The sequence below is a fragment of the Amblyomma mixtum genome, chromosome 5 (assembly GCF_055824585.1).
Source record: "Amblyomma mixtum isolate Tamu chromosome 5, ASM5582458v1, whole genome shotgun sequence".
In the NCBI taxonomy this organism is placed as follows: domain Eukaryota; kingdom Metazoa; phylum Arthropoda; class Arachnida; order Ixodida; family Ixodidae; genus Amblyomma; species Amblyomma mixtum.
In genome coordinates this window covers 48,940,513-49,012,601 of record NC_143016.1, presented here as the reverse complement: position 1 = coordinate 49,012,601, position 72,089 = coordinate 48,940,513, and the positions used below count along the sequence as shown (strand labels likewise).

The 72,089-nt window shown below is 45.9% G+C and overlaps 2 protein-coding genes across 2 annotated transcripts; both read left to right on the top strand.

Moving 5' to 3' along the window:
- Positions 1-25,721: 25,721 nt before the first annotated feature.
- On the top strand, positions 25,722-32,101 carry LOC149342059 (uncharacterized). The gene is made up of 5 exons (XM_089546732.1): positions 25,722-25,835; positions 27,573-27,724; positions 30,545-30,612; positions 31,515-31,598; positions 31,971-32,101. Exons 1-5 carry the CDS (start codon positions 25,722-25,724, stop codon positions 32,099-32,101), a joined length of 549 nt encoding a protein of 182 aa, XP_089402858.1.
- A 7,393-nt stretch (positions 32,102-39,494) lies between these two features.
- Positions 39,495-51,455, top strand: LOC149342058 (uncharacterized). Its single transcript, XM_089546731.1, has 5 exons — positions 39,495-39,608; positions 44,781-44,932; positions 48,308-48,378; positions 49,934-50,017; positions 51,310-51,455. The coding sequence occupies exons 1-5, from the start codon at positions 39,495-39,497 to the stop codon at positions 51,453-51,455; spliced, it is 567 nt and encodes a 188-aa protein (XP_089402857.1).
- The last annotated feature ends 20,634 nt before the right edge of the window (positions 51,456-72,089 follow it).

Sequence of the window (72,089 nt, the reverse complement as noted above, 5' to 3'; positions counted from 1 at the left end):
TGTTGGTTTGTAACAGGGAGCCTAATTTTATGGACTCGGATTGGAAACTATGTGTTTCGCTTTAACTTGTGGGCCTTATAAATTTTTTCGCACTGTATTGACTCTAATTAGAGTTACCGTTATTATGGTCTTAAGAGCAGTGATCTCATAATCAAAACTCTAGGGGACACTTACGCTCTGCCATAAAGGTAGAACGCGATAGCTTTAAAGAGATATTTTCATATGTGCAGAATTGTTCATTCTCTGCTTAACATTCATACTGACGCAGTGGTACAGCGGTTAAGCGATGCGCCACTGCCCTGCGATGGCAGGGGCTGCCAACGGTAAGGATTTTGCGACTTGATTTTCTGTGGCATAGCAGCCTCTCGGGAGCATTCACTATTTTAATTGCCATCTGCCATGGTAAGCACTTTGCTCGCAACCCGATGGGAAGATTCTGATAAGACCACAAGGTTGCAGACCGAGGCACCCGACCTGGCTACTTCGTTGCTTCTCCGGAGATTTTTCGTGAATTTTTCCCTCACGGTCAACGATGCCGCCGCCGGTGTGCGCGCTCGCGCGTGTTTGTGTTTGGGTTTGTGTGTGTGTGCGCGCGTGCGTGCGAGCGCGTGTGTGTGTGTGCGTGTGCGTGCGCGCGTGTGCGTGCGTGCGTGCGCGTGCGCGTGCGTGTGCGTGTGCGTGCGTGCATGTGTGCGTGCGTGCGTGCGTGTGCGTGTGCGCGTGTGTGTGCGCGTGTGTGTGTGTGTGTGCGTGTGCGTGTGCGTGCGTGCGTGCGTGTGTGTGTGTGTGTGTGTGTGTGTGTGTGTGTGTGTGTGTGTGTGTGTGTGTGTGTGTGTGTGTGTGTGTGTGTGTGTGTGTGTGTGTGTTCACACTCGATGGTTCCCAGAAAATATGGCACCCGCATGAAATTTCGCAGGTAGCAGTTTGTCAGTTAAATTAATGTATGGTCGCGCGAGGCTCCTCTGGAAGAGACACCTGGAACACGCAAGTCTCAGGACAGCGCATTAAGCGTTTTCCTCTGCACCTGTTCATCTGTGTGTCGCCTGTTGCGGCGTGCAGATAATGTTAAAAAGGAGTACAAATCACCGAAGTCTACGTAGCAAAAGTGTCCGCACGCTTAAGTACGCTAAACGCATGCATTTTGCGGGATGTTATGTCACGTGCCACATTCGAACGTTTAGTTCAGCGTAGTTAAGCGTATGCAAATGGACACGCAACGAAAGGTTCAGTTTAGTGGTACCATCTAATTGTTAAAACGGGAACCATTTTGGTAAAAAAAAAAATTAATGATAGTCTTAAGCATAAAAGGAGCAGAATCCTCAGCAGAGAGAAAGCAAAGCCCAAGCCCGATGTCGACTTATGTCCAGTGTACGCATTTAAAACGGCACTAAAGGCCCATCCCCATGGACACATCCGAGGCGCACCAGCGCAGCGCCTACGCGTACCAGCGTACGCCGGAGCCGGACTGCGCATGCGCGACGCGCCGACGCGAGCCGGCGCTGGCGCTTGGCAAATATCTGTCCATGTCAGATATTCGCGCCTCGCTCGCGCCGGCGCCGGAAGTAACTCGCTGGTTTGCGGTCGGTGTAACCAATCAGAGAACGTAGTTCTCTGGGCATCCGGTACGGCCCTTCGCGCCGTTTGCTTCGCCGAGCCGAGCTGAACGCGGTAGCCGCGACAGGCCATCGAGTTGCATGTGTTTTTCGACGCTTGTCGCGGTGCGGCGCTGGGCGCGTAAGCGCTGCGCTGGTGCGCCTCCGATGTGTCCATGGAGATGGGCCTTAATAACGATGAATCCGGTCCGAAGTGAGGGGAATGGAGGAAGGATTCGAGAGACCTGCTTCGAAGTACGCGGCCATTTTGAAAACAGTACATAAGCGTACGTAAAATCCACGCAAGCTTGTATTTCAAGTGAAAGTACGGTATTCCTTATTTTAATAATGTTTGGCACGCGTACACTGTGAGGCACGTTATTTTTCTAGCGCACGCTATCTGATATGCTCATGTTGTACTGGCACAAGAATCTGCAGCGTCGGGACATCGCGTATGCACTCCTCGGAGCTTTGGTACCGCTATAAGGAACTACTGAGGTGGAGCATACGTGGGCCGCGCCCACATGTACCAGGGCATCAGCGCTTTTGCAACTCACCACAATCTGCGCGTTGCACATTATCTGTGGGGAAAATGAGATCTGGCATTCGGCGGAGAGTTCATTTGCAGCTTCTACGAAAGTTTCGAGTGATATGATAACTAACGCTATGTCTGCGCTGTTTTGCATACCGTGAATGACAGCTGTATAATGATCTCATATCTAATAGTGCACTTTACACAGGAATATTCCGCAGAGCCAGCTGTACACTCCGGAATCATTGGTGGCTCTTATATGAAATGCTGCTGGCTAGGAAAGGAGTTTCGAAATTATTTGTTAGATCAATTCTTTATAAATAGTTTGAACTTGAGGAAAACATAAGTAAAAGAAAAAGTCATCTTTAACGACAGCAGAAGTGGGACGATGAACTAATTAAGATGAAAAATCGGCAAGCGGCCGAAGTAATAGAAGGTGTAATTATAGAGAAAGATGTTAGAATAGCATGGACCACAGCACATACTGGGGATCCAGGCAAATGAAAATAATCGTGCGTGCGTGCGTGTGCTTGTGCGTGTGTGTTTGCGTCTGTGTGTACGTGTGTGTGTGTGTGTACGTGTGTGTGTGTGTACGTGTGTGTGTGTACGTGTGTGTGTGCACGTGTGTGTGTGTGTGTGTGTGTGTGTGTACGTGTGTGTGTGTGTGTGTGTGTGTGTGTGTACGTGTGTGTGTGTGTGTACGTGTGTGTGTGTGTGTGTGTACGTACGTGTGTGTGTGTGTCTGTGTGTGTGTCCGTGTGTGTGTGTGTGTGTGTGTGTGTGTGTGTGTGTGTGTGTGTGTGTGTGTGTGTGTGTGTGTGTGTGTGTGTGTACGTGTGTGTGTGTGTGTGTGTGTGTACGTGTGTGTGTGTGTGTGTGTGCGCGTGTGCGTAAGCGTGTGCGTGTGTACGTGTACGTGTGCGTGTGCGCGTGCGCGCGTGCGTGCGTGAGTGCATGTGTGCGTGTGTGGGGGGGGTCGCGCGAGGCTCCTCTGGATGAGCAACCTGGAACGCGCAAGTCTCAGGACAGTACAGCGCATTAAACGCTTTCCTCTGCGTCTGATCACCTGTGTGTCGTCTGTTACGGCGTACAGATCATGTTAGAAAGGAGTAGAAATCACCGCGGTCTACGTAGCATAAGCGTTCGCAAGTTTAAGTACGCTAAAGGCATGCATTTTGCGGGACGTTATGTCACGTGTTACATTCCCACGTTCAGTTCAACGTAGTTCAGCGTATGCAAATGAACACGCAACGTTAAGTTTAGCTTAGTGTTATTATCTGGTTGTTGGAACAGAACCATTTTGGTCAAAAAAAATTAATGCTCCTCTTGAGCCTGTAATAGAAACAGCAGAATCTTCAGCAGAGACAAAGCAAAGCCCAAGCCCGGTGCCCACTTATGTCCAGTGTACGTATTTAAAACGGCAGTAACAACGACGAATCCGGGCCAAAGCGAGGGGAATGGAGGAAGGATTCGAGAGACCTGCTTCGAAGGACGCGGCCATTTTGAAAACGGTACTTTAGCGTACGCAAGGCTCATGCAAGCTCGTATTCAATGCGAAAGTACGGTAGTCCTGTTTTTTAAATTGTTTTTGGCACGCGTGCACTGTGATGCACGTTATTTTTTTAGCGCACGCTATCTGATATGCTCATGTTGTACTGGCACAAGAATCTGCAGCGTCGGGACATCGCGTAGGCACTCGTCGTAGCTTTGGTACCGCTCTAAGGAACTACTGAGATGGAGCATACGTGGGCCGCGCCCACATGTACGCGGGTATCAGCGCTATTGCAGCTCACCACAATCTGCGCGTTGAACATTATCTGTGGAGAAAATGAGATCTGCCATTCCGCGGCCGGTTCATTTGCAGCTTCTACGAATGTTTCGGCTGGTGTAACAACTAACGCCATGTCTGTGCTGTTTTACATATCGTGAATGACAGTTGTATTATGATATCATTTCTGTTTGTCCAATTCACAGAGGAACATTCCACGGAGCCAGCTGTACAGCAATACTTTGATTTGAGCTAGATTGTGGTAGCACGGCATGTTTACGCAAAAAGTGTACTGGCGCTAAAAGACGGAGACAACACACACAAGGCAAGACTGGTGCCAACTTCCAACGAAGTTTATTCACGGAAAAAACCACTTAATAACCACACGACTAGGCAAAAAGATAAAAGCGAGAGAGAAAAAGCGACAGATACAAGGGGTGATTTAACAAAAGCACACGTGCCAAAAGGACAAAAGCAATGATTATAACGCTGACAAAGACGCACAAAGAAAACTAATCTGTTCATCTGACAGCGTCGCAAGGCTTGCTTATGCAGATATGCCCCCTCTTGTTGATGCTTCTATTATTTCACGCTCTAATCTGTCTTTAGCCCTTGAAATGAATTTAGCGTTCTCAAAACCGGGACGTCATTTGCTGCTTTTGCAGTGAGTGGCAATATTACTGCCATAGCCATTTTTTGCAGCAATATTTCGCTGCCTCACTGTTTCATTGAAGCACTGACCTGTCTGATGTCTGATGGTGTGTACGTTGTTGCTCTAAGCTACGGTAAGAAATATATTTGCCAGACAGGTGAGTGTTTTAATGAAATAGTGAGGCAGCACAAGACTGCTGTAAAAAATGGCTATGGCTGCCACATGGCCACTCACTGCAAAAGCTGCAAATGCCGTCCCGGTTTGGAAAACACTAAATTACATGCAAGGGCTAAAGACAGATTAGAGCGTGAAATAATAGAATCAAATTACATGAAGCATAGGGGCCATATCTGCATAAGTAAGCCATCTGTGTCGCTCTCACATGAAGAGATTAGTTTTCGTAGTGGGCCTTTGTCAGCGTTATAATCATTGCTTTGGTCCTTTTGGCACGTCTGCCTTTGTTAAATCACCCCTTGTATCTGTTACTTTTTCTGTTTTGCTTTTATATTTTTGCCTGCTAGAGTGGTTATTAAGTGTTTTTTTTTTCCATGATAGACTTAGCTGGAAGTTGGCGCCAGTTCTGTCTTGTTTGTGTTGTTTCCGTCTTTTAGCACCAGTACGCTTTTTGCGTAAACATGCCAACTGTACACTCCGGTGTCATTCGTGGCCCTTATATGAACCACTGCTGGATAGGAAAAGGGCTTCAAATTTTTTTGGTAAATCAGGTCTTTAAAAATGGATTGAACATGAGGAAAACATATGTGAATGAAAAAGTTGTCATTAGCGACAGCAGAAATACGGTGATGAATTACTGAAGAGGAAAAATCGGCAAGAAAGCGGCGGAAGTAATCGATGGTGCAGACAGATATATTAGAACAACATGGACCCCAGAACATACTGGGGATCCAGGCAATGAAACCGCAGACAGAAGTGCGCCTCTAGTCTTATCAAGACGAGCGCTCTACTTCCATGGAGCAAGCAAGATAGTGGAAGAGGAATACCCTCCTCCAATGGAGAAGATGGCTGAGCAAAGGGAGGATGGAAGAAGCTGCCCGTTCCAGACAGGAAGGAGCTAAGCTATAGAGCGTGAATACCCCTCCCCAAGCTGGAAGGCATGGAGCAAACGCAAAAGGCAGGAAGAAGAAAAGGCACTAAGCCAATTTGCCTTCTTTGGGCTCTCCTCACTGAACCCTGACCAATCCCCCATCGCGGGTATGTGCCATGCCACCAAGGCAACAACAACAACAACAAAATGCATCTTGTGCGGAGGAGTGGCCGACATGGATCACATCATTAGAAAATGTGAAGCTCCCGGAAAAAGCAAGTACGAAGATGGTAGAGTATGGAATGAAGCATTAAGAAGCCCAGATTCTAGGGTGCAAAAGTAAGTGACCCAAACGGCAGCTGCAGCGTCACTTAAGTTTAAGTGTTAGTCTAGTTGTAAATGAACCCCCTGCCCCTCTCCCGGAGGTCCGCGTGCCGTGCCGGAGAGGGCAGGTAGGGGGCTGGTTGAAACAATAAAGTTATTCTGAACTGAACATAAGTGAATACGAAAATCATATCCTATTTGCCGAGCAGAAGCAAAAGGGCTATTCTGCTATTACAGCAACGGAGTATTTGAGGGCTGTTGTATTCTGCCATGTGCGGTCGCTGCGAAATCGGTCAGCAGCTAAAGATCTGTAAAGGAGGCCGAACTTGTGAGCTTGCGCATAAGTTGTCTGTTCACAGAAAGCACGAGGTCTGTCTTTTGTCACATTCCTCAGGTTTTAGATAGTAGATCAAGTTCCAGTCATGACAACGAAATAGTGATCTCCCACTCTATCCGCCAAACGTAATGTGATCTTTGCGTAAAATAGTGAGGCCTATACCTCTTGCAGCGATCACGCCATAAGAAATCTGGCGTATGCAGGTATGGAAGACTTTCAAAGACTATTTTGCTGTTTTCTTTCGGATAAAAGAAAAAGTTTGATTTTCAGCCATCACGTTTGCTGTTTTCTTAATGTTTAAGGCTTTTTTTTATTCTTCAGTTACAAATATACACTATAAATATTCAGTAACATGCTGCCTACTTGGCTCCACTACTCTTGCTACTTTCCCTTCATTGTTAATCAGAATCAGAATTTTTATTAGTCAATCATTTCTTCAATACACATTGATATGCAGAAGGAGGTCCCATAGTCGATCACTGAAAGGGAACCTCCTATGACAATGACAATATTATGCTTGGCTTTTATCTCGTACACATTTCCCGGGCAATCCAAATTGGCCTTTTTGTTGCTTTAAGCTTTCCTCTCTCCTCTAGCTCTACCTCACTTCATTTCGTGCTGTATTACCTGATTTCACCTTTTTTTCACGCGTCTTATTTCGACTCCTGTGTTAGAAGTACGCGGTTTTTTATTCTTTCATGGTATTTATTTACAGGGTTTTGTACGGAAAGGGTATATATAAATATCTGTGTGTGAATAAACCCACAAAAAACTATTTAGAGAACTAAGGTAGACGCTACGTGGCACAAACATGATAGTAAACATATTAAAACTATAGGCCGGTAAGGGTATGCTGCGCATCAGGAGGGGAAGCAATCCGGTAAAAAGTTTAATTCTTTGTAAATGTCTTTTACCTGCAGTACCATTCGGTAAAAATGAATTCTGGGCGAAACAACAGGTTCAACATTGCTGTTTTGCATGCGCGTTTCCCAAAGGCTATGAAGTCCAATCAGAAGAATCATATCATAGGGTTTCGAGTCAGGTTGAGAAACAACAAGGCAGTGCACAGTGTGGAAATTTAGGAGAAGATATTTCTGTTGCGTCACCTCCAACACATCCCAAAACAAAATCTCGTCTTTGCAGTCTATAAAACAATATTCTATTGTTTCAGGCACAATGCACAGCGACAGTTTAAAGAAGACGCAAAAATATTTTTCCTATCGAGCCACGTGTTGATAGGTAGAGTTTCGGTGTGTAATTTATAGCAAAATGTTTTGATACAAGGAGAAATTGGCATTTTACGCACTCGCTCTGTGATGCTGTAGACATGCAGATATTGTGGTGTCTTAATTGAACCGCATGTTTTCTACTGCGGTTTGCCAACGTCGTTGTGCCGTTAGTTCATCGCGTTTACCACCGCAAGGGACTGAGCACACTGAAAAATATGAGCTAAGATTACCTAGCGAAATTTTAAAGTGAGAAATGAAACAAAAATGAGCACCTAACATTTTTGTGCCAAATATAATTTCGTCATCATCATCATCGAAAAATTAGGCAGTGGCTTAGCTCTGGTTAAGCCTGGATATACAAGCGAAAAGCTGCAGCTATGCTTGGTTTGACTTCATGGCTGTCGCAGTTCGCGCACAATGCACTCGGAGCACCACGATAACGGTGGAGGCATTCGGTCGTCCACACACTGCCTGTGCGGAGGCGGAGGAGACGGTAATCGGCGCGGTTAAAATTAAGGGGGCACTTTGGCTCTCTAAAGTGCTGCAAGGCGAAAGCGTTTCCTGGCGAACTGTTTGTTTTTATTTTTTTATTTTTAGCATTTTAATTGTTTCATTATTTTTTATTTTGTTTCTCTTCTGATTGTTATTGTTCTTTAATCTTCCTTTACTTCCTTTTATTGTATTTATTTTATTTTTTTATTTTCTACTCTTTCATTCCTTTTATTTTATTTATAAATCCCAAGCATTCACTAGATGCGCATTTATTCATACTGAAGCCATGAGCCTTCGTGGCAGAGTGGTAGTGTCTCCCCCTCAAATGCCGAAGGTCCTGGTTCGATTGCCAGCCTCGACGCAGTTTTTTTTTAAGTGAAACCCATCCATTCACTAGATGCGCCTTTATTCATATGCAAACGTTGAGCCTTCATGACGGAGTGCTAGCGTCTCCGCTTCAAATTCCGAAGGCCCTGGTTGGATTCCCAGCCTCGACGTAGTTTCTTTTCTTTAAGCAGTGAGGAGTCCGCGGCGACGGCTGCGGCAACCTGCGCCGTGCGTGACGTCACTAGGTTTCGCACATGCGCAGAAGTGGCGAATCTGGGCTCGGGATCACACGAAGCGCGGTATTGACTAGCCTCGTGAAGCTTTCGCTTCAAAAACCATGAGAGAAAGCAAGAGAAGAATGTCGTCATGGTGGGCCTCTTAGTACAAAAGCCCAGCGCTGGTTGCAATTTCTTCCAAGGGTATTTGAGAAAAAATTGACTGTTAGTTGATGGTATGCGAAATATCTCTTTCATAAACTACATCCCGCTGAGAAATGTGCTTGTCCGAAATTTCTAAGTGTCATGTGAGATGAAATATATAGAGCAACGTCTATTTCTCATTACTCATGCTGTAAGAGGAGGTTTAATTTCGGAGTACTGGAACAGAATACAAAGCAGACCATACCTAGCAGTGAAAAAACTATAAGTCCTATATATGGTTGGTTAAAAACAATCCAGATATGACATGGCGCTAACGGGCACCAACTGGACGGCAAGAAAATTACCCGGAGCTGATTGAGATGCCCTTCGACTGCAGCAAATCTTATCGACCTTACGCCTTTTTCTCCATCAAGAGATGAAGGCTCAAAGTCAACCAGTACAAACGCTCGTCAGGTGTAGTGGTAGTAGTGGTGGTGGTGGTGGTGTTAGTAGTAATAGTAGTAGTAGTAGCAGTAATAGTAGTAGTAGTAGCAGTAGTAGCAGTTGTAGTAGTAGTAGTAGTAGTGGTAGTAGCAGTAGTAGTAGTAGTAGTAGTAGTAGTAGTAGTAGTAGTAGTAGTAGTAGTAGAAGTAGTAGTAGTAGTACTAGTAGTAGGTTTTATTTGAAAATAATAATAACAAGAACAGAATCTTCAGCAGAGACAAAGCAAAGCCCGAGCCTGGTGCTTACTTATGTACAGTGTACGTGTTTAAAACGGCAGTAACATCGGCGAATCCGGGCCAAAGCGAGGAGAATAGAGAAAAGATTCGAGAGACCTGCTTCGAAGGACGCGGCCATTTTGAAAACCATACTTTAGCGTACGCAAGATCCATGCAAGCTCGTATTCAATGCGAAAGAATGGTAGTCCTTTTTTTAAATAGTTTTTGGCACGCGTACACTGTGATCCACGTTATTTTTTTAGCGCACGCTATCTGATATGCTCATGTTGTACTGGAACAAGAATCTGCAGTGTCGGGACATCCTGTATGCACTCCTCGGAGCTTTGGTACCGCTGTAAGGAACTGCTGAGATGGAGCATACGTGGGCCGCGTCCACATGTACCCGGGCATCAGCGCTATTGCAACTCACCACAATCTGCGCGTTACACATTATCTGTGGGGAAAATGAGATCTGCCATTCCGCAGCAGGTTCATTTGCAGCTTCTACGAATGTTTCGACTGGTGTAACAACTAACGCCATGTCTGCGCTGTTTTACATATCGTGAATGACAGTTGTATTATGATATCATTTCTGATTGTCTAATTCACAGAGGAACATTCCACGGAGTCAGCTGTACAGCAATACTTTGATTTGAGCTCTATTGTGGTAGCATGACATGTTTCCGCATAAAGTGTACTGGCGCTAAAAGACGGAGACAACACACACAAGGCAGGACTGGTGCCAACTTCCAACTGAGTTTATTCACGAAAAACACCTCTTAATAACCACATGACCAGGCAAAAAGATAAAAGCGGAACAGAAAAAGCGACAGATACAAGGGGTGATTTAACGAACGCACACGTGCCAAAAGAACCAAAGCAATGATTATAACGCTGACAAAGACGCACAAAGAGGACTAATCTGTTCATCTGACAGCGTCACAAGGCTTGCTTATGCAGATATGCCCCCTCTGGTTGATGCTTCTATTATTTCACGCTCTAGTCTGTCTTTATGCCTTGCAATGAATTTAGCGTTTTCAAACCGGGACATCATTTGCTGCTTTTGCAGTGAGTGGCCATATGGCTGCCATAGCCATTTTTTACAGCAATCTTTTGAGGCCTCCCTGTTTCATTGAAGTACTGACCTGTCTGATATCTGATGGCTGATGGTGTGTACGTTGTTGCTCTACGCTACGGTAAGGAATATATTTGCCAGACAGGTCAGTGTTTTAATGAAATAGTGAGGCAGCGCAAGACTGCTGTAAAAAATCTGTATGGCTGCCACATGGCCACTCACTGCAAAAGCTGCAAATGCTGTCCCGGTTTGGAAAACACTAAATTACATGCAAGGGCTAAAGACAGATTAGAGCGTGAAATAATAGAAGAAAATTACATGAAGCATAGGGGCCATATCTGCATAAGTAAGCCATCTGTGTCGCTGTCACATGAAGAGATTAGTTTTCCTAGTGGGCCTTTGTCACCGTTATAATCATTGCTTTGGTCCTTTTGGCACGTCTGCCTTTGTTAAATCACCCCTTGTATCTGTTACTTTTTCTGTTTTGCTTTTATATTTTTGCCTGCTAGTGTGGTTATTAAGTGTTTTCTTTTTCCATGATAGACTTAGCTGGAAGTTGGCGCCAGTTCTGTCTTGTTTGTGTTGTTTCCGTCTTTTAGCGCCAGTACGCTTTTTGCGTAAACATGCCAACTGTACACTCCGGTGTCATTCGTGGCCCTTATATGAAACACTGCTGGATAGGAAAAGGGCTTCTAATTTTTTTGGTAAATCAGGTCTTTAAAAATGGATTGAACATGAGGAAAACATATGTGAATGAAAAAGTGGTCATTATAGACAGCAGAAATACGGTGATGAATTACTGAAGAGGAAAAATCGGCAAGAAAGCGGCCGAAGTAATCGATGGTGCAGACAGAAAATATTAGAATAACATGGACCCCAGCACATACTGGGGATCCAGGCAATGCGTAACCCCCTCTGTAATGCAAAAGCCCTGAGGGTAAAATAAATGAAATGAAATGAAATGAAACCGCAGGCAGAAGTGCTCCTCTAGTATTATCAAGACGAGCGCTCTACTTTCATAGAGCAAGCAAGATAGTGGAAGAGGAATACCCTCCTCCAATGGAGAAGATGGCCAAGCAAAAGGAGGATGGAAGAAGCTGCCCGTTCCAGACAGGAAGGAGCTAAGCTATAGAGCGTGCAAGATACCAAGAAGACCACAGGCGGGAAAATACCCGTCCCCAAGCTGGAGGGCATGGAGCAAACCCAAAAGGAAAGAAGAAGAAAAGGCACTAAGCCAACAGGAAAAATGCGTCTTGTGCGGAGGAGTGGCCTACAAGGATCGCATCATTAGAAAATGCGAAGCTCCAGGAAAAAGCGAGCATGAAGATGGTAGAGTGTGAAATGAAGCATTAAGAAGCCCAGATTCTAGGGTGCAAAAGGAAGCGACCCAAATGGCAGCTGCAGCATCACTTAAATTTAAGTGTTATTCTAGTTGTAAATGAACCCCCTGCCCCTCTCCCGGAGGTCCGCGTGCCGTGCCGGAGAGGGCAGGTAGGGGCTGGTTGAAACAATGAAGTTATTCGGAGCTGAGCATAAGCGAAGATGAAATCATACCCTATTTGCTGAGCAGAAGCAAAAGGGCTATTCTGCTATTACAGCAACGGAGTATTTGAGGGATGTTGTATTCTGCCATGTGTGGTCTCTGCGAAACTGGTCAGCAGCAAAAGATCTCTAAAGGAGGCCGAACTTGTGAGCTTGCGCATAAGTTGCCTGTTCACAGAAAGCACGAGGTATGTCTTCTGTCACATTCCTCCGGATTTAGAGTAGCAGATCAAGTTCCAGTCATGACAACGAAATATTGTTCTCCGACACTATCCGCCAAACGTAATGTGGTCTTTGCGCAAAATAGTGAGGGCCACCTCTTGTAGCTATCACGCCATAAGAAATCTGGCGTATTCAGGTATGCAAGATTGTCAAAGACTGTTTTGCTGCCCCCTTTCAGATAAAAGGGAAAGTTTGATTTTCAGCCATCGCGTTTACTCTTTTCTTTATTTTTAAGGCTTTTTTCTACTTCAGTTACAAATGTACACTATGAATCTTCAGTATAATGCTGCCTAGTTGTCTCTACTACTCTTGCTACTTTCCCTTCATTGTTAATCAGAATCAGAATCAGGATAAGAATATATATTAATCAATCATTTATTCAATGCACATTGATATGCAGAAGGAGGTCTCATAGTCGATGTCTCAAAGGGGACCTCCCATGACAATGACAATATTAAGCTTGGCTTTTATCTCGTACACTTTTCTCGGGCAATCTAAATTCGCCTTTTTGCTGCTTCTAGGTTTCCTCTGTCCTCTAGCTCTACCTCACTTCTTTTCGTGCTGTATTACCTCATTTCACCTATTTTTCACTTCCTGTCTTATGTCGACTCCTGTGTTAGAAGTACACAGTTTTTTTTTCTTTCATGGCATTTATTTGCATAGTTTTGTACAGAAAGGATATATATACATAAGTGTGTGTAAATAAACACACAAAAAACTATTTACAGAGAACTTAGGAAGACGATACGTGACACAAACATGATAGTAAACTTATTAAACTAAAAGGCCAGTAAGGATATACAGCGCATCAGGTGAGGAAGCCAATCTGATAAAAATTCCAATCCTTTGTGAATGTCTTTTTTTTTTTTGCCTGCAGCACCATTCGGTTAAAATGAATTGTTGGCGTAACGACAGGTTGAACGTTGCGGTCTTGCATGCGCGTTTTGCAAAGGCTATGAAGTCCAATCAGAAGAATAATATCATCGGGTTTCGAGTCAGGTTGGGAAACATCAAGGTAGCGCACACTGTGGAAATTTAGGAGAAAATCTTTTTGTAGCGTCATCTGCAACACAACCGAGAACAAAGTTCCGTCCTTGCAGTCTATAAAACAATATTTTATTGTTTCAGGCACATTGCACAAGCGACAGTTTACAGAAGACACAAAAATCTTTTTCGTATCGAGCCACGTGTTGACAGGTAGAGTTTCGGTGTGTAATTTATAGAAAAATGTTTTGGTGCAAGGAGAAATTGACATTTTACGCACTCGCTCTGTTATGCTGTAGACATGCAGATATTGTAATGTCTTAATCGGACAGTATGTTTTCTGCGGCGGTTTACCAACCTCGTTACGCCATTAGTTCATCGCGCTTACCACCGCAACGGACTCAGCACACTGAAAAATATGAGCTAAAATTACCAAGCGAAATTTTAAATTGAGAAATGAAACCAAAAGGAGCACCCAATATTTATGTGCCAAATATAATTTCGTCGTCATCATCGAAAAATTAGGCAGTGGCTTAGCTCTGGTTAAGCCTGGATATGCAAGCGAAAAGCGGCAGCTATGCTTGATTTGACATCATGGCTGTCACAGTTCGGGCACAATGCACTGGGAGCACCACGATAACTGTGGAAGCGTCCGGTCGTACACACACTGCCTGTGCGGAGGCGGAGGAGACGGTAATCGGCGCGGTTAAAATTCAGAAAGCACTTTGGCCCTCTAAAGTGCTGCAAGGCGGAAACGTTTCCTGGAGAAATGTTTGTTTTTATTTTATTATATTTTTAATATTTTATTCTTTTTCATTTATTTTTATTTTGTTTCTTTTCTTATTGTTATTGTTTTTTAATCTTCCTTTACTACCTTTTCTTCTTTTTTTTCATTATTTTTACTATTTCATTCCTTTTATTTTATTTATGAAACCGATGCATTCACTAGACGCGCCTTTATTCATACTCGGGGACGCTGAGGGCGCGCGAAGGGAGAAGACGGGCGCACATCGGCTCCTATTCTGATCGCTCCTTATTGCGGTCTGTCAACTCGGACCCCACGAATCTTGGCACCATCGTCTCCGCGAAGATCAGCGGCACAAGTGGGCCCCACTTCCATCAAGGTGGGCCCATTTTTGACGAAATTCTGCGATTTTGAAGCTTTCGCCCACCTCCGCGGCGCTAAGCCTAACGGCGGCGGGGCGTTCGCCGGCGTTCGCCAGCCCCGGCTGGGGATTCCCCGGCGATGGCGGCTCCAAATACGGTGACCGGCTATGATCCGCTGTCCATGCAAGTCGTACGCATGGAAACCGTTCAACCCGAGGACCTTCCAACATCGGAAGATGACTATTTGGCAGATATGGTCAAAATCTGGAGACGCCGGCAGAAGACGAACGCTCCCAAGCCAACTGGAGCCGCCGCCCAGCACCAGGCGGCAGTTCGGTCCCCGCACGCTTCGCAAGGAAGTGTCGGTGGCGCGGCCTTGAAGGGTGCAACTTGCAAACCCCAGTGGCGGCCGCAGCAGACGCCGCGCATTGGACGCGACGACCTCATCGTGGTGCTCAAGCCACGCGAGACGCTGGATCTGAAGGCCACCTTCGCTCCAGGTGAAGCCGGAGTTGCCGTGCGCAACATCATACGGGAATGTGGAGAGGTGCAACTCTCTGTATGGCCCGTGTGGGACCAAAATGTGCTGGTGTGTGGCGTGAACTCTGTGCCAGCCGCTGAGAAGCTCCTCGGCGATGTCACGCTGACGGTCGGCGCCCGCCAGCTTCTGTTTCGCGGGCACGCCAAGGCTTCTGGCGAGGTCTGCAAGGGAGTGATCAACGTTCACCCCGGCGAAACGTCGGCCTCCCTCAAGCAGAAGCTGGAGTGGAGACACGGAGAAATACTTTCTGTGCGCAAGCTGGGCGGCACCGCCATCGCAGTGGTCACCTTTCAAGGGAAGAAGGTACCCCGCCAAATCTTCTGCAGCGACCAGGGCATTCCTGTGAGACTGTACAAGAAGACGATCCCCGCCTGTCATCGATGCGGCACGGTGGGGCACCGGGCTGACATCTGCCCGCGGCCGCAGTCGGGACGCTGCGGCCTCTGCGGCTCTCAGGTGGCCACCACACCCGAGGGCATACCACAACATGAGTGCACCCCCCGATGTCTGCTGTGCGCGGGTGCCCACTTCACCGGTGCTGCCGGCTGCGTCGGCAAGTACCGGAAACCGATCAAGCCGGGACCATCACGGAGTCAAAGCAAGCGGAAGTCGGCTCAGAAGCAAGCTCCGCCCACCAATGCCAAGGACAGCAAGTCCACTTCTGCGCCGGGCAAGTCCGGTCATGTCAAGACGGCTGTGAAGTCCGGGACCCAGGCGAGGTCGCCGAACTTCAGCGCTGGGGATTTCCCGCCTCTAGCGACCGCCCAAAACAAGGTGAGCGATTGGGCTAGGGCTGCCTCCGGGCCTCTTTCTCCCTCCCTCTCCCCTACGGAAGCCGCCCTACAGAGGCAAAATGTTGAACTTAGGCGCCAAACAGAATTCCTAGTGCGGAAAATTCAGGAGCTGGAGGCTAAGTTAGAGGGACGTAAAGAACCTCACGCTGGTCCTTCCGAGCCTATAGAACTAGCCGAGCCGGAGGACCGAGATGAGAATGCCTCAGTCGCATCTGGGCTGACAAGCGTGTCGCAGCAGTCGGCCAGCACAGTGGTTGGTAGGCTGCCAATGGTGGAGAGCCGCCTGTACAACCTGGAGAGCGAAATTGATGCTCTGCCAGGTAAAATCATGGAAGCGGTCCGGGGCTCCATTCAGCAACTTCTTCAGGCCGAATTGGCAAAAATCATGCCTGCTATAGTGGCACAGGTTACTGAGACAGCTCTCTCTGTCGTTCAGGACCAAATTGAAGCTCAACTCAGTCAAAGCCGCTCCCGCTCGCGGTCTCCGCGACCAGACCTCCGCAGGCGGAAGGTGGTCCTTCGCCAGGCCACAGGCTCACTAGAAAACATTCCGGCCGCTCTCTCTCCGGACGTGCTGGTGCCTCTGCCTGAGGCCCCATCACCTTCGGGGGTGGGACCTGGCCCCCAAAATTAAATAATCACGTTCACGATGGCTAGCCGACCCCAGCGGAAAGCCAACAATTCGGAGCAATTCGAGATCATACAGTGGAACTGCAGGGGTCTACGGAGCTGGAAAAAACGGTCACACCTCCAGCTCTACCTGCAGTCTCTCGGTACCGCACCGGCGCTCCTAGCTCTTCAGGAACCCGGCGCAGATGCTAAATTCACAGGGTATAGCTCGTTTCAAGGCGGTCCTACAACGTGCATCCTGGTGAACAAAGCGTACACCGCAGTCCCAGTAGACCTCGAACTGGAGACTGAACAGGAATACAGTATGGTCAAGGTCCTGCCGCTCAAGCGCCGCGACCCATCAATACATGTCCTTAACATTTACTGCCCCCCGCATAAGCCGCGCGTGACCTTCAACGAAATCTTCTACCGCGCGCTCAAATCGGCTGACAAGGAACCTCTAGTGATCGTTGGGGACTTCAATGCTCCAAGCCTACATTGGGGCTACCACTTTGAGAAGGCCAGAGGACGCAAGCTGGCGGAGCTCATCTCCACACTTCGTCTTACACTCCTCACGGATCCGTGTTGTCCCACACGTGTGGGCAACTCGGTTACGCGAGACACATGCCCTGACCTGACTCTCGTTACGAACACCAGAGACGCTACCTGGGAGAACCTGGGAGAGACTCTTGGTAGCGATCACTGCCTTCTCCGGGTCACTCTTCTGGCGAAGGCGGCTCGCAAAAAGTGGGGCCACACTAAATTGACCGATTGGCATAAGTTTCGAACAAAAGAGATACCTCCCGTGCTCTTATCCGGCGGATATGCGGAGTGGGCAAAGCAATTAGACACAATACAAAGACAACACGTCACGACACTTCAGACCACTGAAGAGATCCCTGCAGTGGACAATCACCTCCTGCACTTGTGGGAGGCTCGCCGGAGTCTTACCAAACGGTGGAAGAAGCAAAAGCTGAATCGCAAACTTAAAGCTCGCATTGTCGACCTCACGGAGCAGGCTGCGGCGTATGCTGCCCAGCTCACCGATTCAAACTGGATAGAGAAGTGTAATTCGGCAGCGCGTCAGATGAGCTCGAGAGGAACATGGCGCTTCTTTCGCAGTCTCATCGACCCCACTCAAACGAGAGGGGAGACGCAAAGACAGCTCCGGCGGGCTTTGCACGGGTACCAAGGTACGACGGCTCAACTCGCGGACACCCTGTGCGACAGATATCTCTGCCGCATAGAGGACCCAGTTGGGCCCGAGTACGAGTACGCGGGAAAGCCGAATCCCGACATTGATGCCCCTTTTGAGTTACACGACCTTAAGGCGGCTTTAGCTAAAATGCGGCGAGGTACGGCTCCGGGTCAGGATCGCATAACAGTCAATCTGTTGGCCAACCTCCCAGATTCGGCCTACCTCCACCTGCTAGGGTACATTAACCAGATTTGGGACGGGCGTCCACTCCCTCCCGAATGGAAGACCTCCTTGGTCACTTTCATCCCTAAGCCAGGCAAGCCAGTGAATACCGACAACCTGAGGCCCATCTCACTAACCTCTTGTGTGGGCAAGCTTATGGAGACGATGGTTAGGGATCGCCTCTCTCCACACATAGAGACCAAGGGCCTCTTTGCAGACACTATGTTCGGGTTCCGACCGCATATGTCTGCGCAGGACGTCCTCCTCCAGTTACACCGCTACATAATACGACCCACTGCCATGCGCCACAACGACAAGGCCATCCTTGCCCTTGATCTTAAGGGGGCCTTTGACAACGTTAGTCATAGCAGCATCTTGGCTAACTTGAGTACCACTGATTGTGGGCGCAAGGCATTCATATATGTAAGAGACTTTCTCTCCAAGCGTCAGGCCTTCCTCAAGATTGAGGATGACGAATACGGACCATACACGATGGGTACACGGGGTACACCCCAAGGGGCGGTCTTGTCGCCACTTCTTTTCAACATTGCCATGATGCAGCTTCCCCACCAATTGGCCCGGGTGGAAGGCATTCATCACGCACTATACGCGGACGACATAACAATTTGGACTACCGAAGGGAGCCTTGGGGAAATGGAGGACCGCCTTCAGCGGGCCGCCACCATAACCGATAGCTACGCTATCGGCTGTGGTCTCCAATGTGCTCCAGCAAAATCGGAACTTCTGCACATCAGATCCGATCCTAAGGACAACACGAGTTTGCAAATCTCTCTGACGGGAGGCCCCATCAAAGAGGTCAGGGAGCTCCGCATACTAGGTCTGTTCATCCATAACAGGCTCAGCCCGGAATCCACTATTGCCAAACTCAAGCGCGTAGGCGAACAGGTCGGACGCATGATCCATCGCGTTTCTAACAAGCGCGGCGGGTTGCGAGGCAGGGACGCGCTTCGGCTCGCCCATGCCTTCGTGACCAGCAGGATCCTCTACTCCGCTCCCTACCTTCGCACTACGAAACAACAAGAAATAAGAATCGACACCATCGTTAGAAAGGCTACAAAGCGAGCACTGGGCCTCCCAGTGGCCACCTCCAATGCTAAGTTGTCGGCGTTGGGGGTGATCAACTCCTACCAGGAGTTACGAGAGGCCCACCTCGTGAACCAATATACGCGACTCTCGCAGACGGCATCCGGGCGCCGCCTGCTAGACCGCTTGCACATCCAACACGAGTGCACTCCAGAGGAGACGTGTCGGATTCCGGAGCTATGGCGTCACAAGCTCTGGGTCCCTCCACTCCCGCGCAACATGGACACACATACACACGAAGGCAGACGAGAGGCGCGCGCTCGGGCCCTCGAACACCAACACGGATCAAAACAGGGTGTATACTACGTTGACGTGGCAGGGCCGTCGCCCAATGGATTCTACACGGCCGCAGTAGTTCACCAGGATCAATGCGTTAACGGGCTCTCCTTTCGAGCTCGAAATTCAGCACAGGCTGAGGAAGTAGCCATTGCGCTTGCCGCCTCGGACTTGAATTCGAAGGTAATCGTGACAGATTCGCGTCGAGCCTGTCAACACTACCTGGCTGGCGAGATTTCACCTTTAGCCTGGAGTATATTAAAGCGCGCAGTGAGGGAATCGGACCCTTCGCCCAAACGCATAGTTTGGACTCCAGGCCATCAGGGCGTTAGAGGTAATGAGGCTGCGGACGCGGCTGCCCGAGCGCTTACCTACCGGGCACCTCACCCAGGCTCTTCCGGCTCGGAGATTGTGCAACCGCTTCTGCGGTTCAGAGAAATTCTGGACGACTATTGCGAACGCCATCGTCTTTTCCCGGTCCCTGCTAAGGGCCTGAGTAAAGCTGATGAGCGAACTCTGAGGCGCTTGCAGACCAACACTCTGTTGTGTCCTGCAATAGTGAAACATTTCGACCCCAAAATTGATGGGCGCTGCCCTCACTGTGGGGAAGTTTCCGATACCTTCCACATGGTTTGGGCCTGTCAAAAGAATCCTTCCCTTCCCCCCAATCCTTCCCCTTCCCGAGAGGCATGGGAGGCAGCCCTGCTCAACTGCTCGGGGCTGGAGTCTCAAAGGGCTCTAGTCCAACGGGCGCGAGTAGCGGCCTCGTCCAGCGGGGTCCCGGACTAAGGACTCCACCTATGTAAAGGGCCATTTTTGGCCTGCAAACTCTCCTGTTGTTTATTAAAAAGTTTTCACCACCACCTTATTCATACTCAAGCCTTGAGCCTTCGTAGCGGAGTGCGAGACGAGCACGCTAACCACTCCTCCCCGCCAGCTCAATAGTAGTAGCCTCTCCGCTTGAAATGTCGAAGGCCCTGGTTCGATTCCCAGCCTCGATGCAGTTTCTTTTTTTAAGTAGTGACGAGGCCGCGGCGACGGCCACCTGCGCTGTGCGTGACGTCACTAGGTTTCGCGCATGCGCAGAAGTGGCAAATCTGGGCTCCGGATCACGCAAAGCGCGGTATTGACTAGCCCAGTGAAGTTTTGGCTTCAAAACCCATGAGAGAAAGCAAGAGAAGAATGCCGTCATGGTCGCCCTCTTAGTACAAAAGCCCAGCGCTGGTTGCAATTTCCTGCAAGGGTAGGGGCAGTGAGCATTCTCACGTGGTATTTGAGGAGTTGCAGTTGGGAGGTTAGGGCTACTAGCACATTCCCACATCATGCTGTATGCTGTCGGGGGTCCTGTGCAAAAGGTGTAAGTTAGGGGTTCAGGGGAGGTGCAGACGAAGGACAGCTTCCTCTCACGAGATTACGCGGTGGGCTTGGTATCACATGCGGCGGCCCTTATTGTGCCCAAGTAAAGCCCAGCACCCTGGTCTAGGGCGAATTTTCCCGTTTTCTTAAAGGTACTCCCGGGCAGCCCGCAGCCGAGGCGCTTGAGGACATCCCAGCTTTGCAGGGTTTCATGCAGGCGCTGTATTTCTATTGGTCACTGCACATCTTAAATGGCATCGACTGCATTCTCCATGCTGAAAGAAATCAGTGCACTCGTGCATGTGCGCGTATTCCTAACCCTACAGCCTACTTCGGTGCGTTGCGTGGAGTCGCGTCCATTTTGCAGTGCTCTTTCCTACTGAGATTCTGGTACTCGACAGATGTGGTAGGTGCGACTCCATTGGACTAAATACTATGTCAATCAAAGGCTGTCGGTCTCTCCCAATCTGCATCTTGTGATGGATAGGCGCTGCACCATAATCATGGCAATGTGGATTTGTTTTGTAGCCGTGCTGGATATAGAGTCTGAGGACTTAGATCCTGTCCTTGTGGAGGATAGGTTGCCCGTTGAGGCGTAAAGACATGAACCCCATGCTACGGTAACAGGAGTGACAGGGAGCGCTGTCATTGCGAGGAGGAGAAGCAGGGTCGGGAATGCCGCGCACTGTAGTGTACGTAGCTTTATATTTGCTCGCCAGAGTTAGTAGCCGCCAGACCGTCAAGAATAGCGTTGTGCGTAAGGATGTTGAAAGCGCGCTTTAGGTCTGGTGGGATGATGGCACGTGCCACCGCTCGGTTAGGATTTTCTACATCACCATGATTGAGCTCTAAGAGAACATCCTGGATAGTTAGTTTATCTCAGAACCTACTTGGAGTATTCGTATGACGTGCTGTACCAGAAATTGCGCCACTCGTTTATTAATTACGTCCTAAGGAGTTTACCGATACACGACGTAGCGGATATCGGCCTATACAAGAACCTCTGTTGACCTGAAAATCTTTATCAGGTGAACATTTTTCGCCTACTGCCAATTCACTTATGTGGTTCTTTTTGACAAATTCACAGCGTTTGCTTTGTAAATCTGGGTTATAACGAAATCTTGATGGGACATTTCTCTTTAAGGGGAGTCGTGAGCCATGGTTTCATCTGACGGGTAATACACCACACGCAGAAGACACATTATCAGTTATTTCGCGCCAACAGCACAAATTGAAATTCACGAAAACACAAATTTAGCCATCAGGCGTTTCAAAAAATATACAGCTCATGTCATAGTTTCAAGGACGCAATCATCGCGGTGATGTGAGTAACAATGCAACTATTCTTTGAGAATGGTAAAGGAGAAAGCGCTGCTAATCGCGTGCCTACACCACGGTTGCACGCGCTATGACGCACAAAGAGAGCCAGGAAATGAAGCAAAACCGTTCTAGCGAACATCCACCGAACCACCGGATGCTGTCCTCGCCGTCTCAGGACGACGTTGTGGTCATATGGTCCAGGAGCGCTTCGAAGGTTCGGCTCAGCCTAAAAAACCGCGATGTGCACGGTATTAGGATCGGGTGAGCGTGGTCGGGCCGGAGAAGAGACGAGGAAGGCGGGAGACGGGGTTGCGAAGAGAAACAAGGGAAAGAGATTTTATACAGGAATATTTACATTATTTACAAAAAGAGAGCCACTGAGAATGAACCTCAGTGAAAGAGAACGTCTTCAGGAGTAAACAGGAGTGCACTGCAGTCCCAAAACAACACCTCGTTAAATAGTCTTCGTATTCCCCAGATCCCTGACTGGGGAATAAACTTCGAAGGATGACGTCCAATCTCATGGGCAGACGTCGACACTGTTGATACCGCCCACGGCAGGGGCGGCGCTGGGCCGTAGGGCTCTCTCGCAGCTCGGTTGATGGGAAAGGGTAGAGGCTCAGTAATTAAACACTGCTGTCTTTCACTCAGCACACCACCACTCTGTCCGTTGACCCGAGGGTCGACACGGCCACGGGACGCCGCCATCGTCGCCGCATCTTCGGCCTTCGGCGGTCTTTGACCTTCGCCGCTGCCACCGTGGTCTCTCGGTCCTGGAAGTTCGCTGCCTTAATCCACTTAGGCAGGAGGGGAGCGCGAGCTGCCTTAATCCACCCAGGCAGGGGGGGGGGGGGGGGGGCATCCCAAACCCGACAACGGACACCGCTCCCGAGCTGGGCAGTCATGGGAGTTCCCGAGGTCATGCGCATGCTCACCAAACTGCCGACAAAAACTTGGCGAACATGTGAAGTGATCTTTCTATTGGGTGCTCATGCTAGCACCCAAATGAAGAGGGTAACGAGTTCTGGGCCCGCGCAGCCTTATGCGTTAAACCGTAGGAAGAGTGGGGGGCCTACAAACTTAAGACGCTGTCGTCACTGCACTTACATTGTCTAACGCACCATCTTATTCAAAGTGAAGTCTAATTTTTCAACCGCTCTGCTAGCTTCATTTCTTACCACATTCTGTCTACTCTTTTACAGTGGAAGGCAAATATGAGCGGAATTTTAACCCTTTACGCTATTCTACAAAAATAGCCTCCCTCGTCCAGACCGTATCTCAAGCGAAACTTTGGCTACCCTTTCTCCTTTCCCCTCTCGCACTTCTTCACTAACATTTTGCATGAAATGTGTGTACAAAGGGTTTACGCCATGCAGTGCCGTTTTAGCATTTTTGCAGAAATTAAGTAATGTGCTTTACTACACAAAACTTCTGCGTGTTGTTAAGACTTAATACAATGACTACTTCGTTTGTTTCGCCAATTACTTTCGTTTATGTAATTCGTTTACGTTGCGATTATTACTTTCAAAAATAAAAGCGGTTTTGGCCGGGTTTTTGTGGGCTAACATTGTTTTATTCCAGAAAATGTAACATATTTAAAGCTGCACGTCCCTCACCAGTCCCAACCTTGGGAAAATCAAATGGCAGCGCCGGATATCCCAGCCGCTTTAGCTCGTTGCAAAGCTATTCATACATTCTATAAACTGTGATCAACTCCGGCTTGACAACACCTAAGGCTGTGTTCTTTATTATCTCACAGATAAAATTGTTTATAAGATGTCTTTAGAAAGATGGAATGTCGACTGATTTTGATGACATTTATACGTTTCCCTTGCTTGCCGAGCACATAATTAACATACTGAAAACCACAGAACTGTCATTTTCCAGCGAACTGATCATACCAACTTAGTGACGTGTAATTCCGCTTTTCACGAACAACTGCACCTTTTTTCGACATAATTTTTAATTTTTAGGCAAGTGTGGAAATTTGTAAGACAATGTTAAGAACATATTGATGGGAGTGGTCAAACTTTTCAATGCGCTGCCAAATCTTGTTTCTAAAATTTGTCCTCGGCTCGCACGGAGTAGCTAGGAGTACAAACAAACGGAATGTGGTGCCTTAGTGCAAAAAATTATGAAGGCAGCTGAAGCATATTCGAAGATACTCTTAAAACCATAACGATGAGAAAGGTAGAATCTCGCGACAAGTAAAAAGTTGTTGCGTTGAAGGTTTGCCCTGCCCACGCACCGAGTAGGTCTACTGTCACAGAAAACAACTAGGTTGCTTATCGGCAAGAAATAGTCGAAAAATACAAGGTGGCCGAGAGGGTATTTGAGAAAATATTGACTGTTAGTTGATGATATGCGAACTATTGCTTTCATAAACTACATCGCGCTGTAAAAATGTGCTTGTCCGAAATGTTTATGTATCATGCGAGATGAAATATCTAGAGAAACGACTCTTTCTCATCGCTTATGCTGTAAGGGGAGGTTAATTTCGGAGTACTGGAACAAAATACAGACAGACCATACCTAGCAGTGAAAAATTATAAGTCCGATACGTGGTTGGTTAAAAACAATCCCGATATTACATGGCGCTAACGGGCACTAACTGGACGGCAAAAAAATTACCCGGAGCTAATTGAGATGCCTTTTGACTACAACAAATCTTATCGACTGTAAGGGATCGGTAGCGTTCGCGGGGGTCATTGGAACGCGGCTGGGGGCACTCAAAGCGGAGCGTCTCCTTTCTTGGAACGCGACCGCTCGCGAACGCGCCGGGAACTACGGGTGTCCACCACCCCGCGGTACCGATTCGCACACGTGCTGGCACGGATGTGTATTTGTGTTTGTTTTATTTTTATTTTGTGGTGGAGGGAATGTTCTTTGCACGTACTGGCACGACCGTGCGTTTGTGTTTGTGGAAAGGGCGTTTTGCCCTACAGAAGCTGGAGGGCTGGCTAGGCTCTTGATAAACCAATCATGTCAACATTGTAACATGATTGGAAGCTACGAAATGTGGGCCGGGCCTTTAGGGCTTTAAAACCGGGCCCCGGAGCTGGAAGCGGGGTTCTGCGCTAATGTGAGATGCTACGCATCTTCGGCAACGCCGAGTAGGGGCCTCCCCTAGTATTAGCCAGTTCCGCCCTTTGGTTGTTTGTCTTTTTGCCGTTGTGCCTGAACTTGTATATTCTGTGTATATTTGTATATAAATCTTCAGTTATTGCCTTTTTCATCCCTGCGTCTGTACTCATCGAGAGACCGTCTCTGACGGGGCACCCCTGGTGCCCCTGGTGCGAAGAGCTTCAGTCTTCCAGTTGGAACCAACCGTCTCCGACGGGGCACCCCTGGTGCAAGGAGAGTAGAAGAACCTGAAATTTACTTCGACCTTACGCCTTTTGCTCTACCAAGAGATGAAAGCTCAAAGTCAACCAGTAGAAACGCTCGTCAGGTGTAGTAGTGGTAGTAGTAGTGTGGTAGTGGTAGTGCTAGTAGTTGTTGTAGTAATAGTAGTAGTCGGTTTTATTTGAAAATAATTATAACAAGAAGGAAAAGTTTTTTGCTAGCGCCGGCCTCTGCCATAGAAGTACCTTAGCAGGGGCAGCGGAAATAAAGTGAGAGCAGGCAGACTGGAGAGATGAAATGAGAGAGGTGAGGGGACAGGCAGAAAGGATAGGGGGGAGAGAGGTACAATATACAAGTATTCTATTTACACTATAGGGCGTCACAGCCACACTCTTGTTTTTGAAAAATGATACTGGAGGTGGAGTGCAATTAGTTCACTGCCTGTGGCAGAAACAAAAAGAAAAGTAGCGTTGCGGCGAATGCAAAAATTTCCTCTACGAGTCTCATCAAAGAAAGCGGTGGTAATGCTGCAGGACGTCAATCTGTACATCTGTGGATCGCAGGTATAAAATCACCTGAGGTGACTCGTTCATGAGTCAAGCGTTACTCGCCATCGAGTAGTAAGGCCTACTGCAGTAGAAACTGCCGAGATGAGGTCACTGTATTTCATAGCCTTAGCAGGTGCTTCTCTCTTGCTGGCGTTGCCTAAAACTCAATGCAAGGCAAACCATCAGCTCCAGGCTGACGTCGTAGATGCATTCAAGGCACGTGAGAGAATTTTTTATCAATTTTACAATGACATATATCGCCAAGTTGCTTCCAAGTGTAGCTCCAGGTTCTAAACGCAATATTGTACCCTTCCCTTTTTGTGTAGGTCAAGCCGTTATCGAACATTGTGGCTTTCATTGTAGAATATTTATTAAGGCGAAAGCCTTACTGGCCCCATCACAAGAAATGCCGTCGGCGTTTGTTAGTATGTACTCGCGGATGGTACAGAAAATCCCAGCGGTAGCAAGGAAATTGGGACGCGCACAGCCACTTTATCGCTGTAATTTCAGTCATACGATTGGTTCGCCTTATATACCCTTCACCCCCCTCACCCTCGACCTTGGGTGATCTCAGGTGGCGCCAGTTTTCTCGACTACAGTCGTAACAAAATTGTGAGCAATCGTTTGTCGTACAGGGTGGTGTCACACCATTTTTCTCTACGGCAGCTTACATTTGCTAGTCCAGTTGAGGGCTAGCTTGCGAGAAGGATTAGAGCCGACAACATATGCACCTTCAATCTTATGCTTTCCGGAACTTCACTACTTTTAAGGCACGGTTGAGATGTCCACCGAGATGACACAGTTACTGCGTCGTATTCTTTCCTGAAAAACCAATTTTCATACTAAAATTGTGGCACAACCCTTGGTCGCACACTGTTGCGGGTGGTGTGACACGATTTCTCGTTCCATATAGCATGCGTTCCTTAGTCTGGAGGCTAGCTCGCGACATGTATTTTACCCGAGTATCCAACTGTTTCACTGGATTGGATTGGAAAACATTTATTCCGTCAGAAATGCAGATGCAGACGGTCCGCGCAAGATGGCCACCAAACCATGGCTGGCGGCTACCTGAGCGGCCCACTCGGTGGCCAAGGCTTGAATGCCCGGGTCCGAGCTGACCAGCACGGCCTCCCATCGCTCAACAGAAGGAATTCGTACTAGATCGTCCGGTGGAGGTTCTTCTTTACATTGCCATAGTATGTGGCCATACGTGGCTGTTTCGCCAAAAAACCTGCACTCGGGGATATAGTCATCCGGGTACATTTTTGATAATAGAAAAGGGGTAAGAAAGGACCTCGTTCGGAGTCTCCTCCAGGTGGTCTCTTGTGCTTTATCCAACGTTTTGTGAGGTGGTGGAAATTTGTGTCTTTCCAATTTGTAATGAGTTGTAATATCATGAAAAGATGCCAGCGCCTCCTTGGAGTAATCCATGGATACGGACGACCCACCGACCCGGTTCACGAAACCTCGAGCCATGTTGTGGGCCGCGGCGGCTGAATTTCTTTGGAGGAGAAATTCTAGAGGCCCGCGTACTGTGCGATGTCAGTGCACGTTAAAGAACCCCAGGTGGTCGAAATTTCAAGAGCCCTTCACTACGGCGTCCCTCATAGCCTGAGTTGCTTCCGGACGTTAAACCCCAACAAACCAAACAAACCAAAAGTCACTGAAGCTGAAGTTATATCTTACGTTGAATAGCAGTTTAATTAAACAGACGGTTTGTAGAAAGTCAGGGTCGCTGCGTCAACTTGTATACCATACTCTGCTCCAAGTATAAAGAAAAAATGCTTGTGTTTGAGCCAAGCTAAAATCGGACACATTTTTGTTTAAGATATTGCTAGGAGAAACTAAGACATCATTACATCTCTCTTACGTACGTAAGGGAGCTCCCCGTTATTTATTAAAACAAGTGAATCACTTGCGTAGCGTTGCAGTAAAATTGTTCTTTTGATGCAGATTTTCCGGGACTACGACTATGGTGTTGCCATGTTCGATATTGACCAGGACGGAGACCTGGACTGCCTGACCACTATGCGTACAGAATTCGATAGCAGCGGCCCAAGTGCGACATACCTGTGGATTTTTGCGGGTGTCAACGGCAAAGAAAAGTAAGAGTGAAGTTCCTGTGCCTTCCTAGACTTGAAAGTGTTACACTGTTTATTTTCAGAGAACCATTCGGGAAGTTGTGATGCAATTTCTCAAGTGCATCTTCTTTGTGATGTGTTTCTGGAAATTTATGCTTCCTGCCAATCCCGTTAACATATAAAATAATTTTACGCATGAGTAATTATATCATTACGCAGTATAATTATGTATAGCCGGCGCTTCTGAGCCGAAGGACGTACTAAAGCTCAAATTTAAGGCCATCACGTGAAAGCGTGAGTGTCCTTTCAGCTATCTGGGGTCCACTTTACTTACAACATGGCCGACACGGATACTCCTTCTTTCAGCATAACTTAAAGCTTAGCCTACTCTTGTGGGTACAATGCGATAGCTTTAACTATTCCTTCCACGCAACTACTCCTACGTCGCCTAAGTTCTACCTACCTGCACATATGAGTGGAAATGGTCACTCTCTACATTATAGATCGCAGAGAGTCCGCTTACCAGACCTGGCGCAGGGCTGCAGCGGTTAAGCGATGAACACTGCCACGTCAGGTAGCTGTTTTAAACAACCTTCGGTGAGCCTTGTGGGACCGAGGTTGCTCTTGAGCATCCGCTCGCGATCAATCATTAATTTGACTGCCACCTACTACGGTTGGCAGCTTTCCACCTGCGGCTGTAAGTAGGCTGCCATGACGTCACAAGGCCACGTGACCTAGGTGGCAGGTGGGCGCTTGCGTTTCCGCTCACAACACCATCGTCGACGACACCATATTTTCTGCAGGCCGGGAGCCTTAATGCTTTCGCTTCGTAACCGATTTAATGTACGGAGCATTTATCTGAAGGATCCCGTTCATGGGAAAACAAGGCCTAGGCGTTGACATGTCGATGGAAGCATTTCACTCACCTGCCAACTAGATCACGTAACCATTACGTGTCAACACATCTTGCGCATCAGATTCCGAGAGAACTGTTCGCCGTGGCAGGTTGCAGTTAAATCAATAATTGGTCGCGAGAGGGTGCACGGGACGAGCAACCTGGGTCTCACACTCGTCATTGGTGGCTGTGTGTAAAGCACGAACTTGACAGTTCGACGGAAGCCCACAGTCCCCAGAAACCAATGGGCATAGTGTCTTTATTTATTATTTTTTATCAATTTTATCGTTTGTCATTTTCATTTTAACACTGCCAAGGTTCGGTTACACAACTCATAGATACACCCGAAAGCAGAGGGTTCGATCCCACCGGTGGCACGGTTGTTTTTGGACAACCTTTGCTGTAGCTCTGTTGGTAGAGCACCCAACTCGAAATTCGTAGATCGTGGGCTTGATCTCACCGGCGGCATGTTTGTTTTTCTTGCTTTTGTTATTCTTTTATTAATGAAATACTACATAAATGATAGAAATAATTAAAACAAAACTTCCATTACGCTCCTTTGTTTCGGAGAAATCTTCCACCCTCACCGTTCGACCACGTTCCTTCGTGGTACTCGCAGTAATACAGGACGCAGTACATCCGCCGCTATGGAGCAGAGTACCACCGGCGAACACGCTCAAGGTTCGGTCCTACTAGACATAAATACTCCCGAAAAAAAGACCCGCAACCGTAGCTCAGTTGGTAGAGCGCCGGATGCGAAAAATGAAGGTTGTGGCATCGGATCCCGCAGGCGGCATGGTCGTTTTTCCTCGCTTTTTTTCTTGTGTTCATATTGATCTTTTAATAATGAAAGACTACAAAATTGATAAAAATAATAAAAACTACCCTCTCTTTGCACCTTCGTTTCGATGTCTGTTTGTTTCCGTCGTGGATCTCATAACGAGCACCTCGGCCATTCCCGTGTTAACAAGAAAGTTGCGGTTTAATGACTTTCCGTAATCTATAAGTGTAAGTACAGAATGACCAATTTCGCACATATGAGCCTACAGCCAAATCCTAAGAGACAGGAGTACTTGAGCGAAGATCGCCGCTCATAGTTTCAACATCTATATTACTTTAAGCTTCTTTGTATCTACAACGCATGAATTTTATTCATGATTAAATCGGCAGATCTTCATCGAATATTTTACGAAATGTTGGAGCAATCTAAAGAAACGAAGGTCAAAGCCTTAAAGTCGATTTTGATATGAATCCTCTCGTGTACTTTATGGAAAGCCACATTGAAGATGATAACTTATTTACATCGAGAGCCGATTTCTTGAGGTTTTGCAGGGCACTTAGTAATCCGCCCACACCGCATTCCGGGGGATATTTCTAATTCCTCCTGCGAGAAAAAAGGAAGAGGAAATTGTGTTTGTTGTTAAGATTGTACGTTACAAAATCTTGATGGCATGTGTACATAAGTTGATTTAGTCGAAGTTTGTAAAACAAACAATCTCTAGAGGGAAGTCAATGAGCTAAAATAGGTGATGTTCGAAATGTGAGAAAGGAACACGTACAGGTCCCTAAAGGTCGCCTGTGAAAGGTAACCTGTTCTGTGGTGACACTGCTGTACGAAGCCCACCACGCCTTTTCATCGCCAGACCAGCTTTCATCGAAACTTGAACAAAGCTGATAAAATCACTGTGCCATTACAACATCGACGCCTTGCTTCCATCGATCGTGTTCAGTCATTGCTTACAGCTGATCAAATGTGAGAACAGTAGCTACTAATCACTCATGCCAAATATGTTCTTGTGTTCCTGGTAGAAAAACGAAATCAGGAGTAAAGCAGCATATGTAAACTCTGGAGAAAAAAATCTCTTCAAACAGCCTCTGGACATGTCAAAAAAGAACACGTTTATCAACGCAAAATGATATATGTCAAACCGTTCCTTCCTGTTTTTCAGAAGAAACGCAACCTTTCATGTCAGGCCAGGGTCAGCGCCTAACAAGCCTGTGTTCACGATCGGCGACGGTAAATATGAGAAATCATCAAAAAAATCGAGCTGAATCATAGGTCGTGCCACCGCTCTTGTTGCTTTTGTTTATCCTACTTTTCAGCTATCTCCCATTCAGCCCCTAGAGAAATGGAGGTGGACGACGATTAGAGCTAACAGGTTACTAATTTAGGAAATTTCGTTTTGCATGTGCCTATGACTATTAATATAATCAAACGTTGCGTATTTATACGCTAGTTATGGCGGGTAAATATCAGTCAGGTTTTACCGCTGTTGAAAAACCATTGGCAGCTTATTTGCACTCGACTTCTTGTATAAAACCACATGACAAACGGAAGGTATACTTGAAGCGAAAGTTTTTTCTTATCCCATATACAAAGTTTGTATTAAACTTACCGTCATTGAAAAACCATTGGCAGCTTGTTTACACTCGACTTCTAGTATAAAACCACATCAGAAACGGAAGATGTACTTGAACCGGATGTTTTTTGTTTTGCCATATAAAAAGTTTGTATTAAACTCTGCTCAATTTTTTCTCAGACACTGCCTCCCAGCAGATAAACATAGGGCGATATCTTTACTGCACAATAAATTTGTGGTGTTATATCGTCGTTTTGGAGCCATTACGTAGCGTGAGCTGCGCAACATTTATCTTAGAATCCATTATGCGTACGTAAAAAAAAAATAGGACATACTGAAAAAAAAACCTTGCAAAAGATACATCTAACGAAAGTCATGCGGCAGTGGTACATGTTTACCGTTAACCTACAGAATTTCTTAACCTTCATGTTTTTTTCCATAGTTGTAGTTTCCTATCAGTACTGTGTCGGGTCTGCGTTGATTTTAAGCTTTCAGCGTCAGGAGGGTACACCGTGAAAGACCATGAGACATTCAGCCAGCTTTTCTGTTTATATTCCAGATGGCCCTGAGCAGGCAGCGAACTTCGTCTACGCAGACTACAAGTCGTGCACTGTTGCTGAGATTCCATTCGAAGGTGTGCAAGGTAAACACAAAGAAGCTTGCACTTGGTTAATGACTGCAAACGTTTTGCTTTTCTTTTATTTGAAAGATACATCGCTCAATTGTGAACAAAAATTTCAGTGGACCAAGCACACGATTCGCTCTAGAAAGGAGGTGGTGTTCTTCTGAAGCTGAGGCCATAAGAGTGGCCCGCTATAACAACTACTGCCGCGGTGTCCTTTTATAATAAAGGCATTCAGTTATCTAAATTATCAGCTCTGTATTAACTGTATGTTGGGCTTGGTTTCTGTACGCCGCACGAATAAACCTTACTAAAGTTATATAATGCATAAGTTCTGTACTTTCTGCATATCCTGCTGCATATCCACATGAGTATTCTTTGATACCGTTCCAGAGTGCATGCTGTGGGTGAGCAAGGATGTCGTAGACAATGTCCCGCAGGAGTGTGTAGTCCAGTATGAAGACAACTGCGACGTGGAACATGTAGCATACGACAAAGACACCTGTAGTCAGCTTGGCGCCTAAACTTACGCTGTGCAAAAACTGGCTTCTGAAGAATACTGAAGCTGAACTGGCCGTATTGTGCACTCATCAGAGAAAATAAAATGTCGCTGCAATCTAAACTGCGTCCCCAGGCTTCCGTTCTCATGCGAAACAATTACTGAGTGTGTGCCCACAGGCAAGGACGTGTACTTATTCAGCTAATAGTGACTGGCAAGCTGGGCGCATGCGTGCAGGAGCGCAAGGGCTGTTTGCCGTCTTTTTTGTTAGGCACGATTGGCACATACACATATACGTTCGTGAAGATGGTACACGCACCTTGAGCAATTAGTCATGTATAGTAGCGCTTTCTCTCCATATCGATGTTGCAAGGAGTGTTTTAGATCTGTTCACAAAGGGGTATAAAAAGGCGTTCTGGTATGAAAGTATAATGACGGCAATTAAAATCAGTTTTCTAAATTCATTTTTGAAATGAACGGAAAAGAACAACTTAGGGTATTAGGTGCGAAGACAGACTGAGGTCAATGAGTGTTGCGATCTCGTCTACGTGCACAAAAAGGCCCTCATCTTCACTATACTTGTCTGTTCAATGAAATTGTCACGTAAGCACAAGCACAGGACGCACCAGAGGTGGCAGCGTAAGTAAGTGAGCGGAGAATTACAGAGGAATAAAGCCCGGGATACATGCGACGTTTTTTTAGACGACATTCGTGCGGCAGAAAACGTCGCGGCGGGGCGACGCCCGGCTGGAGATATAAGGAGCGTAGAAGCGGCGGTGCGCCGCGCGTATCCCTCAACGCGAAAGCAAATGTGATCAACAAGTGGCAAACACCGCTATGCAAGGAGGTCTATGAGAACAGCGACGCTGACCATTCTGTTAAAATTAGAAAATTTTCACTTAGACACCACTGTACAAATTTTAGCACGCGCGCTTAAGTGTCTATAAAGATATGCGTGCTCGAATGCACGCCGTCGCGTACTTTTGGACGCCCGCTCAGCCGCGGACCCCAGCGGCTGCGGTTGTCTTCGACACATTCGCTTCAGGAAGGAAGCGCAGGCATTCCGTTCAAGATTCGGCCATGTTCTCCAAAAAAAAAAAAAAAGCGACATTTCAAGTCTGATGAAGCGCTTATTTTCACGACAATAACATTTCCGTGCCAAAAACACTGCGTAGCTTGTCGGCCATGGCAGTCATGTTGGCGACGGCAGGCAGAGGACCGGAAGAGCGGGCTTTCTGCACTGCTATTCGCTCGCTTCAGCCGCCGCTTCTGGTCTCACCGGACGCCGCGCGTCAAAATCTAGGCGGACTTGATCGGCGGCGGCGGGCGTTTTTCTCGACGCCGGGCGTCAAATCTGCGCCGTCGGTCGAAAATCGCATCAAAAACCCTCCATGTATTCCGGGCTTAACAGAGAAATATAGCGAACTGAGTGCACTTAGTTGCACACGCTCTTGTATCGTTTGCGTTGACATGGGTGCGCCCTGTAATGAGTACAAGGATCGATAACGATATTCGAACCTGTAGTATAGTGCAAATAAGAAAACGACAACTCGTTGTTTAGCATTGCTAAGCACGATGTAGTGTTGCGAAAGCACGGTTTTTTGCAAGTGGACAAAGCCGCCTCATACCTGAACGCGCGATTGAAATGTCCACTGATCCAGGGATGCGCCTCTTCGAGTTTTCCATTTTCAAGGCTAATTTACTCAATGTACGCCGGCGGAATAATCACTTTCTCATGTTTCTACAGCAATGTCGTCAACGCCAACCCGTCCTGTATTGCTCTACTGCCATGTTACTATCATAACTTTGAACAAACCAACTCTCTATCACTACCATCTCTCTGTCACTACCGCCACATAGCTCAAGGAGCGTATATTAGTTAATAGTTGTATTAGTTAGAAGAAGAAGACTATGTGCAGGGCACAGCGCAAGAGTGTGCTTCAGTTTAACACGAGGCGTGGTCGGCTGTGGCGACAGCCTGGTGCTCTCATCCAGTGGACAGAGATGTTGATCTCCGCAGTTCGTGTCCTGAGTGACTTAGCAAGGCATTGTCATCAGCGAATCGCAGATTACTAAGGTATTCTTCATTCACTGTTATCTTCAACTGTTCCCAATAAAGGCCTCTGAATGCCTCCTATAAAGAGCCCGTGAATAGTATTGGTGATATCGTATATCCCTCCCTGGCTCTCCTTTCCTGACACTCTTTCTTATTGGAATTCTATTATTATGTTTAAGGAAGACTGTGGTAGCTGTTCACCGGCTATAGATATCTTCCATAATTTTTGCATAAGGCTGTTCTACACGCACTTCACGATCTCCAAAACTCTTCAAAACACAACTTGCAGCAGTAGGAACAGCCTACTAAGTTCATATTGCGAGGATTTTGCCGCAAATAAAGCATTCAGCAACCGTCTCTCCTTAACTCCTAATCTCCTAATTTGCTATAACCAACCTCTAAACTGTCAAACTCCAAAAGGCGGTTGGTAAATCCTGATACATTCTAAGTACAGCGATGACAAAAAGAAGCTTGAGAGAGGGTCTGATGGCCGCTAATAGGAAACAACCCACTAAACTGTCGGCTCTTTTTCAATACATTTAGGTGTAACGGGTATTGAATTTCCTGAAACTTTGTCGCAGAATATGTAGACGGGTTGCGTGTAATGCTTCGGGTGCTCTGGTGGTTACCCTAGACTTTATTATATTGAGCCAACAGGAACAGGTATAGTGTTGAAAGAAAAGCACTATGTGAGGCGGCCGAGCTGTGTTCTGGGCAACAGATCTGGTGTAGAAGGTGACTGCTGTGGCAGGAGCTTGCGGAGGGATTTCTGTGACTGAGTAGCGCGTGAGGACACTACATGAACGTGCAGTGTTAAGAAAGCGACCGCATATATGAAAGCGAAAACGTAATCATGACATCGTAGGTCCAATATAACATCAGAAAACTTCTCTGAAATATTTATTTACATGTTTTCTTTTCAGGAGTAACCTCAGCTTTTATCACCATGTCAACGGTCACGGCGACAGCAGCGCCACCACCTCTAGCTTACGCTACAGATCGGTGTTGGTCTGTAAGAGGGAGCCTAAATTTATGGACTCGGATTGGCAACTATGTGTTTCGTTTTAACTTGTGGGCCCGATAAATTTTTTCACGCTGTATTGGCTCTAATTAGCGTCACCGTTATTATGGTTATAAGAGCAGGAATCTCATAATCAAAACTCCAGGGGACACTTACGCTCCCTCTTAAAGGTAGGACGCGATAGCTTTAAGGGTTATTTTAATATATGCAGAATTGGTCTCTCTCTGCTTAAAATTCATGCTGACGCAGTCGTACAGCGGTTAAGCGATGCGCCATTGCCCTTCTATGGCAGGGGCTGCTACCGCTGAGGATTTTGCGACTTGACTTGCTCTGCCCTAGCAGCCTCTCGCGACCGTTCATAATTTTAACTGCCATCTGCCATGATACGCACTTTGCTCGCAACCCCATGGGCCGCTCTTGATGACGCCACAAGGTTGCGTGACATAGGCGGCCGGCCTCTTTCCTACGTTGCTTCTCTGGAGATTTTTCGTGAATTATTCCCTAAGTCAACGATACCGACACCGGTGTGCGTGCGTGCGTGTGCCTGTGTGTGTGCGCGTGCGTGCGTGCGTGCGTGCGCGTGCGTGCGTGCGTGTGTTCGTGTGTGTGTGTGAAAATATGGCGTCGGCATAAAGCTTGGCAGGTGGCAGTTACCCAGTTAAATTAATGTATGATCGCGCGAGGCTTCTTTGGAAGAGTAACCTGAAAACGCAAGTCTCAGGACAGCGCATTGAATGTTTTCATCTGCGCCTGATCATCTGTGTGTTGTGTGTCGTCTGTTGCGGCGCATAAATAATATTAGAAAGGAGTACAAATCACCGCGGTCTATGTAGCATAAGCATTCGCATGCTTAAGTACGCTAAACGCATGCATTTTGGGGGAAGTTATGTCACGTGTCACATTCGCACGTTTAGTTCATCGTAGTTCAGCGTATGCAAATGGACACGCAACGATAAGTTCAGATTGGGGGTACCATCTGGTTGTTGAAACGAGAACCATTTTGGTAAAACAAATTTAACGCTCCTCTTAAGCCTATAAGAAGCAGAGTGCTCAAAGAAGACAAAGCAAAGCCCAAGCCCGGTGGCCACTTATTTTCGGGCCCCAAATTCAACACGAGCAGAGGAAGTCGCAATAGCTCTCGCTGCCGCCGATCTAAAATCGAGAACGGTTATCACAGACTCTCGCCGGGCCTGTGAACATTATCTTGCATGCGAAATATCACCTCTTGCCTCCGGAATTCTAAGACGCGCTCCCGCCGATCCAACTCGCACAAAATTGATCTGGGCCCCTGGCCACCAGGGTCTACGAGGCAATGAGGCCGCTCATGCGGCCGCCCGCTCACACATCGGGCTCCTCATCCTAGCTCTCCTGGCTCAGAAGCTCATAAACGGCTTCTGCGGTCCCGCGAAATCCTAATTCATTATTGAGAGAGCCACCGTTTCTACCCGGCACCTGCCAAGGGGCTGAGTAAGGCGGAGGAGCGAACTCTGCGGCGCCTGCAGACAGGAACTCTTCTCTGTCCTGCCATAGCAAAACACTTCGATCCGAACATAGATGGGCGCTGCCCGCACTGTGGAGAGATCTGCGATATCTTTCACATGGTGTGGGCATGTATTCAGAATCCTCACCTTGTCTCTTCCCCCACCCCCACCCGAAAGGCATGGGACATGACTGCCCTCCTCAACTGCTCCAGACTGGAGTCCCAAAGGGCTCTAGTAAAGCGGGCGCGAGACGGGGCCTCGTCGTGCGGTGTCCCGGACTAAGGATACCGATCATGCAGCAGGGTTTTCTGACCCTCAAACTCTCTAAGTATTAAAGTTTTTCACCACCACCACCACTTATGTATGGCCGGTGTACGCATTTTAAACGGCATTAACAACGACGCATCCGGTCCGAAGCGAGGAGAATGGAGGAAGGATTCGAGAGGCCTGCTTCGAAGGACGCGACCATTTTGAAAACGAAATCGTAGCGTACGCAAGGTCGACGTAAGCTCGTATTTAATAGAAACGTGCAGTATTCCTTCTCCTTAAATACTTGTTGGCACGCGTACGCTGTGATGCACATTATTTTTTTGACGCACGCTATCCCATATGCTCATGTTGTACTGGCACTACAGTCTAGCAGCGTCGGAACATCGCGCATGCACTCGTCGCAGCTTTCGTACTGCTGCGATTAACCACTGAGATTGAGCATACTTGGGCCGAGCCCACATGTGCTCGGGTATCCGCGTTGTTGTACCTCACCACAATCTGCACGTTTCACATTTCCTGTCGGGAATACAAGATCTTCCACCCCGCGGAGGGTTCATTTGCCGCTTCTACGAATGTTTCAGCTGATGTGACAACTATCGCTGTGTCTGCGCTGTTTTACAACCTCTCGTAGACGACAGTGGTATTATGATCTCATTTCTAGTAAACCAATTTAGAAAAAAACTTTCCACGGATCCAGGTGGCCTTAGTGGCCCTTATATAAAACACTGTTGTCTAGGAAAGTGGTTTCGAAATGTTTTGCTAAATTATCTTTCTTAAATGGGTTGAATACTAGGAACACTTTAGTGAACACGAAAATCATATCTTATGAGAAGAAAAGCAAAAGCTATTCTGACATTACAGCAGCGGAGTATTTGACGGCTATTGCATTTCGCGACTTGCGGTCTCTGCGAATCAGCCCAACAGCAAATGGTCTGTAATAGAGGCTGCACCTGTGAGCGTGCGCATCAGTTGCCTGTTCATAGAAAGCACGAGTTCTCACTTCTTTCACATTCCTCGGGATTTAGAGCAGCAGATCAAGTTCGAGTCAAGACAACGAAATATTTATATTCGACTCTATCCGTTAAAATTTAATATGGTATTTGTTTAAAATAGTGAGCGCCACCTCTTGAAAGGTATCACTCCATAAGAAATCTGGCGTATGCAGGCATCCAAGATTTTCAAAGACTTTTGCTGCCTCCTTTCAGATAAAAGGGAGAGTTTTTTTTTTTTCACTGTGGCGTTTACTCTTTATGTTTAAGCTTTTTTGTTCTTCAGTTTGTGGTATCGTCCACACCCGAGTGACGGTGTGTTAATTAGGTGGCACTTCGCCCACATATTGCGGGTTCGGGCCAGTGCAAGCTGAGGGCGCTGCCAGTTTTTGGTACACGCCTGCGCTGTAATTCCGCTGTTCACGAACGAATGCACCTTTGTTCTACAAAACTTTTAATTATGTGGCAACTGTTGAACATTGTAAGACGCTATTATTAACGTAATGATAGAGGGGTCAAAATTTTCCAGCTGAGACATATTCAAAGATATTCTTAAGACCATAATTATGGCAATGGCCTAATCATCTGACGTATAAAAAAATGTTACGCTGGAAGTTCTCCCTGCTCTCTCACCGAGTGGGTTGCTTTCTTTGACAATGAATAGTAGAAAATACAAGGTTGCCGAGAAGGTATCTGAGAAAACATTTCTGTTATCAGACGATATGCGAAATATGACGTTCATAAACTACTCCCCGAAAAAACAAATTGCTTGTCCCAAAATTTCTAGGTATCATACGAGATGAAATATATAGAGAAACGGCTCTTTCTCATGGCTCATGCTGTAAGCGGAGGTTAATTTCGGCAGTACTGGAACAGAATACTAAGCACACCATACCTAGCAGTAAAAAATTTATAAGTCCGTTACGTGGTTGGTTAAAAACAATCCCGATATTACATGGCGCTAACGAACACCAACTCGACGGCAAAAAAAATTACCCGGAGCTAATTTAGATGCCTTCGGAGAGTAACAAATTTTATCATCCTTAGGCCTTTGGGTCCACCAATAGATGAATGCTCATAGTCAACCCGTAGAAACGTTCGTCAGGCTTAGTAGTAGTAGTGGTGGTTTTACTGTGAAATAATAATAAAACGAAGGCAAAGATTTTTGCTAGCCCCAGCATCTGCCATCGCTGCTGGATACCTGAGCTGGCGCCGCGGAAAAAAAAAAACAGAGAGCAGGCAGACTGGAGAATTGAAATTAAAGAGGTGAGTGGACAGATATAGGTGAAATGTACAATTAATCTATTTATATTATAAGGAGTGACGGCCACATTCTTGTTTTTTGCAAAATGAGATTGGCGGTGGCGTGCAATTTGTTCAGCACCTGGGGCCGAAACAAAAGTAAGAGAGCGTTGCTGCAAATGCAAAACTTTCCTCTACGAGTCTCATCAAAGGGAGCGGGGGTAATGCTGCAGGACGTCAATCTGAACATCTGTGGACCGCAGGTATAAAATCACCTGGAGATGACTCGTCCATGAGCCGAGCGTTGCTCGACATCGAGTTGTGTGGTCTACGGCAGTAAAGATTCTGCCGCAGTCAAAATGAGGTCCCAGATTTTGATTGTCTTTATAGGCGTTTCTCTTCTTCTGGTGTTGCCTAAAACTCAGTGCAAGGCGAACCATCAGCTCAAGGCTGACATCGTAGATGCATTCAAGGCACGTGAGAGAATTTTTTTATCACTTTCACTGTGATATATGTCGCCAAGTTGGTTCCTAGTGCATCTACAAGTTCTAAACGCAATATTTTACACTTCTCTTTTTGTGTAGGTCAAGCCGTTATCGAACATTGTGGCTTTTATTGTAGACTATTTATTAAGGCTAAAGCCTTACTAGCCCCATCAAAAGGAATGCCGTCGGCGTTTGCTATTGTGCCTATTAGCATATGGTGCAGAAAATCACAGAATTAGCAAGAAAATTGGGACGTGCACACCAAATCTAGCGCATTTGTGTTGTTGCTACTGAAGGAAGGATGAAAAGGAACGTGCACGGGCCTGCACACTGGCTCGGTCTGAGCCACAATCGCTGCCACATGCAGAGGTGAGTTGAAGGGGATATGAGAGGAAAGATTGAATGAACAGATGCGCGTCGCAGCAGCCGCGTTCGCCGAAGCGACACCGCCGGCTGTACAGATACACCAGGACCCGCGGTCATCCAGCGCCGTAATTTCAACCATTCGTTTGCTTCATTCCCCTCCCCCCTAAACCCCCACTTCTGAGTAATCTCATGTTGGTTGGTTGGTTGGTTGCGGCTGAGAGAAGGATGAAAATGAAAGTGCACGGGCCTGCCAACTGGCTCAAGCCGAGCCACCACCGCTGCCACGTGCAGATAGAAGAGAGTTGAAAGATAAGAGGACAGAGTAAAAGACAGAGTAAAAGACAGAGTAAAAGACAGAGTAAAAGACAGAGTAAAGACGCGCGTCGCAACAACCGCGTCCTCCGGAACGGACGCTGGCTCAAAAATACAGATACACATCCGCAGCCCGAAGGCTGCAAACCGAATGCCACATACGAGGGGGTACCCAAAAGAAACCGGACTTATTTTTGTTTGAACTTATTTGTTCACATTTTAAGCACAGACCTTCAATCTCCTTCAAAGTATTCCCAACTTGCAATGATACGCTTGTCGAATCTTTCATTCCATTTTTCAAAACATTGTTTAAATTCATCTTTTCTGATGCTTGACAGTGCCTCCGTCGTTTTTTTCTTCACCTCTGCAACATCAGCGAAACGCTTTCCATTTACCTATTTTTTTCATTCTAGGAAACAAAGAAAGTAGCACGGGGCAAGGTCGGGAGAGTATGAGGGTTGAGGAATAGGGGTCATGCCATTTTTGGTCCAAAATTGTCGTAGAGACAGGGCTGTGTGAGCAGGGGCATTGGCATGATGGAAAAACCAGTCAGCCGACCGCCACAAATCTGGCCGCTTCCACCGCACACTGTTGCCCAATCTTTTCAAAACATCCAAGTAGAAAGCCTGGCTAACTGTCTGACCCTGCGGAACAAATTCTCAATGCACGACTCCTCTCGCGTCGAAAAAACAAATCAGCATTGTTTTGAGGTTTGGTTTCACCTGACGAGCTTTCTTGAGGCGAGGTCAAGTTTTCCATTGGCATGATTGTTGCTTTGATTCAGGATTCGATTCAGGAACACTTGAGTTGTCCCCATAGCATCGTCCTTGTACGTCTTTCTTAATATTTCAAGAGTTTCCATTCAACTTTTTCCGAGCAAAAATCAGAATTTCACCGGCGCACGCTGTTCACGAAAATCAGCCATTGCAAAAACGACGTTCACACAAAACAGTCGTCACTCTAAAACTCTGCCTAAACTAGTCTGACCTCCTTCAACGACGGCACTCGGCTTACTGACTCAGGAAAGTTCCTTCTATGCGTTCCTAGTGGAAAAACGCGGTACCACAGAAGCATTGCCGACCAAAAAATTTAGTCCGGTTTCTTTTGGGTACCCCCTCGTAATCTCATGTAGCGCCAGTTTTTTCGGCTACATTCGTAACAATATTGGGAACAACCGTTTTTCGACTCATTCGTAACGAAATTCTGAGCAACCGTTTGTCGCACAGCGTTCTGGGTGGTGTCATACGATTTCTCTCTGTGGACAGCTTACATATACTATTGAATTTGAGGGCTAGCTTGCGAAAGGGAGTCAAAGCAACGGCATATGCGCCTTCGATCGTATACTTTCCGGAATTTTGCATCCTTCCTTAAGGCGTGGTAGAGGTGTCCACCGATATTTGAGACAGTTACTGCACCATATCCTTCATTAAAAACCAATCTTCTTTGCATATTAGCCGCCACCGTGGCTCACTGGTTATGGCGCTCGGCTGCTGTCCCGAAAGACGCGGGTTCGATCCCGGCCGCGGAGGTCGAATTTCGATGGAGGCAAAATTCTAGTGGCCCGTGCACTGTGTGATGTCAGTGCACGTTAAAGAACCCCAGGTGGTCGAAATTTCCGGAGCCCTTCACTAATGCATCCCTCACAGCCTGAGTCGCTTTTAGACGTTAAACCCCATCAAGCAAACCAATTTTCATATTAAAATTGTGACACAACCCTTCGTCGTACAGTGTTGCTGGTGGTAAAATTGGCGCAGTATCTGTCTCACATATCTTAGTGGACACCTGAACCGCGCTGTAAGGAAAGGTAGGAAGGTGGGAGTGAAAGAAGAAATAATGTGATACGATTTCTCGTTCCATACAGCATACGTTTCTTACGTTGGAGGCTTGCTCGCGACAGGTATTCGAACCGAGTATTCGATTATTTCACTCGGATCTTTGTGGATGCAGCGTTTGCGGTATCAGCGTTCGGAGGCGCGTCTTCGTATCGTTTTTTATTGCGCAACCTTCGTGCAGCACGTAAATGGCATCAGACACAGTATCACTCTTTATTCCGCAATCGTCGGGCAACATGTAAATGATATCAGACGCATAGGTTTCAGGCTCTCACCTATTATATCAAAAGCAGGAACAACGTCAGGAATTAAGACAATGACAAAGGGCGCAGAATTTTGTAAAATGGCGCAGAATTTTTAAATACTTGAGGTATTTTTTTAAACGCATAAATTTCCACAAGACAGAAGACGTAAATATAAAAATTTTTGGCCATGAATATTGGACATGAAAGAGCGCTTGTGTCCACGCAGGCGCTCATTGAGACATCGTCCGGTTTGCCCAACGTAGACATTGCCACGCGTAAGCGGGGATACATATACTACTAATGATTCGACGAAAATTCGTGTGGTCAGGCAATGAGTTAAAGGAAAAAAGAACACTGTCACTGACCAAGCCCATAAATTTGAGACGTTTCGGAACTTGGTCAGTGAGCGTGTTCGTTTTTCCTTGAACACATATACTGCTCCTTTTTACAGTCCACATGCGGTTTTTCTGTCTTACGGCACGCTGTTGCACTCTCCTTCCTCCAATGCGTGAGCACAGGTCGGCGAGCTTTCGTGGAGCAGTAAATACAGCGTCTGCCCCATATTTATTGGGCACCTTGTTCAGGTTGTCGGTGTGCAGATAACGATTTGTTGCCATATTATGCCAATCATTCTAAGACTGCGCAGAGTGCTATCGCATCTTAATGTTTTTTGTCCTGTCTGTGTCCTGTCAACATGCAAGGCTCGCAAGCTTTATGTCGCAGGTGTCCAAGCGTCAGAAGGCAGGTTTCCCAACTTCAATTGTTCTTGCCATGACTCCGATCTCGCCGAGACGCAAGATGGTTCCAAGGTCCGAGGTCGTACCTTGCGCACACCAAACCTCCCACATCCTGAAGAAGGTGCCCCATAAGTATGGGGTAGACACTGTATTTTCTGCTGCACGCAAGTTCACCCGCCTGTATTTACGCATTATAGTGTGCACTGAATCACAAACCCCCTACGTGGACTTCAGAAAGAGTAGCCTATTAGTTCGCGCTTGCGTGTTACAAAGTGTACGTTTGGCCAAACCGGACAATGTCTTAATGAGCGCCTGCGTGAAGACAAGCGATCATTATCCGAACAATGTTCCTATCTTCCAGATCACTGACAAGCCTGCTCGATGAAGAATCTTGTCGCTTGATAGCCCCGCCTAACGAAATGACACGCGTTAATGTAAAGTAGTCACAGAAGAGAGCGTGAAATCGTAGAATACTTTTGTATAAAAAATCACCGAAGTCATGTTGGAAATTCTAAAGTGTGCTTGGCGAAAGCCTTGTGGTCAACCCACTGCCGCTTCAACGAACCGCTTGGCACGGAATGACTGGGCCGCTTCGGAGGTATGCGTTTCACTCACTCGACTGCAAAGAGACGTCTGGTGAAGGAGCGGCGGTGCAGCTACCACCGCCGACGCGCGCGCGCTCATTCTACCAATGTTGTGTGACGTCACGGTGCCCCCCCTCCGGCGCGTCGGTTGCTAAGGGGGGAAGGAGGTTGCGCCGCTGCGCGGATGAGAGGCCACAGTTGCCACGATTCCAGCGCGTGGACGTACACCGCGAGCATCAACCATTAACAGCTTTCGCCTTAAAAAAAAAAAAAAAAATCGAGGAGCTGAGGGTATTAGCGGCACATCAGTCGTTGTTCGCTGGAATGAAATCGTTTTTCTTTGTACGCATCCCAAAGCACATGAATATTTGCTGTTCGCGCCTGGGCGCATGGGGCAGAGTAGCAGGTCTAAAAACGCTATTCGTTCAATAAAGCTTGTTGAGATACTATAGCGCTCGTCCCCTCCCATCACTGCGTACGTCTTCGTTTTTTTTTGCTTGGTTGTTCGGAAATTTTAACCAATGAGCCCCGCTACAAGTACTTTTGCTCTTTAAACAAGCGCCTACTGGTGCAATGTATAATTACCAGCTTTCTTTCACTATAAAGGCTCGGGAATATGAACCTCGGAGGTGACAGTTATTTATGAGGCCGACAGCCTGATCTCTGCTGCCCGCATACAAGGAGAGTAACGGTAGGACATAAGCATTTAAAACTCGCAAATGGAAGGTGGCGAGTGCAGACATTCAATAAGGCATAATTTAAAACTAGATACCCCCTTGCCGGGGTATCCAGTGCTGCGGATATCGGCTTGGCTCAAGCACAAGCATTTTTTTTTATATACTTGGAGCAGAGTCTGCTATACGAGTTGACGCTGCAGCCCTGACTTTCTTTAAACGTAAAACTTAAGGTATAAACGTAAGATATTCGAACGCGACTTAATTTGTTTGAGATATTGCTAGCAGAAACTAAGACAGCATTGTATCTATCTTACGTATACGTAAGGGAGATAAAATGGTTCCCGTTCATTCCTGAAACAAGCGAATTATTTGTGTAGCGTTGCAGTAAAATTGTTCTTTCGGTGCAGATTTTCCGGGATTTCGACTACGGTATTGCCATGTTCGATATTGACCAGGACGGAGACCTGGATTGCCTGACCGCTATGCGTACGGAATTCGATAGCAGCGACCCAAGTGCGACATATTTGTGGATTTTTCCGGGCGTCAACGGCAAAGAAAAGTAAGAGTGAAGTTCCTGTGCTATCCCGTACTTGCAAGCATTACAGTATTCGTTTTGAGAGAACTATCCAGGATGTTTTCATGTAACTTCTCAGGTGGATCTTATTTGTAATGTCCTCCTGAATTCGTTGTGTGCTTAATTCCAATGCCTCTAACATATACAGTTTGTCATATTAGTAAATATCCAGTTACGCGACATCATTATGTATAGCAGGCGCTTTAGAGAGTCGAAATGCCTTGTAACTAGGTGTTAGAGTTTTCATTTCAAACATAAAGCATATATGTGTAAATGGTCGCTCTCTACATCCATAGATCGCAGGGAGTCCGCGTACCACTCCTGGCGGAATGCTACAGCGGTTAAGTAATGAGCAATGCCACGTCAGGTGGCTCTTTAAAACAACCTTCGGTGGGTCTTGTGAGACTCAGTTTACTCTTGAGCAGCCTCTCGCGATCAGTCATTGATTTGACTGCCAATCTCTACGGTGGGCAGCTTGTAAACTGTGACTTTAAGTAGGCTTTGATTACGTCACGAGGTCACGTGACCTAGATGGCAGATGGGCGTTTGCTTTTCCGCTCACAATGCGGCCGTCTTCGGCGACAGTACGCCGCCGATTACTGCGGACTTCCTACAGGAAGGAAACCTTAACGCTTTCGGTTTGAAAACGATTAATGGGTGGCGAATTTGTTACCGCAATAGAGTTATGAATCCCCTGAGCGGAAAACCCTGTTTCGGCATTTGCGTGTCGAGAGAAACAGGTCAACCACCTGCAAACGAGGTCACGTGACGTTTAGACGTCAACAGCTCCTGTTCACCAGGTTGTGAGAAAGCTGCCTGGCGTGGTTGGAGTTAAGTTGGTCACGAGAGGAAGAATGGGAAGAGCAGCCTGGATCTTACAAGTGCCACCGGTAGCTGTGTTTTAAACACCAAATTTACAGTAATGTCTTAAGTAATGTCCACGATCTATAAGTGTCAAGTACAGAATGTCCAAATTCGCACCTATGAGCATGCAGCCTCAATGTAGAAGACAGAAAATTAGTACTTGAACGGAAAGGTTTTCTAATCATATCGCATTGCAAAAAAAAAAATTAAAATTGGTTTGAGAGGACAGAAAGTGCCACCGTAAGTTTATCACTTACTGCTAGACACCTGAGCCATGCCGTGAGGAAAGTAAAGAAGTTGGGAACGAAAGAACAAGAGGACAAGAAAATGCCGTTGCGGAGAGCTTCGGAATAATTTCGGCCGTCAGGAGACCGGTAAAGCGCAACGGAGAATAAAAATACGGTGATATTAACGATAGCGCGAGATGAAAACTTGAGGAGGAGAAATGCACCCGCTAACAGGGGGCACCAGAGTAGCAGTCGCTATCTTGTATGCCAAAGGAGAGGCTTAGCGGTGGTGAATGTTGTGCGCACGGGTCAAGCCGAGGCCCCGTTCTGCATTGCGCGTTCGGTAAGCAGTCAGCTCCAGTTCAAATACCGCAGCAGTGTGACTTAAAACCTTAAAACTGCGTATGGAAATATCGCCATTCTATAGAAATTGCGAAATTTTTCGCCAGGCAGTGCAAATTTTTTTTTTTGTCAGCAGTCCGCTTTGCACAAAGAAGTTTAACAGTGGGATAAAAGAAATGCCAATACTCTCTTAATGAAGCGTCGCTATTAATTTGAGGACCATTTCAATAACGTGAATATCTGCTTGATTGCAAATTACACAATCTCATTTTTCATGCGCGCTTTATGGTCGCTCACAGGTCTTGCAATATCACATGGTGTATAATTAAACCCTATCATTCGCTTACTTCTGTATTTCCCCAATATCAGCGTTATATGAGCGCCAGAGTTTCTAACAGAATGAATGTAGCCTGGATATTAAACCGTCGGGCTTTTTATATTTTCAAAGCGTGGAGAAAGTACAGAAATTTTGTATTGCATAACTTGAGTGCGGTTTATTCGTGTGGCGCACAGAAACCAAGTCCAACATGCCGTAAATACTGAGTCAATAATTTCAGTAACTGAGTGGCTATATTATAAAAGGGCATCGCGGCAGCAGCTGTTGCACTGCGCCACTTTTAAGGCCTCAGCTTCAAAAGAACACCAACTCATTTCCAGTGCCAATCATGTGCTTGGCACTCTTGAATCAGTCTTGAAGCGTTGATTTCAAACATCGAAAATTCTGCAAATTTTGTATTAATTGCGAAATAATTACGGACTGAAAGTGTTTACCGTAAAGGGATGATAAAACATATCGTTTAATTATTACTTTATTAATAATAATAACGAGCAAAATCATAACACATCTTGATGCGACTTCGAGCATTCGACGGAGTAAGATTCAGTTCTGTTGCTCTTTTGAATTGTTCTCTCTAGTTTACTCTCTCTTTTCCTTCCCACTCTTTTTTTATAATTTCTCCTCTTCTATAAAGCACGGAACACGCAGTGATGGGCGCAAGCATTCTATAAAACTCGTAAATTCTACTTGTGTTGTTACACTATTAGCCGCCGCCAGGCCGCTGAAACTTAAGACGCCGCGTGGGAAGCGATGCGTGCCGCTCATAGTTTCAAAATCTGTATTGCGTTATTTTTCTTTGTGTCTACCACGCAAAAATTTTATGCATGATTAATTCGAGAGATCTTCACCGAATATTTTACGAAACTTTTGATCTATCCAAGGAAAAGAAGGTCAAAGCCTTGAAACAGAATTTGATATGAATCCACTTGTGTACTTTATTGATGGCCACATTGGAGAAAATCATTTATTTAGATTGACGGCTGATTTCTTGAGGTTTGGCAGGGCACTTAGTAATACGCCCACTCCACATTTGGTTAGATATTTCGAATTCGTCCAGCCAGAAAACAGGAAGAGGAAATAGTCCTTGTTGTTAATATTGGACTCCACAAAACTTTGATGGCGTGTGTACATAAGTTGATTGAGACGGACTGAGTAAACCAAATAATCTCTAAAAGGAATCAATGAGGTAACACAGATTATGTTCGATATGTAACCAGCTTTATTCCGTTTGCCTGCTTTTTGGTGACATTGTTCTACGAAGGCCGCCATGTCTTTTTATCGCCAGACAAGCTTTCATGGAACCTTGGGCTAAGCTGGTCAAATCACTTTGCCATTACAACACCAACGCTTAGCTGCTTTCAATCGAGTTCAATAACGTCTACAGCCGATCGAGCGTGAGAACAGTAGTTGCTCATGACTCATCCGAAATATGGTCTTCTATTCCTGGCGGAAATACGATATAAAGAGTAAAGCGACATATGTGAACTCCGGAAAAAAAAAATCATTAAACAGCTTCGCGACGTATCACAAAACCGCAAGTTTATATAGTGCGAAATGATATATGTCAGTCCGCTCCTGCCTGTTTTTCAGAAGAAACGCAAGCTTTCATATCAGGCCCGGATCGGCGCCTGACAAGCCTGTATTCACGGTCGACGACGACGGTAAATATGAGAAATCTTCAATGCAAAATCTTGCTCATTCATAACGCGTGGCAACGCTCTTGTTACTTTTGTTTATCTTACATTTCAGCTGTCTCCAATTCATTATAAATGCAAGTGACCGATGATTAGCGCAAATAGCTTCCTATTAGGAAATTTCAATTTGCATGTGCCTGCGGTCATGATTGATTGATTGATTACAAACATCTTTATTTCTTCAATATTCTCAGAACATGTGGGTGGGCCGCCTAGTCCAGTAGTCCACTGGCTGCTGCTGCTGCGCTGGCCCTCCCCACCAGCCAGTGCTGACGGTCAGGATCATCGCTGAGCAGAATAGCCTCCCACTGCTCCTCCGAAGGGTTGGGAATGGGGTCAACTAAGGGATTATATTGGCATGCCCACACCATATGGTAGAGGTTATCTATCTCTCCACAATGTGGACACTGCGGAGAGTATAGTGTAGGGTACCACTCGTGTAATTTAGCTGGTGTTGGGTATGTGTTGGTTTGTAGTCTCCTTAGGGCGTTCTCTTCTAACTTATTGAGGGATTTGTGTGGTACTGGGTACTCCTTTCTGGCTGTTCTGTATGGCGCGAGATTGTCAGCATACACTGCTAAACCTATTAGGTCGCGGCACCCTTCATGGTCATCAGGGGGAGACGCCCGGTATAGAAGAGCTCGGGCATGCCTGTGGGCGGCTTCGTTTCCTCCTGGTAGTTCCAGGTGACCGGGGAACCAGATGACTGAGACTTGGTTGGGTGGATGCTTAGTCAGCAATGACAACCCTGACTTGTGAATTAATCCGTTATTGAAGTTGCGACAGGCGTTCTGGGAATCAGTGAGCACAACGGCGTTGGGGTTAGATGCTACAGCTAATGCAATAGCTGCCTCCTCTGCGTGAGTGGGGTTAGATGTTTTCACCGAGGCGCAGTTCACCATCGACCCTGAAGGCGTTGGGACCACTATAGTCATGACTCCATTCTTTGGTCCTGCTGCGGTCATTCATCTAATCAAACGTGGCGTATTTATACGCTGCTTATGGGAGGAATTTATCAATTGCCTTTTATCGTCATTGAAAGAGCAATAGCAGTATGTTTACACTGGACTCGACATTGCGTAAAACCGCATGAGAGGAGGGAGGCATCCTTGAAGGCAAAGTTTTTTGTTTTCTTATAAACCAAGTTTGTACTAAACCTTGCTTAATGTTTTACTCAAAAACTGCCTCTCAGCGGATCAACACTGGGCTCTATATTTACTGCAAAATAAATTAGTGGTATTATTTCGTCGTTGTGCAGCCAACGTTTATCTTAGAATCTATTATGTTTATGCAGAAAAAAAAGTGGGACGTATTGCAAAAAACCTTGCAAAAAAACACTTAAGGTGAATAATGCGGCAATGCTTTATGTCTACTGTTAGCCTACATAATTTCTTAACCTTACTTCTTGTTTTATATCAATACTGTGTCGCGTCTACGTTGTTTTTATGCTTTAAGAGGTCAGGAGGGTACACCAGGAAAGACCTCGAGATATTCCGTCAGGTTATTTTTGTTTATATTCCAGACGGCCCTGAGCAGATCATGAACTTCATCTACGCAGATAACAAATCGTGCACTATTTTGGCGATTCCATTCCAAAACGGGCAAGGTAAGGCAAAGTAGATTGTAGTTCGTTAGTGACTGGAAACTTCTCGCTTTTTTTTTATTTGAAAGATGCATCGTGCAGTTCTGGAGAATTATTTGAGTGTATCAAGCACATGATTGGCACTGGAAATGAGTTGGTGTTCTTTCGAAGCTGAGGCCTTAAGAGTCGCTCAATGCAACAGCTGCTGCCGCGATGTCCTTTTATAATATAGTCACTGACTTACTGAAATTATTGACTCACTATTTACTGCATGTTGGGCTTGGTTTCTGTGCGTTGCACGAATAAACCACACTCAAGTTATGCAATACAAAATTTCTGTACTTTCTCCACGCTTTGAAAATATAAAAAGACAGACGACGTAATATCCAGGCTACATTCATTCTGTTAGAAACTCTGGCGCTCATATAACCCTGATATTGGGGAAATACAGAGGCAAGCGAATGATAGGGTTTTATTATACACCATGTGACATTGGAAGAACTGACAGCGACTATAACGCGCGCATGAAAAATGAGATTCGGTAATTTGCAATCAAACAGATATTCGCATTATTAAAATGGTCCTCAAATTAATAGTGACGATTCATTAAGAGACTACTGGAATTTCTTTTATCCCACTGTTTGACTTGTTTGTGTAAAGCGGAACGTTCATATGGTTCGCAGTGTATGTTGCTGATGAGACTTTTACTTCGGCAATGCATGGCATCGCAAAACTCAGAAAAAGTGACGAATTTCATTATGATTCGTAGTGAACCAGACGTTCTTGCTTACGTTTGCGCAATTATTTACACTGCCTGAATACAGGGAAAGCACCTGATCGGTTTGGCTAACTCTATCGATTATTTTGACAACACAAGATGTAGCCAAAATACGGGTGCAAAAGAAAACGCCTGCACAGGGAGGGGACCCTTCGCTAACATGCCACGGGACCTATCCGCAGAGAAAAAAACTGACGGTAAATGCGTGTAGTTCACCCAAACGCGAATTAGGTGCTCTAGCATTCGGTTTTTATTTCGGTTCCGGTGCTCGGATCCATTCTTCACGTGTTGAAGTTGCTCGGATATCGATACAGGCTTGATGCCCATTTATGCTCAATTGGTCATTCTCTATTAAACGCATTTAGCTAAATGGCTAAATGTGAGGAATGGCCACTACAAGTGCTATATCGGACTAAACGAGGTCAACTAAACAGAAAGGAGAAGTACTTTATTTCAATCTGCAGGCCTTGCAGGTATTTTGGCGGTCTTTTCAAACTAGGCTGCATATCCAAATGGGTATTCTTTCGTACCGTTCCAGAGTGCATGCTGTGGGTGACGAAGGATGTCGTAGACAATGTCCCGCAGGACTGCGTCGACCAGTATGAAGACAAATGTGATGTGAAACACGTAGCATACGAAAAAGACACCTGCAGTCAGTTTATAGCCGAAACGCTTGCTATATAAACACTGGTTTCAAAAAAATACTAAAGGCGAACTGACCGTCTTGTGAACTCATCAGAGCAAATAAAACAGCCCTGCTGTCTAAACCGCGTCCCCAGGCTTCCGTTTTCAAGCGAGACAATTACTGAGTGTCTGCCGACAATCAAGGGCGAGTAGCCATTTAGCTCAGTAATAGTGACTGGCAAACTGGATGCATGCGTGCTGGAGCACAAGTGCACTTTGATGTCTTTTTTGTTGCGCAAGACAGTCACACACACAGATACGTTCGTGAAGTTCATAGACGCACCTTGCTCAAGTCATATAATAACGCTTTCTTTCCATATCGATGTCAAAGAGTGTTATAGGTCTGTTCACAAAGGGGTATAAAAAGGCGTTCTGGAAAAAAATATAGTGATGGCAATTAAAATAAGCTTCCTGAATTCGTTTCTGCAATGAAAGGACGGGAACAATTTAGGTGCAAAAAGAGTTTTAGGTCAGTGACTTTCGCGGTCGTCTACGTAAACGAACAGTAACTCATCTGGCCTATATTTGTATGTTTAATGTAGTTGTCACTTCAGCACAAGCACAGGAGGCACCAGAGGTGGCAGCGTAAGTATGTGAGCGGAGAATTACAGAGGAATGAGAGAGGAATATAGCGAACTCAATGCACTTAGTTGCACAAGCTCTTGTATTGCTTTGTGGCGATGTGTTCATATGCGTGGCCGCTGTAATTAGTACAATGTCCGAAAACTGAACCTGAAGTGTAGTGCAAATAAGAAAACGCCAACTCGCGATTTAGCATTGCTAAGCACGTGTAGTGTAGTGTGTAGTGTGCGAAAGTGTAGTGTGTAGTGTAGTGTGTAGTGTACAGTGTACACTACAACAAGTGTAGTGTGCGAAAGCCTGTTTTTTTTTGCGGGTGGACACCGCCGCCACGTACATGAAGGCGCGATTGAGGTGTCCACTTGCCTATAGGGCTGCGCATTTTCAACTTTTTCAGTTTCAGTGCCAATTTACCCAATGTACGCCGGTGGCCTAAGCACTGTCCCACGTTTCTGCAGCAATGTTGTAAACACCAACCTGTATTGCTCTAGCGCCGTGTTTATATCATAACGTTGACCAAGCCAACGCATGCAGCGCGCATCCCTCTGTCACTACCGCCACGTAGCTTAAAGCGCAAAGGGTAGTTGATAGTAGTATTAGTTGATGAAAAAGACAATATGCAATGCATAGCGTGATAGTGCACGTATGCTGTAGTTTGACTAGAGGCTTGTTCGGCTGTGCCGATAGCCTAGCACTCTCGTCCAGAGGCCAGCGAAGCTGATTTCCGCAGTTCTTCCCCTTAGTGACTTAGCAAGGTAACGTCATCACTGAATCGCAGATTACTAAGGTATTCTTCATTAACTATTATCCTAAACTCTTCCCAATACAGGCCTCTAAATGCCTCCTATAAACAGGCCGTGAATAGTAGTGGCGAGATCATGTATCCCTCCCTGACTCCCTCTGCCTGACACCCTTTTTATTGGAACTTTATTGCTATCTTTGTGGAAGACTGTGGTAGCTGTGCACCCGCTTTTCTCCAATATTTTTTCATAAGGTTATTCTACACCCTCGCAACGGTCTCTAAAACTCTTGAAAACACATCTTGCAGCAGCAGGAACTGCATCCTAAGTTCATATTCTGACCATTTTTCCGCAAATCCACCGTCTCACCTTGACTCCTAAAATCTTACTTGTCTATAACCAACCTCTAAACTGTCCATTCCATAAGAGGGTTGGTAATACGTTTACATTCTAAACACATCGATGACAAGAAGGTGCGGAGAGAGAGCCTGATGGCCTCTAAGAAGAAAAACCGGCTAAACTGTTGGATCTCTCTCAATATATTTAGGTGTAACGGGTATGGAATCTCCCGAGTCGGCGTCGCAGAATATGTAGACGGGTTCGTGTGCTGCTTCGGGTTATCTGGTGGTTACCCTAGACTTTTTTATACTGGGTCAACAGGAACAGGTATAGTTTTGAACAGAGAGCACTGTGCGAGGCGGCCGAGCTATGTTTTGAGCAGCAGACCTGGTGTAGAAGGTGACTGCGAAGGAAGGAGTTTGCGGAGGGAATGCGGTGACTGAGTAGCAAGTGAGGACACTACATCAACGTGCAGTGGGAAGCCAGTGGCCCCATATATAAAAGCGAGAAATGGTGGCAGGTGAGTGAAGCTTATGTTTTGAGCTTCTGTTTAGAAAAATCAGTATACGCGTCTCGAATGTTAGCATATTTCAGCAGGGTGAGCTCTAGTAAGCGGAAGGGAGTAAAACCTAGTCCTCAGAGCCTCTGACACAGTTTATATAATTTGCTGTTTTCCACTGGATATCAATATTACTTCTAGAGACAAGAGTGATGCCATATTTCCTCTCTTTCTAGGCTATCAGGAGTATACTGCAAGACAAGCTTGGTCTGGCTGGTTTGTTGCAATTAAATGTGAAGGTGGCGCAAAAAAGGCATGTACGGAAGGGGACGGGACCGACGCTATATCCCATATCATTTTCTTTCTCTGTGGATGTTTTCTTTGCGCTGCCTTCTCGTAAAAGAATATATTTTCGAAACACTTATACAGGTAGTTAATCGGATGCGCCAAGCGTATTAATTGTAGTCCCGGAATGTGCCTTCCCTGTCTCTTCTCACAATTATAACGTGTTTTTCGGTGAAGGTATCGAGAAAATCCTCTGAAATGAAACGGAGAAATTCAAATTTGTTTAAATAATTTCCTCGAATTTTTATGCCTACTCCACATTAAGAACAGATGGTATACTGGTAACGATTCCCAAGACTGCATGTAAGCGATATCCACGTGAATGACGAGTCTAAATGGTAGTCATCCTCGGTGGTACCAGAGTCCTTCAATAGCTTCATGGTCATAAAACTTCGTAACTCCGTGGGGGAGCTTGGTACGATGCCCAATGCGGACGCATGGCGGCGCTGCCGTCAACCGAGGATCATGTTTCGGCGACCTGAGGAACGGGCGGGCGGCCGTTTATGAATAAAGAGCGAAGTTTTGCGATGTGTTTTTGCGTCGTTTTCCTGATCCACCTGTTTATGAGGTGCAGTGTAGAAGTATGGGAATGCTTATGTTGTAAAACGAGTGCCTGCTGTGAATGATGCCTTCACCTTGTTGTGGAAAGCGCTGCGGCTCCTGCGAAAACGTCCCAAATTTTTCTCTTTCCTTCTTACGTCAAACAACAAAATAAGTGTAGATGCGCCATCCTACGAAAAGAAATTTGTGACACCTCCTTTGATTCGCTATACGTGCGCATTTGTGAGAAACAGTTCGATACCACTGACATCTTTCGTTACGATCAGTTCGTTTTGAACGACGGCGTTGTTTCTCTGCGATGTGAGCTCCCCAAGCTGAAGCGAGGCGCTGTTCCAAGGGTACTCGAAGGGCTTCCACTAAGCCTAACAACGAATAAACCTCGCTTTCGGCTATTATCGCACCGGATGTCTCACAAGCAACGGATGCTCCGGATACCTCCTGCCCGAACCACCCGGCCATCGACGGCGCTACAGACGCAGCTAATGACGGTGATCCTCAATGTCACCTCAGATCGCTCGCTTGTGTAAGTACGGCAGAGATTTAAACGCTAAAAAGCGGCACTGCATACAATGGCGCCTTTCTGTTTATTTTTTTTTACATGTACATTTAGGACAAAACCTGCCAACCTGCTAAGCCCACCCCCAATCACGAGCTGAACAAACTAAAATTTCACCTTCGCAAGATGAAGTACCACCTCCACGAGTGTCAACAGAAGCTTGCTAAAATCACATCACGTGCAAACAAATCGAGCAACTGTGCGTACGAAATGACCAGCCAGTGCAATCAAGAACTCGAGCCAATAACCGCTCCTATTACTTGACACTGAATTGTCTTTCTGCTTTCTGTAGTATATGTGAATAAAAAATTGATTCTGTTAAGGTATTTTCTTCCTCATTTTGCGCACGCATACCGCCGCAGACGGTGAAGGGTAAGATGCGAAAATAGTTTACGGTACCATTTTAAACTTTAATATGTCAATGCGCACCAAAGCTTAGCAATTCACAACGATATTATTCGATCGGGGCAATTAGCGGCACTATGCTATCAGAACAGTAAAGCTATCCCTGCCGAAATCCGCAATGTATAAGCTCAAAAGATGAACAAATGAAAATATCATCTGCAGCGCAATTTTCGCAAGCGAAGACGAATGCAATCTGCTTCCGAAAGAGGAACACCGGGATGCCGCGCGTATAAGCAACAGCCAGCAAGGCCTTTTTACGCGCTCTTCCGCTGCAGTCGCGGGCGCTTAGACATGCCATGCCTTAAACCATTCAATAGAATTCCACGACAGCTAGTGCTCAGCGTATCGCTGTTTAACGTTGCGTGCTGCTAAACCTGCAGTCTAACTTATTTAGCCCGGGCGTCCAACCCAAGCGGCGCACGAATCCATTGAGAGCCGTATCCTAACGCAGGCTTCGCATTACCGCGGACTGCGTTTCGCACGAGTATGTTTTAGGTTAATGGCCGCAACCACATCTTTCGGCATTGTTTTCATGTCAAAATAAGCTTGAAAAGTCTCTACGCATCAACCAGACAATCACGGACACGGAGCCAGCCATGGCTCTGCCAGCAGCGCTCTTTCTCTATACAAGTGTCAAGCGGGCTAGGATTACGAAACTGTAAGGGACGCAGGACGTCCGCTTCAATCACTCATGTAAAATTAAAAGACCAAGCAACAGCACAGGAGTGAAAATATTTTCTCGTACAACCACACCACACGCCGCCGGGACGGTCTACCGACTGCTGATCCTCGATCGCCGGTGGCGCCTCTGGCGGCCGCTTTTGTCCGCACACTAAACTTCGGCCGGAGTTTCATCACTATAAAGCTATCGAAGTACTCTGGTGGTACGTACACCCGGGTCCACCGGAAAAAAATCGGACAAGTGTAGAGGTGAATGTAAGTGCCTTCGGTTACGATATCCTTAGTCGATGAGAGCACCGCCTGAACCGGAAAAAGACCACCGCGCCATTTTTCCTCTATAACAAAAAAATTCTATGCTTTGCCATACCACGCAGAGGAATGAGCGGCTCATCGCACATGCGAGCCCGCTTCTATTATTCGCTCTCGCTTTCAATGACGGATGCTGAAATTTTGCATCAAAACAAAGGCTCTTATACGAAAGCCAGATAAAAGTCCGTGTGTCTGCCCACCCCTACAGCACTGAAGGGGACATGGCATGCATTCATTCTATTCTCATGAAAGAAAATAGTAACGCATTTTTTCTGCGCTTTCTATTCATTGTTTCTGGCTCCTATTTCACCACACTACCTGTTCATTCTTGCCCATTAATTGTGGCTGTCAGAGCGATTACTGCCCGAAGATAAACTGACATTGTGCTTAAAAAAATAGTATAATACCTCTATGAACGAGGTGGGGATCAGATTTCCTTCATATCATTTTGAAACAGAAACAAGTACGAGGTCGGAGCAGCGAGGGGCATCCGCAGTGAGTGATCCTGAAACGAGGCTTACGTTGCCATTATCGTCTGAGGAGTAAGTCATGGTATTGCTTGTTTTAGCTTAGTTAATAACAAAGACAAAGCCAAGTAAGTAAGCCAACACACCAAACTTAACAAGTATAAATGGTCACGCTGGCACCAGGTATTGCAGGAACCTTTTTCCATGATTTGCTCTAGAAACCTGGAAGGTAATTCCGGAGTAATTCCACATTCTCTAATAGTACAATATTACGCTGCTTTCTCAACACCAGGGGGCTAAATTCAAAGCGAACTCTAATAACGTTTAGCTGGACTTAGTTTGTTCTTCACAGTATGCCTATCTGTGCTGTCTGTAAAGTGTTCATATCTATCGATGATTTTATGGCGAGCAACATTACTTCGAAGATACGGAGTCAGATGTCAAAGGCAGAGGAAAAACAACCAACCGCGGAAGATAAACATTTTAAACCACATCATTGTAAGGATGCTCAAGAAAAAGGGGTCACGTTGGCAGGAGGGGAGTGGAGTTTTGTTATAATTTTAGTATTAATATTTCGTTTCTTTTTGCATTTCTTCTTAACTCTTTTCAGTACCTGAAGTTGGGCAGAAACTCCAGTTAGTTTTGCTTTGCTGGCCTTGACTTCGTGAAGAATGGCTCCTAACAAAGTCGCAGAAGCGAGTTTACGGGCTAGTTTGTTGTGCATTGTGAATATACAGCACAAGGCACATGGCAAAGGACTGGTGCAGTGAAAGACATACAATGCCCGTGTGTCCCTTTCGTTATTCCTGTCCCTTCTCTTGCGGCTTGCGCTGTATATCTGCCAAATTCACACTGTATGTACCGCGAAATTGGTTCCATCAGTTTGAATGTTACAGCTGCATAGAAGTTATATACGAAGAAGATCTCTTAGTGGTCTTGCAATCAGGTCTGAGATGACATCTGGAGCCACGAAATACTTTAGCGGCCTGCAAATGGCGTCCAGGTACTCGCTCAGCCAAGCAATCACCTAGTCACCACACGCCTCCAGTTTCAGGTCGTCTACTAGTACTCATCAGATTTAGACCCCTGTGGCCTAGTGAGATTGGACTCTTCTGCGCTCTCGTTCTCCTTCTCTCCAGAAAATCTTGTGTCGACTTTGTCGGGCTGAGAGTTGTGACCTAAAAATTAAAATCTCTGAAAAACAGAGAAGAAATCCGTGCGAAAATGATATTCAGCATTAATACGTAGATGTACAGTCAGCACTTCGGTAAAATAAACTTTACTGATTTCAGCTTGCGCTGCTGAGACTCAAGAACGGCAAAATTGACAGTGTATTTTCACCAACACCGACAAAGACCAACAGCAATTAAACAATATTCGGGCGTGTCGTAGGGACAAACCCAGAAATTTTTAGTACACTAGAGGATTCCAGAGAGAACATGTTCGGTTAAATACAAATCAGAACCTACTCCTATCCTAAGAAAGTACAAGCATTCCAAAGAACGTTTCACGTGAATGGGAAATTTCTGGATTAAATACAGAACGTATATTAAGATCCAGTCATTGTCTCGTTTCGTCCTTGTAACTCTGCGCAGTCAAGGAACAGAGCAACGCAAAACCAGTGTGCCTCTTTTGTCGCCTTACTGACAGAGAACAAGCATTCAGCGGAACATTGACCTCCATTTGAAATAGCCATGTTTCAAATGATATCTACGAAAACGTTGCCGACGAAAAAACTTTGATGTCAAAGAGAAGGGAAGAACTCATTAGACGATTTAGGAGGCCAATTGCAGGCATAAAAATTATTTTGAGGTTGTTAGGTCGATTGTTCTTTGGTGTTCCTTAGGATTGCTAGCGTTGCTTAATTTGGTGCGACCAACGAACAGTGAAAGAAAACGCACGATGTGAGCGAATTGCCTTCGCTAAACAAGCATCGCGCGGCACTTAAATGGTATGCGGTCTCAAAATAATCCAGATGTTCTCGACCATCCACTCCTCCTGCATAGTGTTCGTAGCTAATAATAAGAGAAATGTAATATTATTCCCTTATACTACACCTTACATTACTCGAATATACTGATGTTCTATCGACAGGCGTAAAAACGTTTTTAAGAAGCGATAGGTAGTGACTCTGCGTCTTCTATTCTTGGAGTTTCTACGGCTATCTCTACTTTGGGGTGGCAATCTTCTCTCTACGGCTTGGTCACCACGAACCTATTCCCATAAAGCCGGGTAGCAGGGTCGCTACCGCGGTACCATAAAGAGGAGCGCACAGCAAAACAGTACGCGTCAAAACAGAACACAGAAAACGGCACAGCGACAGGACAGCTCAGAATCACATATGGGTCTGTACGGGTTACAAAACGTCCTCTGGCACCGCTGCAGATTACTTCGCTGCACTGTTTTGTCGTTATGCAGCTTTTCCTTCTGCAGTTTTCCCGTTGTGCCGTTTTTTTGTGTGTCTGTGCTGTTCTGATGCGTGCTGTTTTAACGTCTCCTGTTTTTTGTTCTCGGATGCTGCAGGTAGATGTTTAGTCGTTCATGAACGTCACCCAGGAGCGTCCTTCCGTGACCATACTAGTGATATTGGTTCGTTAAAGATGGTGAAGCATAGTCTTAAAGAGAATGCAGATTTTTGAAGGCTATTAAAGAATTGATTAAAAATGTTAGTACCTTTCCACATCTTAAACCAAAAATACAGACAATGATTAAAGGAGTAAGGAAAGTAATGCAAAAACACCATGCAAAACAGTCGTGTGAATAAAAGGGTCTTGTGCGCGTTTGCCGTTTTGGGCATTTGCAGACTTCAATACAATTGCTTTTAGCGGCACAACGATCTTCAGCTGCCAAAGTATGTTACGCACTATAGCATACCCTTTGGTATTCAAGTGGCTTCTCGCATGCATGTAAATTCAGTCATGTTTCTTTTGATTAATTCCGAGCAACAAACTACGCCAAGGGCTAAGAACAGCGTTGAAATCTTTTAGCATTAGGTAGCGTGGTTATGTTATCTTCTCCATGCCCTTCAGACTAGGTAAAAGAATGAAATTTTTCCTAGACATATTATACCAAACTTATCTTTTGTAGTGTAACGGCTGCTTTCTAAATAAACTTAATGAATCTAAATAAACTTGGGCTAATTCGGCAGCGGACAAAATGGGCTTGAATAGGAGGGCCCCGAGAGGAAATTAGCTCTCCCAGGCAGTGGAAGAGAGAGCCCTTGAGAATAAACATTCTATCACGTACGTTAAGCCCGCACTGTTAAAAGTTGCTTTGCCCTGGGTAGGAAGGAAGAGTTAATAGCTCCATGCAGAAATTCATATCGTTATGTGGCTGAAATATTAGAATGTATTTTGCTCTCAGCTTGCACAACTGTAACGCACATAACGCAGAAAAACCATTGCCGCAATCGCCAGTTCAGTTTAGCACGGCAAATAGATTTCGCGGAATATCTATACTTTCTAAAGACCTACTATGGGAGTCTGCTAAAAACAACAACCCAGATATCCTTCTTTTGAAAGCTATGTGCAAAGGCTTGAGATACAGCTGCAGTAAACGCCACGCCTGCAAACTTTAGGCGATGTAGTTGCGGAGGATTACTTCAGGTGAATTCCAACAAGCCATGAAACTATTTCCGAAAACTTATTTTGAAGACATGTGGAATAGATACTAAAGCCAGTCGCATCTGCAGAAAAAAAAATAGAGATTATATTGCGTACGCAGACATCCTAAACGCAAAGTCTGGTTTGCACTGAAATTTTCCTAGTATTCGTGTCTGTATGCGGTGCTTTGATACTCGTAACAGAAAAGGTTGCATTCCCACATTACTAAAGCTTTCAGCCTGATTTCGTAGAATTTGTACCTCCAGGACAACACTGAATTCGTACTCCAGGACAATGTTCCACTTTCACACACAAATATACTGATTTGAATGCTTTCATTTCACCCTGCAGCACACTCTTGACACCCGGCATAGACAGTCTCCTGATAAGTGCCACAGTATCCCTCATGTCGTCTTCTCAGCTGAGATTGAAACACACGTACAGTGCAGTGCACTCAGTTGTGCCACAGTATCCAATTCCAACAGACTAATTAGGGTACCCAAAGTCGCGCTTGTTTTTGTAATACGTGTTCCAGTCCCCACCAGAGAGGACTGGGAGGCGGCCCTGCTCGGCTGTCAGGACCTAAAGACCCATAAGGCCTTGGTTCACCGGACGCGGGCGTCGTTGCTTGCCAATGGGGCCCCGGAATAGGGACTCCACCTAGTATTGTTAGGGGAAAGGGCCAATAGGGCCTACCCCAATCATCGCTCTCTAAAATTTATTGCGCGATAAATGTTCTTCACCGCCACCGTGTGAGTATTACTAAAATCAAGGACGAAAAGAAAACCAGGCACCACAAGCGCTAAATTTGAAAAATAAGAGTATCATATGTGCAAAACACAGTCAGGCACTGGTTAAAAACCCCGAACGCCAAATCACAAAGGAGACAAGGATAGGTTCAGATCTACAATATCACTTTCGCGTAAAGCAATAGATGGCTTGATGACATAAATGTCGCTCTATTTCTTCACTTTCAACGCCTCTACCAACTCCCTGGTCAGGCTGATAGCCGTGGCTAAATATTACTATTATGTAGAACAATGCGCATGAACCGCAGCTCTGGCTGCACATCGCTATGTGCCAGCCTACGTTTGCGGCTAAGGTACACTGATGTGTTTTTAACTTTCTCTTCACACACCGGACAGTTTGCAAACGGTACATTTTTTGTCCATATACAGAAAGGAATGCGAGAGAAGTCCCCGAAGCCCTCGTAATGAATTCAATGGCGTGTTATACGCGACAGCTGTGCTTTGCATGATTACTTTCTTTCTTCTATCCGCTCGCGAACCTCAGAGCAAATACCGCTGGACTAATGGGGAGTCAGGAATAAAACGTCCACCCCGAACCGTAGGGCAACCTTTCGCAGACATTCTGACAAGTGGTGCACGCATAGCACGACTGCTATGTTTTTGTTTTTCACCTTACTTCTTTCTCTGTGAGGGACATTCAATTTTCATACGGAGCTTTTTGCGCTGACATAACCGCACTCACAAACGAGTGTGGTCACGCTGTGGAATGCAACTTTAACAATCGGGTAGTAAGATGAAAGGATGGCGGTTAATCCGAGAGCAGCACCATTTTCGCGGTCGAGAAACAACTTACGCAAATCAAAAGGCGTCTACAAAAGCAAGATGTACAGACCAAAACAAAGATGATTGTTGTCATCTCGTATGTACACCAACTATTGCATAGTGAGGAAAAACGCTGGCGTGAAGTACAGAGTCGACGTTTAATTTTCAGCTCGCCATAAAGTGATTGGTAATGTCTTCGCGGTTCATAAGTAAGAAATTGGGTTTCTCCGTGGCGTAACTCAAAAACACCGCTAAGAAGGAGGGTGATCATGGAAAATGCACTTTTTAATTTTTATTGATTGAACAGAATGACTTCTATTGCAATCGCAAATCTTGCAACCAACCGATCCGTAACATACAATTCCGAAAACGTAGCTTACCGTTACCCGCAGCGATACCAGATTTTTTTTATTTTTGGAATAGTGATTCATCTCGTTCCTGCGGCACAGCCAATCCTTGCTGTCCTGTAGTGCACTGCGTCACAGAGAAGGAAACGTGACTCGGCGGTGCCTTAAATGTTCTTCTGTTTCCAACCTGGAACGCAGCAGTGAGAAGCGGCTCTAGTGGGACTAATCAGGAATGGATGGATGGATGGATGGATAGGAGCGCCCCCTTTGAAACGGGGTGGTGGCAATTGCCACCATGCTCAGCTTTTCTTTATTTATTATTTTTTTTTGTTTACTGTGTTGGCAATTCTCATTAAGATTCTCCATCACCTTTGCCTACGGTTTCCTACTATTCTAACCTTATGCCACATCTCTGCTTTTCAGCCACCAATCCTCCAATCGCTTTTTGCTGACTTCCACTGCAGATTTATTTACATGACCATTGTTATCTTTAAACCCTAGGGCCTCAGAAAGAGTGACTGTGCCTGCATCGACATCCGGATGGATACCATCACATTTGATTATGAGGTGTTCAATTGTTTCCACAGATCTACCACACACTGCACATGTGTCATCTTCTTCGTTAAATTTCTTTTTGTAGCTGCGCGTTCTAAGACACCCTGATCTAGCTTCAAAAAGTAGGGCACTGCCTCTTGAGTTATCATAGAAAAATTCTTTCCTGATCTGCCTTTTCCAGAATCGATATAGTTCTACACTATGTTTCTTTTCCATTGAATTCATCCAATTTTTAACTTCCGCGTTTTTGACCTGTCGTTTAATGCTCTTTCTTTCTCCGTCCTCATTACCGGCATACTTACTGGTTAGTTTTCTAGTTCTTTTCCGCCACTGTGAGTCAACGTTCTTTCTGTATAAATATTTAAATACCTTAGCTGCCCATCTGTTATCGTCCAATTTCCTCAGGCGTTCTTCATATAGTATTTTACTCTTAGCTTCCCGCGCCTCGAACGATGCCCAGCCCATATGCCCTTGTACTGCCTCGTTTGTGGTTTTGCCGTGGGCACCTAGTGCTAATCTTCCAACAGCTCTCTGATTTACGTCTAATCTCGACTGAACTTCTGCCCTTAAGCACAGAACCGCATTGCCGAAAGTAAGTCCCGGCACCATTATTCCTTTCCAAATACCTCTTAGTACTTCATATTTGTTGTACCCCCATAATGCCCTATGTTTCATTATCCCGGCGTCTCTTCGTCCTTTTGCCCTAAGAGCCTGTTCATGCTTTTCCGTGTATATCTGCCCTTCGTTTATTTGATACAGGCGCCACCTAGCGGTATTTGCGAGACAGAGTAAAGAGGGCACTAGCAACAACCCGCGCTCAAAGTGCTTTCTCCCGCACTGATATTCGAGTGAGCTAAGGCAACCATGCCAGTAGACAAAGTTCGGCTTTTAAGTACTTTGCTTTGGTTTTAGTGCATACGTTTTTGGGTACCGCTAACTCCCAAGTGATACAGTAGCACGCGCTAAGCATCAATCTGAACGATTCTAAAAGTCTTGTTCACCACTGTGGGTGTTTTTTTTTCCTGTTGGTTTTAAACTTTCTTTGGTTTGGTTTATTGGGGTTTAACGTCCCGAAGCGACTCAGGCTATGAGGGACGCATTAGTGAAGGGCTCCGAAAATTTCGACCACCTGGGGTTCTTTAACGTGCACTGACATCGCACTGTACACGGGCATCTAAAATTTCGCCTCCATGCAGAGGATCACGATGAATTTTTCTAGCACAACTTTTAGGAAACATAAATTTATGAATTTCTGGCCCTCGAGTTCAAGACACGCTTTGGGCTATGGAGCAGCAACAGTAGTCTTATAGGTGCGCTTTTCAAAGTACCCTCTCAGTATAAGTCTAGCACTGGGAGATGATAAACCTGAAAATGATCTATTTACGAAGAACTCACAAATGTCTATTTATTCTTCACATATTTCTTTCTTTTTTCGTCAATGGTTTCTCTTCTATGTATCTGAAGCGAGCACGAAAGAATATCAAAGCCATTGTTGGAAAGTTTGCGAAATCTAAAAGCGTCCAAGCACCTTCTACGTCGCCTAAACATGCAGCTCGTCCCTGCAGTGACACTGATATCTTTTCTGGATTTTCTGCTTTCACATACTTTTCTGTGTGGGCAAACCTAAATACCAACTTCACGAAGCTACAGATATTGGAAAGGTATGTGGCAAAACATTCTCGACACCAACCTTCTGGGAATTTTATAATAACGAATATGTACAAGATTCGTTCAGTTTGAGGCGACTTGTTTGCTTTCTACGATCACGCCATTAGAGGCATCGGCGCTGCTTGTGCCCGTGGTGTTTTCCTGTCTTTTCGATTTAGGGGTGTAACTTCATACGCATAGAGCTTGCATATACAGCTCTCTATCTTCTTGTCCTAACCCTCAGAAGTATGGGATCTCTTCGGGCTAGGGAAACGGTCTTCTCAGTAATTCCACGTCACATGACCCAAACATTGATCGGATAATCTTCAATTTGTACATAAAATATAGCACTTTTTGATATTTCAGTGTTAAATATAGAACAAGTATCTTTTTGGCGAATAGAACTTTTTCGTGCCGTGGCTTTTATTAAATTTTCGGCAAATGATACCCAACTAGTAGGAGACACCGCAGTGGCTTAGAGGTTATGGCGCTCGGCTGCTGACCCGAAAGACGCGGGTTCGATCCCAGCCGCAGTGGTGAAATTTCGATGGAGGCGAAATTCTAGAGGCTCGTGTACTGTGCGATGTCAGTGCACGTTAAAGAACCCTAGATGGTCGAAATTTCCGGAGCCCTTCACTACGGCGTCCCTGATTGCCTGAGTCGCTTTGGGACGTTAGACCCCCGAAAACCAAACCAAAGAGTAAGAAAAAAAAGTTTGAAAATCATAATATTCATAGTGAAGTATCAAATTTTTAACATGGATAAAAAAGTTGTCCTTTTAAATACAACAACTTGAAGAGGATGCGTTAAATTTATTCGCAACATTAAATTCATACAAAACTACAAAACTGTGATGCTGTGAATTTTTAAAACAATTTTAATGTCCTCTCAGTTGTTATTCGAACTATGTGTGAACTATTCGAACTATATTGCAGAGCTGTAGAAGCTGACAAAAATGCCATAAATGCAAGGAATGTACATATACAACGAATGCCAGAAATCCAAGGAATGTACAACATATACAACAGCTGTAAAGAAATCTATGTTACAACAAACTTCAGCATAATAAATACGCCTAAATACACTTCATTTTATCTGGAGTGTAATTCAGACATTTGGGAAAATTGCTCTTCGCGACGTATTCTTTCGTCAACAGCACAGACAGGTGATTGTAAAATATTTTGACTGCCGTCCGGAGAGGAGGAAGATGGCGAAAATAGCTTGCAAATAAAACTCTTTATTGGGGCTGACTTGCGCCCACATAGAACTGATTGAGTCGGCGGCGGCGTAGGCACAAGCAGGAGCGGTGGTCGTCGAACCCAAAGCCCGCGCCGCTCCCGGCCGTGTTGAATTTATAGCTCAAAGCGAACTTTCGCGATAAAGCGTGCAAAGTTACTAGGACACGCTGGAAGGACGTAGAATCGGTCCCGCCCGGATGCGATCAATCGAGATAAACCAGGACGCCTCTTGCATGTCAAGAAAAGTGATAAAGCGGCGTGCCGGCAACTTTGAAGAATGAACAAACTCTACAAACATTCGCTGCATTACTCCCCTCTCAAAGAAGCATCGACTCGATGCTTTAAATCATAAGGAGACTACAAACAAATAAAACAAATAGTTGAAAAATAAACACCGAGTGTGGAAACTCAGCTTCCTTTTGCGCCCATAATAGGACTTAAGTGCAATGACATCGCCCGTGTGTTGTGCGATGTCAGTGCACGTTAAAGAACCCCAGGTGGTCGAAATTATTCCGGAAACCTCCACTACGGCCCCTCTTTCTCTCTTTCCTCTTTCACTCCCACCTTCCTTCCTTCCTTCCTTCCTTCCCTTACAGCGCGGTTCAGGTGTCCGCCGAGAAATGTGAGACAGATACTCCGCCATTTTCTTTCCTCAAAAACCAATTTACCAATTTTTACGGACGGCATAGACAACTTCTGGTCGTACGAGGCGTCACGGGATGCAGTCATTTCATCAGGGACCACTTCATAGTCCAGTTCACCTAGCCGAAGAAATACGGGATGAAATAGCGGCGCAAAAGCTATTCACTCAATCCGAGGCGGCGAATGGGCGTCCAAACCCAGTCTCGGTCTCCTGACTTGTATTTCGCGTTGCGTCTGCGTTGCGTCTTCGGCTGGCGTCGGTCCGCTGCTGGTCTTTGATCTGTAATCGGGCAAGTCTTCGAGCTTCTTTTGCATGCTGAAGGCAGGCTGCAACGTGCGCATTATCTTCTTCGGTAACGTTCGGCAGCATGGCGTCTAGCGTGGTCGTGGCCTCCCTGGCATGGAGAAGCCTAAAAGGCGTCATCCCGGTGGTCTCCTGCACTGCGGTGTTGAAGGCGAAGACGGTGTAAGGCAGGATGGCGTTCCAGGTCTTGTGTTCGGCGTCGACATACATGACGAGCATATCGGTGATGGTTTCGTTCAGGCCCTCGGTAAGTCCGTTGGTCTACCGTTTGTATGCAGTTGTCCTCCGGTGGCTGGCATGGCTGTAAATCAGGATGTCTTGCGCCAGTTACGCCGCGAATGCCGTTCCTCGGTCCGTGATGAGCACATGGGGGGAGCATGTCGCAGATGCATGCACGCCACGAAAAATTTGGCGACTTCTGCGGCTGTTCTGTTCGGTAGGGCTTTTGCCTCGGCGTAACCGGTCGCTGTGATAATCCACTTAATTCCAGACGTTGACTTCGGGAAAGGGCCAAGAAAGGCCATGCCAATATGCTGAAATGGCTTTTAAGGGGGTTCAATGGTGTTCAGATATCCTGCTGGTCGGGTGGGAGGGACTTTCATCATTGACAATCTCGGCAGGTTTTCACATAATGTGCGACATCAGCAGACAGTCGGAGCCAGTAACACTTGTCTCGAATGCAGCGGAGGGTGCGAGGAAACCCGAGGTGTCCAGCTGTCGGCTCGTCATGTGAAGCCTAAAGAACTTCGCTTATATTTGCAGGTACAATAAGGAGGAAGGCTGTTTTGTTCGCTGCAAAGTTCTTCTTCACGAGGACACCATTCTGTACACAAAACGAAGACAATCCTCGCTTGAATGAGGCGGGGGTTGAAGAAACCTTGTCTTCCAAGTACTCAATGAGGCGTTTTAGGTAGGGGTCCGAGTGTTGCTGATGCTCAAAAGAGCGGCAGCTGATGGGTCCCAAGAATGCCTTCTCATCGTCGTCCGGCGGCGGTGCTACAGGGGATCGTGACAGGCAGTCTGCGTCAGAGTGCTAGCGTCCGGACTTGTAAACTACGATGCCATCAAACTACTGGAGGCGCAAGCTCCATCAAGCGAGGCGGCCGGAGAGGTCCTTCAAACTGGCAAGGCAGCACAGTGCGTGGTGATCGCTGACCTCCTTGAACGGTCATCCGTACGGTAGGGGCGGAATTTCGACGTAGCCCAGATGATGGCAAGGCACTCCTTTTCAGTTGTCGAATAGTTAGCCTGGGCCGTGGACAGGGAACGACTAGCGTATGCGATTACCTTCTCCAGTCCGTCAGTTTTCCAAACGAGGACAGTGCCTAGGCCCATGCTGCTTGCGTGAGTATGAATTCCAGTCTCGGCGTTTTCATGAAAGTGCGTGAGGATCGGTGGGGACTGTAAACGACGCAGAAGTTCCTTGAAGGCTTCTACTTGCGGCGCTTCGCGTTTAAATGGCACGTCTGCCTTTGTCAGGTGGGTCAGAGGCTCGGCGATGCGCGAAAAGTTCTTCACAACTCGTCGGTAATACGCGCCAAGTTGAGTAATCTGCGCACAGCTTTCTTATCGGCCCGTGGTGGAAATAGCGTGATACCAGCTATTTCCTGCGGGTCTGGGCGTACTTCCTTCTTGCTAACGATGTGGCCTAGAAACAGCAGCTCTTCATAGGGAATGTTTGCACTTCTCTGCTTTGAAGATTAAGCCGGAGGACTTGATTGCGTCTAGTACGGTTCCGAGCCTTTTTAGGTTCTCTTCAAAGTTCGAGGCGAAGACAAAGACGTCATCTAAGTATACCAGGCAAATTTGTTACTTCAGGCCTGCCAGCACTGTATGCATTTCTTCATGGTACATGATCCTGAACCCTGTTTGGAAAGAAGAAACCGCAAGCGGGCAATCAACAAAGGCACGTAGCGATATTGACAGGCGATGAGGCAATGAAAAGTGTTTTCTTTATTGATGCAAGAGGTATGTAACCAAATTTGGCGCAAATATGAAACTACTCTGCTAATTTCAGTATTGCGTTTTATTTTCAGCTATACCTGGTACAGTTCCTGGGTAATTGTGATTAACACCTTCGTCAAGTCACCCCGGGTCTTGAATAATTAAGTATAAAGTGCGGAATTTTTTTATGCCAGCATGTTCCCAAAGCCCTATTCTCTATAATGGCGGTATAACTTTTTTTTTAATTTTTTCAGTACTTATGCATGCATAGTCACATGAAAACTTCTCTTATAAAAATAATAATATACTACTGCTCCTGTAGAAAAAAAAATCGAGAGATTTATTGCATTCCTCAACCTCTCTGGAATCGTTCGCGAGAAATAGAATCATTCTATTTCCATTCGTTACAAATTTACGAAGGGGTGAGTGATGCCAATCGCAGAAAATGTGGTAGATCACAAAACAAACCTTTAACTTTATTCCCTCTTTTATGGCCTCTTCGCTGTCTCTTTGGTCAAATAAATGTGGCACTGAAATCAACGACACCTCTGATCCCTCTTCTTCGTAGTGATGCTACGATTCTGGTGCTCTGTCGTCGGAAACCCGCAAAATTCTCGACGTGCCAGGACCATCAGAAACCCTATTACCTCACACTTTTTGACAATAAGAGGTCTAAAAACCGTAATTTTATGAATTTCTACTCAATATTTTGCAATAATTTTGCGTCACTAAACAGAAGACCCAGGGGAAGGAAAGAATATAATTTCATAAATCCAAACTTTTCAACAAATCGACAAGTTTAAGAAGGGGGGAAGTCAGCCTGGCTGGTGCCTGATCTGACGGCTAAAAACAGCGGCTACGCGAGACAGATGACATCGCGACGCGATCGACGTTGTCCCCACTTTTCGCAGTGCGCGACACGTGTGTCAACAGACGGTGAGCGCCCGTCGGCTCTGCCGAAAAAAAGGCCAGTGCTTCCCTCATTACTGTCCCGAGGTGAAATCATTCTGGCTAGTACATAGCGTCAAAAACATATTATTTTATCCAATGCCTACGGTAGAAACCAATGGCAGAAAAGCTGTCTAGCCATAATACAATACACTGTGGCGAAATATGCCGTAGCGTACACGGCCAACGCGAGCCCGTGTACTTCGAGGAATACTAACTTGAAAGCATCAACCATTGTTATGATTCTCAGAAACACAAAACGCGCCTACAAGCCTTGAAAACGGGCGCTGCACCACCTCAACTCGACGCCACTTCCTGGCCTCTTGCCTACCGGGAGCCCGCTAGCGACAGCAGCGTCACCTCGCTTGTTTGCAAACATGGAGGAGGTCTATAGGGGGCAGAAAAGAGGATGAAGCATGACTAAGAGTGTATACCACTACACCTTGGCCAATATCCCCACGTGGGTATGTGTCATTATAAAGAGGCGAAGAAGAAGAAGAAGAAGAAGAAGTCGTTTTGAGAGCTTGTGAACAGTCCACGGAAGCAATGTTCGGTACTTTTGCAAAAAAGGTCTTGAAGCCTTTAACGGCAGTAGAAACCTGCACTGAATTTCCTGCAACAATTTCAAATGAGGATCGCTTAGGATTGTGGTCAAAGAGACCATTAATGGCAAAGCATGTTTCTTTCGTACTGCGCTTATAGTCAGAGAAAAGCCTATTTAAAATAGGAGCGCTGTGCTGTGCGCATCATCACTGCAACTTTATTCATTAATGCACTGTACGCCGATTTGAATAAGTTGTTATTAGAGCACCGTTAACAATGTGACCAAAGCGCATCATTTTTTTATGCATTTGAGGGCGTAATTTGTAAGTCAGACAAGTGTTTTTTGCCCATTTACGCTAATATTTCTACCGAGCTACAGTTTTTATTGTGCTTAGCTAGTCACTACCAAATTTGCTTCTGTTCAGCTATTATTATACCAAAGGTTGTGTACAATTTTCATATTTAAACTTTTTATTCCAAATATGCAGAGTTACCAGAACTAACAATCTATACTATGCAGGGTACGTTCATAATATTTAATGTTAACAGATTGGCTTCATATTCTAAAAAGCAGCATTGTTTTCCACATATTGTTATTATGTGGAATTTCATTACTGTCTTTATGCAATGCTAAAGACAGTAGACTTATTTTATGTGCCATTTGGGTACAAGCTTTCCGCTGCCTGGTGCTCGGCGTCTTTAGGCTGAAATGATTGGGAAATGGGTCTTTGTCCGCACCTTGACTACAAGAAAAACATTGTATCAAGGCGTTCTTGACCATTGACGCCCTTGAGCCATAAAAAAATCATCGTCATCGTTTCATGTACCATTTCATTTTTTGCGTCTTATATTTTTTGTATGCGTTTTACCATTTGTTGTCTTTTCTTGCCATGCTGACCACAATCTTCTGAAACTAACTATGCCCTTCTGCCACAATCCGAAATGTAATTAGCAGCATGTATTAATATAACAGCACTGATGTGGATGACCATCATTAAACTGGACCTAAACCTATGACAAGGTAGATGGAAGTCAGCAGCGTGTTCCTCCTGTTTTGCGTCCATCCTCGTCTCAGTTTTGTTTGGAAACGTTAGAAAGCAATCAACTAGCTCACGTCTCCACACGTCATTTCAGGACGTAATTAGTCCATAACTGCTGACTTCATCCAAGCATGGGATGTAAGCTTCTGATCTGATTTTGGTCTGATTTTCCTTCCTAATTTCAAAACGCTTTCTTAACTGAATTAGACCAAAACTGCTCACTGCATCCGATCACGAGTTGTAAGCTGAATACTTCTGGTCTCATTTCCCTTCCTAATTTCAAACCGTTTTTTTAACTGGAAGCGGTCAGTTATGAGACAGTCGGCTAAAGCTGCTGAAACTTTAGAGCCGGTAAATGCGAAATTGTTGCCAACTGAATGATGAGCACAAATAAAGGGTGATAAACGAAGTTTAGAAAAACACTGCACATACTCTGTTCCGCATAAACAAATACCCGGCTCTATTGACGTGCCACTCCTAACAGAGCAGTAGACACATTTTGGTTGCAGAAATCCCTAGGCTAGAAGTAATTTTGAGTTCTTAATTTTTTTTCTGCTGATCTTGCCGCACTTCAGTCCTACGCACGGGCTGCAAATGAGCAGCAGTGTAACATATATATTCACGAAATGCAGCTCACCGTTAGCCGCACAGACATCAGTTTCAGTTCCTTTCAGATGAATTTCAGACGCGACGCCTGCTTCTCCTCTGGCAGGACACCCTCTTCCTTGGCTAGAGTCACTGTGTGCAGTTCCGATCGTGTGCAGGTATTCGT

Excerpts from the sequence above, each read along its gene's own strand:
- LOC149342059 (XM_089546732.1), top strand. The coding sequence starts at position 25,722 with ATGAGGTCACTGTATTTCATAGCCTTAGCAGGTGCTTCTCTCTTGCTG. Across the intron at positions 25,836-27,572 it reads ACGTCGTAGATGCATTCAAG|ATTTTCCGGGACTACGACTA; the intron begins GCACGTGAGAGA and ends CTTTTGATGCAG. Across the intron at positions 30,613-31,514 it reads TGTGTTCACGATCGGCGACG|ATGGCCCTGAGCAGGCAGCG; the intron begins GTAAATATGAGA and ends TTTATATTCCAG.
- LOC149342058 (XM_089546731.1), top strand. The coding sequence starts at position 39,495 with ATGAGGTCCCAGATTTTGATTGTCTTTATAGGCGTTTCTCTTCTTCTG. Across the intron at positions 48,379-49,933 it reads ATTCACGGTCGACGACGACG|ACGGCCCTGAGCAGATCATG; the intron begins GTAAATATGAGA and ends TTTATATTCCAG. Across the intron at positions 50,018-51,309 it reads TCCATTCCAAAACGGGCAAG|AGTGCATGCTGTGGGTGACG; the intron begins GTAAGGCAAAGT and ends GTACCGTTCCAG.